The sequence below is a fragment of the Hibiscus syriacus genome, unplaced genomic scaffold, assembly GCF_006381635.1.
Source record: "Hibiscus syriacus cultivar Baekdansim isolate YM2019G1 unplaced genomic scaffold, ASM638163v2 tig00113726_pilon, whole genome shotgun sequence".
NCBI classification, from domain to species: domain Eukaryota; kingdom Viridiplantae; phylum Streptophyta; class Magnoliopsida; order Malvales; family Malvaceae; genus Hibiscus; species Hibiscus syriacus.
In genome coordinates, this window is record NW_024063472.1 from 1,682,715 (window position 1) to 1,754,803 (window position 72,089).

A 72,089-nucleotide genomic window follows, 5' to 3' on the forward strand; every position below is an offset into this window, starting at 1 on the left:
AGTTTGCATGTAAGTCAAATGGAGGGGAAAAGGGTTAGATTCATTACCTTAAGAGGAGCTCAAACCAGGGTCGGGTCGTCGTCGACGGAGTTAAAGGGAGTCAAACGGTCGGTGTTGTTTTAGAGTCTTTTAGGGAGTTTTTAGGTGGGTTCTAGCCTAGATTAGTCGTCTAGGGGTGTGGATCTAAACAACTTGGGTGTTTTAGGAAAATTTGGAGATTCCGGCCATCGAGTGCGGTGGTCGGACGGAACGTAGGGCTGCCAACAGTGGGCCGACCGAAATGAATTGAGAGAGAGGAAACTCTCTCTATCCTTTTTTTGGGTTTTAAGTTTAAATGAAAAAAAAGAATAAGTTATATATATAGGCAATATTTAGGGTAAAATTGCTTTCAAGTCCTCTAACATTTAGTGTTTTTTTGCAAAATGGTCACATATAAGGACCAAACTTGTGATTTACCCATTTTTATGCATGATATATACATTTAGGGTTATTTTCATTATGGACCCTACACTTTTATGCGTGTTTGCATTTTGGTCATGTCTAGTGACTGTTTAATTTTTTTAAATAATTAGGGATTGATTTAGTTATATTTTCTTTTTATTTTTCGGTATTAACTTTTTGGTTTATTTTCTTTCGGGTCCCTCTACTTTCTGCATTTTTTTTTATTTTGGCCACTAGTCCTTTGTTTAGTTTATTTTTTTTAATTTTGTGCTATAATTTGTATTTGTTTCAATTTAGTCATTTTTATTATTCTAGTTTATTTGAATTTATTCACTGGTTTTTATTCTATTTTTTATTCTATTATAATTTAGATATGAAATCTTCAATTTATGCATTCTAGTCACTGATGGTTTATGATTTGGCTATTATTTTTATTTTTTATTTCATTTTAGTCCTTTTCTGCTTAGTATGTTATCTTTATGATTATTTTAATTCGAGTGCCTTATTTTAAATATTTACATTTTTTTCCTGAATGATTAAAGTTTGGTTTATTTAAGGTTGCAGTGCTTAGATTGTGAAATATTTGCAACGGTTGCCTTTATTTATTGTTGATTGTGAGATTTAATCCCTAAAGTCACAATCTTTAATATTTTGATCCATCATTTGAAATTTTGTTAATTAATCGCTAGTTGTAATATTTTTAAATGTTATTTTACTTGAGGAATTTATAGGAATGCACCTTAACTGACAAGGAGTGTGTTTCCAAGAATTGTTCGAACAAATTAATACATTTTATATTTGAATGAATTTGTTTTTTTAATATAATTAATATATGTATTTAGGTAATATTATTTTGTATGGGTAATCCATTGAAATGCCCCCTTAACTGAAAATGAAGGTATTTCGAGAATTGTTCGTGCAAAATAACAACCTTTATATATTTTTTTAAAAGGGATCATAATTTAAATGTATATTTGAATTTGCCAATTTCAATATTTATATGACGTATAATCATTTATGTACCGATTTTGGGTGTTGTGAGGGTGCTAATCCTTCCCCATGCGTAATCGACACCCAAACCCTTTTTCAAAATGAATTTATGGTTAAATGCATATCATTTTTATCTCTTAAAATTATTTTTCTTAAAATTATTTTAAAAGGTATTTTTGGGTATTCGACCTACCTAACCCAAAGGTCGATGGCGACTCCAAAAATATTTATTTGTTTTATTTCAAATCCTAACCTTTTCCCAAGATTAAGTTAGATCAATCCTCTCCATAGACCAGAAAAGCATAAGGATCGTTCCGACAACTTGGCGACGCCATTAGGGATGTTAAAGAGTTAGGTCGTAATCGATTATACATCATATTTTTAGTTGAAAATGGTAAATTTGAATGATATTTAAATTTTGATCCTCATGTTTTGTGTGCATCGTATCATACATCTTTTATTTATTTATTTATTAGTTGTACTAATATATGATTTGTAGTGTTTCAGATTTCTGACATTTTTTAAGCTTGTTATTTTTTGGATCCAGACAAAGGTTTGTGAGTTCCCACTAAATGTTTGAGTATTTAGAGCCTTCAAATTGTGCTTTGTCCCATTAGGTAGGGATGAACGCTACGCTTACGTGAGAAAATTTATTTTTCTCCGTATGGGCTTTAGCAAGTAACCTCTAGGGTACATATGCCTCATGTTTACGAGCGAAATACTGAGTTTCCTCACATAGACATGGGGAAATACATCCTCACGAATTGAACTCGACCGATTTAAGCCTATAATCGGTGAGGATTAAGGGCCTATCAGGCCCAAGGGGGCACTAGCAAAGGAGAATTCGAGGACCCTTTTAATAGTATCGAAACTCTACCTGTTTTATACTGAAATTATGTCCACTATTTTTTAAAAGTCACAAAGGGGAAACTCACTCTAACCTTTCCTCAGGCTTACTTATTTATTTATTTTACAAAAGCATGAGAATTAGAAGAGTATGCGGTTAGGCTAATTTTTTTCAAATAAGCATTCGAATTAGATATCATGCATTTAGGATTATTTTTTTGTAAATAAAAAAGCATGTTTAGGTAGAACTGTTATAAAAGCATGTCAGGGTACATACCCTGTTGGGTAGGATCTTTTCTTTTTGTAAATATTTCTTTCACCTTTTGATTAAGTGGTACTAACAATTTCTTTTGTTTTATCTTATATTTATTTGCCTTATGTTTGTATTTGCATTTTCACATCATAGCCAAATAAGGTGTTAATTCGTAAGTGATGAACCAAATTAGAAGGTTTTCATATCGACATAATAGTTCCATAACTAGATATTCAACTCCATAAGGGCAAGAACTAACAAGCAAAGTTGATCGAAGAGAGAAGAACTCAAAGGCGATCAAAGATCTTTGTTAAATGAACAAAGATCGAGACGGTACCAGATAGTCAGATGCTAGTTGAGTCAAGAATGAGAAGATCCTTCATGATATATCAAGGTCACTATCTTCTTGGAGAATCCCACTGAGATGGAGATCTAGAGATCCGACAATTATGATAGTTGAATTAAGATGAAAAATAGGCAGGTTAATACTTTGAGAAATCCAACAACGATTACGAAAACAATATCAAATTTCGAGAAAGGCCTAGATCAAGTAAATGGAAAAAATAAAGCTTGTCTGTCTAGTGTACGGATAACCTATGGTTTGATGAAGGTTGTTATATGGTAGTCGCTTTTGGAACTAACACCTTGTGCATTTGCATTTGCATTTGCATTGACATTCATATTTTGCATTAGATTATTTTTCTATTTTTGTCTTTATAATAATTATTGTCATTTTGTTATCTTATTTGTACTAACTTGTTTTTTATGTTGCTTTTCTTTCTGCTTGCAAAGCATGATCATGATATAATCAAAGGTGTTGATTAGTGAGTGGTCATCAAAGTAAAAGGTCTTCATGTTGGACAAAGGGTTTCACAATCAAGTAGATTATAACACAGCTAGAGAGTGACATCTTGAGGAAACTCTGAGGATAGTGAAGAGTTATGCACCCGAAGATCGCATGTCCAACGAATAACAAGAGGAGATAAGAGAGATGAGAGAGAAAATGTCCAAGATGATGGATAGAATAGCGGCTTTGTCCAAAGGAAAAGACACTTCTGCAAAAGAAAAGAAAGACGAAAAGAAGCTTTGAAATCAAAACCCGTGGGCATTTGAGAGTTTACTTACAACGTCGGGAGAAATAAACCTAAAGACTCCAGTTCAATCTAAGCCGAGAGGTGGCTTTCATCTTGATTATATCCCTATATCATATAAGGAGTTGTATGATAAGCTTTTAGAAGCTCAGGAGGTGGCTCTGCATTATGAAAAACCTTGGAAACCTCCGTATCCAAATTGGTATGGCATAAATGTTCGTTGTGAATATCATGTCGGAGATCAAGAACATTCCATTGAGAATTGTACAACCTTCAAGCATAGAGTCCAGCATCTTTTGGATCATGGAATACTAGAGTTCGAGATAAAAGGTTAGCCTAATTTGGTAGCTGATTGTCAAGTTAAGGTGGAGCCAAAAGTGCTCAAATGTAAGGGGTATCAGTGGGGACATCCAGGAGGAAGAAGGTTTGCTAAAGTACGAAGCTCAAGTTCGTCATTTTTGGAATGAAAGTGATAAACTGAACATATAGATGGAAGTCATGCGTGATGGTTTTCAAATGATCAGTCAAGCCTTTAAAAATGTTGGTATAGGAAAGACCCTAGAAGAGTGGACAACAGGGGTCACTAAACTGAAAATTGATGTTGAACAATGGAGAAAGAATTGTAAGATTCATGAAGGTTGAGCTAAGAAGTTCTCTTATGATTTACAAATTGCAGAAGAAATGCGCGATACAGTCGTTATTGATTTGGGAAGATGACAAGGTGAAAATTAGATGTTGAATATGGCTATAGCCAACATTCAAGCTTCATATCAACGCCACAAGCGTGAGACTGATGCTGAGCTAGAAGCCACTAGAGTCGGGAACAAGACATTGATGAAGATTGTAGATGATTATGGAGATATTGCACGAGAAATTCATAACCATAAATACTTTCTTGCAAGAAAGAATAAACAACATTATCTACAGCTCCGAGAGTTGACACAAAAGATGAAGGAAAAACACGACATCATACAAGAAACTGTTGCCCAAGCAAGCAATATGGCTCATAAATTGGTTGATTTAGCTATTTTTGCAAGAGAATTGAAGCATATTGACAACTCAACACCTGAGCATGAGTGGAAGTTAATTTGGCGTTTGAGAGAGATAGACAAGTTAGGAGTGAAAGTTATCCCTTATATGTAAAATTTTTTTGATGTACCGAAACCTTTTATGCTCAATGAAAATTATTTTAATATTGTCACTCTATAATGACACCTTTTGCATACATGTGTTTGCATCGCATTTGTTTGTTTAAGTATTTTTGCATGCATTAGTTATGAAAATGTGGAAATAATTTATGGAGGGTTATGTGACAGTAATACCAAGATCAATCATTCATACTACTTCCTCTTCATCATGAGTAAACAAATGGAAATAATGGAACATTCTCATGAGAGATCACAAGATTAGTTACAAGAGTATTGGTTGGGTTACAATAAGATATGAGGAATCAAACATCAGATTCTTTATAAGATGTATCGAATCAGATGATCCAGGTGATGGCAACTAAAGCTACTGATAGAGAGAAGATAACTGATAAAGGATATCAATATTATCATACTAATATGTCGAGAATAATAGCCTACCCTGGAGCATCCCACTCACACCTAGGGAAGAGCCTCGTTATTCATTAGTAATTCAAAGATAAATTTAAGCGACTGAATGAATCAATTTGAGCTATGAAAAATGTTAATGCCTCTCATAAAGAACTAGAAGTGAGAGAGCTCAGCTTGGTCCCGGATTTGGTCATTCCACATGAATTTAGGGTGCCTAATTTTGATAAATATGATGGTACCAGTTGTCCCCTAATCCACCTGAGAATATTTTACAGAAATATGGAAGGGTACTTAAACGATGATAATATGTTGATTCACTACTTACATGATAGTCTTGTTGGGCCAGCTATAGTATGGTATAATTGTTTATACAGAGAGAAGATCAAGAGATGGGTCGATCTAGCCGACGACTTTGTGGGAAAATATCGATATGTTTAAGGCTTAGCTCCAAAGCGTCAGGATCTTCATGGAATAAGGATGAAATCCGACGAAAGCTTTAAAGAATATGCTCTAAGATGGAGAGGGTGGCAGCACAAGTTCAACCTCCCATGTTAGAAGAAGAAATATCATATACATTTTATAATTCTCTCTCATATCCTTTCTTCAAGATAATGTTGGCAAACTCAACAGGGGACTTCAAGGATCTTGTGACAACTGGAGAATTAATTAAAAATGCAATCAACAAAGGAAACTTAAAAGTCACTTTCAAAAGTTCAACCAATCAAAAAGAAGAAGCTGATGATATAAATGAATGTCATGTCCAGAACCCCCCACAGCCACAAAAGAAAAGGATCAGCTAGTCGTTCGGACCGACCAAAGAAAGTCTCACGATTGAGAAATACTTTGGAGGTTTTCCAAAATTCTATCTCAGATATGTACCCCTATTTTATTAAAGATCAATACCTCACACCGAGGCTAAAGAAAGTGTCGTCAAACCCTTCTGCCCATAGCTATGATCAAGATAGTGTCTGTGATTTCAACTTGGGGAATATGGGCATTCTACAGGGAATTGTAGACCACTGCTAAAGGAGATAGAGATGCTTGTTGAAAATGGGACGTTGACACAAGAACTGGTGGAACAGTGGATGATGAACTCGAGTGGAGCATCAAAGCACGATATGTAACATCCGATTGAGTCAAGTGCCACTGTAATAGATGAGTAATAGGTCATCCTAATTAAATTAGGAATAGATCATTTCATCCATCATGGAGCTTTATTCCATTTGCAGCATCTTGTTTGAATTTTTTTTCATTTCTCATCCTTTTTGTAAGGTTATTTAAATAAATTTGTGCTACTTTAAAGATGGTGAACATTGAATCAAATTTGCAATCTTGCAGTTCTTCGAATATCAACTGAATTAAGATCTCTTTAAATGATTAGAGTTATAAATCTTAGACAAAGTGACAAGATTGAAAACTGATAAAACAAGGACCCTCGACCTTACCCCAGAAGATACACTCGAGCAGCATACCCTTCTTTTGTAGGGACCGATATAGCATTCTCCTCTCCTAAGGAAATAAACAAGAGGCTTGGTATTCAGGTATGAATAGAAGCGGACAACATGGGGCATCTCTTGTGTATGAGATTGCAAAACTAACTAGACTACACTTTTGTTGAGGACGTTCAATGATGATCATAATCTTCACAAATGGAATGGTGGAGTGGATAAATTTAGTATAGGTCAGTTGTTTGGGAACTGAACTCTAAATATGAGATTGTCTGACCATCAAATACATATAGACTATAACAGGTTTTTCTTGATGAGCTTAAGAAATTCCAATCTGATTACTCAAAAGGTTAATAAATCATTATTATTGATTATACAATAAGTTGAGCTATTCCACTAAAGCAATTGGTTATAAAGGAAACTCAAAAGCCATGGTTTTATGAATAGATTGAATTCAAACCATGACATTGCTTGGGGTACTCGGCAGTACGGTGTTTGCTCCACTGTAATTGTCTAGTTGAAGACTTTGTGATGAGTGGAACACTTTAGTTATCCCAATGAATGTAATTATGATATATATACAATAAAATTAAATTCAGCTAGCCAAACAATGGCAAATTAAATCAAATTTATTTAATAATGAGTTTCAGTAAAATGGATTAAGGGAGGTAGGGAACACCTGTAATAGTCAACCTCACACAAGCACTAAAAAATTTTATATTTAGACTAATGTCTCTGCACTACCTCTGTTAAGGAAGTCTGTGAAGCTTGAACAAATGGAAGATTTTAGAGAAATGAAATAAAAGTGTTCTAGAAAGTTTACTAATTGAATATGCTAGTTGCGTCATTTTGCCCGCATCTAGTTAAAATACCAAGCCAAGAAAGAGGGGCATGTTGTAATGTTCACAAGGACCAAGGAAGAAAATACATCTTTAATGACTAAAACCTTAGAAAAGATGAAGCCAGCCTGAAGCCAACCCATCAATTTTGACACTTAACAAAGAGCTATAACTTTGAAAATATTAAACAGCTGTTGATTATTTTGATATTCTGTGAACTCATGTTCATGATTTGCTTCAATTGTGAGCCTAAATTAAGGAGTAATACTTTACAAGATTCTATCATTATCTGATTTCTAAAATAAAATAAAGGAGAAAAACATTTTCAAACAGGACAGTCTCAAATGCGAAAGGTCCTTGAAGAAGGTGTTGCCCATTCTGCCTCTATTAGAGAAAAGAATAAGCGATGTCAGAATAATGAAGCATTCCACAATATTGAAAGCAAGTAGCCCAGGAGGATAGAACTTGTAGCACTTCCTTGTGACGTTGTCGATAACCAGTCGAGAAGCAGATGATCACCCTATTTGAAGGGGGCACATATCCCAGCTCATAGCATTTCTGTTAGTAAAATTGATCACTTTTTAAGTGTTTGTAGAATCATAACATTGTTTTTTTAGTAATGCAAGAGTGAGACCAGTCAAGGATGAAATTTTTGCAAACAAATAGGGATGAGTCATGAAAGTACCTACATTGGGGCATGACCAAAAGTCTAGATTATATTGGGATAACAAGGTTCAGACTAAAAAGACATTGAAAATGAGCCTCATAACTTGGAGTGTCAGGGATAGAGCATGAATTTAAGAAGAGCATGCCTTTCAGAGCAAATCATTTGAGCATCAATTAACTGTAAGGTCCTGGAAAAATAACTCTGATAACGTAATTGATTTAGGGACAAAAAGGGGCACCAAGGTCATAATTCTGACTACAACAAAAATTCTATAAATGAAACATCTCTTCTGAGACTTTAATGCAAACGGAAGGCAAAGAAGACACAAAGATATAAGTTGATCAGATGGCTATTAAAAAATGCAAGCTTGAAATTATAAGTTGCTACACTGATATCTGAAGTAAACCCTTGAAAGGAATGATCAAGTGGAAGAAGACTGAGTTCTCCACTTTGGATTCAAAAGAAAATTGAATCAACATTTATGCATTCATGAGAACATCATTTGCATAAAATAAAATGCATTAGATTGATACATTTAATTGCATTCGTATTTCACATAAACATATGGTTTTTATGGATCTTCATATGAAAAGAGAAGATTCATGATGTCAAAATCCTTACAAGTGGAAGGTAGAATTCAAACCTCAAATACAGGAATCACGTTAGGAGAGGCAATACCTGAAGAATAGATAAGTGCAATCCACAGAAGAAGCATTATTTTGAAGTGGGGCATGTTACCCGACCATTAAGTTATTTTGAAAATGAGAAAGCGATTTCCAAAGTTTCTCATTTAAATCGTTTCTGAAAATGAAATTTTTGAAAAGTAAGAAAGCGATTTCCAAAGTTTCTTACCCAGTAAACTATTTCCCAAATTGGTAAGTCCTTCGAGCCATCAGTAAGTCTTTCTAGTATGATGATTAAATCCTTCGGTTCATCTCTAAGTCTTTCGAGAAAGATGATAAGTCCTTAGGGCCATCCATAAGACCTTCGGGTAAGATGCTTTCACATGAATTTCGAAAAATGAGAAAGCGATTTCCAAAGTTTCTCATTTAATCTTTTTTGAAAATGAAATTTTTGAAAAGTATGAAAGAGATTTCCAAAGTTTCTTACCTAGTAACTATTTCCCAAATTGCTAAGTCTTTCGTGCCATCAGTAAGTATTTCGGGCCAACAGTAAGTCTTTAGAGCATGATGATTAAATCCTTCGGGTCATCTGCAAGTCTTTCGAGCAAGATGATAAGTCCTTCGGGCCATCCGTAAGACCTTCAGGTAGGATGTTTTTACATGAATTTCGAAAAATGAGAAAGCGAATTCCAAAGTTTCTCATTTAATCTTTTCTCAAAATGAAATCTTTAAAAAATAAGAAAGTGATTTCCAAAGTTTCTTACAGTAAACTATTTCCCAAATTGGTAAGTCCTTCGGGCCATCAATAAGTCTTTCGAGCATGATGATTAAATCCTTCGGGTCATCTGTAAGTCTTTCGAGCAAGATGATAAGTCCTTCGAGCCATTTGTAAGTCCTTCAGGTAGGATGTTTTCACATGAATTTTGAAAAATGAGAAAGAGATTTCCAAAGTTTCTTACCCAGTAAATTATTTCCAAAATTAGTAAGTCATTCAGGCCATCAGTAAGTCTTTCAAGCATGATGATTAAATCCTTCGGGTTATATGTCGGTCTCACTTGAGACAGCATCGGGACGAAACCAGACAAAAATGTGTAGTCTTTTTATCTTTTCCATATTTTTTGCCATATTATTAATTTTTATTTTCATTATTTTTACAGGCTTTACAATCCCGAAGTGGGCCCAAATACAACTTAAAAGGCCCAACAAAGCAAACTGAGCCCCAATTACAGTCTGACCCGAATCAAGCTTTAAGCCCAATCATATTACACCCCAAGACCTGAAGGCCCAACAAGGAGTAGACCCAACTCAAGCAACCCATACCCGGCCCAATAAGAAATCTGGCCCAAACCTGGATTCTGCCATACTGCAACACCCATGCTGCCATACCATGCTCCATCAGACCTGTTTGAAGACCCCATACTCTGTCATTCCTATGTAAAGCAGCAGCACTCCCCACCATGCTTGCTCAGTTGCTTCCAGGCCCTAGAAGATATCACACACACCACCCCCTGCAACAGTCATCACTCCATCACCGATATATCAATCAAAGGCAAAACATTTTTTAAAAAAAATACCTATTGTAAAATGGGTATAAAACCCGATTCAACCTACTGTGAAAGAGAGGACCCCAGGATTCAACCAATGTAAAATCTTTGGACCTTATTCGGTTTTTCAGAAAACCAAAGCAATAATATTAAAAGTTTGAAGTTTTTTTCAGTTATATTTTTTTCCTTTGTATTTTCGGTATATTTTGAAATAAATTGAAAACAAAATTTGCACGTAATTCAAATAGAGGGGAAAAGGGTTAGATCCATTACCTTAAGAGGAGCTTGAACTAGGGTCGGCTCATCGTCACCGGAGTTAGAGGGAGCCGAACAGTCGAGGTTGTTTTAGAGTCTTTTAGGGAGTTTTTAGGTGGGTTCTAGCCTAGATTAGTCATATAGGGGTGTGGATATAAACATCTTGGGTGTTTTGGGAAAATTTGGAGATTCCGACCACCGTGTGCGGCGGCCAGAGCAATGGCCGAACGGAGCATAGGTTGGCCAGCAATGGGCCTGCCGAAATGAATTGAGAGAGAGGAGACTTTCTCTCTCCTTTTTTTTGGTTTTAAGTTCAAATGAAAAAAGAGAATATGTTGTATATATAGGTAAAATTGCTTTTAAGTCCTCTAATATTTAGCCTTTTTTTGCAAAATGGTCACATGTAGGGACCGAACTTGTGATTTACCCATTTTTATGCATGATATATATAGTGTTATTTTCATTACGGTCCTTACACTATTATGTTTGTTTTGCATTTTGGTCATGTATAGTGATTGTTTAATTTTTTTTAAATAATTATGGATTGATTTAGTGATATTTCCTTTTTATTTTTCAGCATTAACATTTTGGTTTATTTTCTTCCAGTTCCCTCTACTTTATGCGTGTTATTTAATTTTGGTCACTAGTCCTCTGTTTTTTCTTTAATTATTTTTATTATAGTTTATTCGAATTTATTCACTGGTTTTCATTTTTATTCATTTTAGCCACTGTTTGTATTCTGTTTATTATTCTATTATAATTTAGGTATGAAATCTTCAATTTATGCATTCTAGTCCCTGATGGTTTATGATTTAGCTATTATTTTTATTTTTATTTCACTTTAGTCCTTTTCTGCTTAGCATGTTATCTTTATGATTATGTTAATTCGAGTGCCTTATTTTAAATATTTACATTTTGTCCTGAATGATTAAAGTTTGGTTTATTTACGGTTGTAGTGCTTAGATTGTGAAATATTTACAATGGTTGCCTTTATTTATTGTTGATTGTGTGATTTAATCCCTAAAGTCACAATCTTTATTAATTTGATCCATCATTTGTAATTTGTTAATTACTCGCTAGTTGTAATATTTTTAAATGTTATTTTACTCGAAGAATTTATAGAAATGCACCTTAAGTGGCAAGGAGTGTGTTTTCAAGAATTGTTCAAATAAAATAATGCATTTTATATTCGAATGAATTTTTTTTAATATAATTAATATATGTATTTGGGTAATATTATTTTGTATCGAGAATCCATTAAAATGCCCCCTTAACTGACAAGGAAGGTATTTTGAGAATTGTTCATGCAAAATAACAACCTTTATATTTTTTAAAAGGGATCATAATTTAAATGTATATTCGAATTTGCCAATTTCAATATTTAGATGACGTATAATAAGTTATGTACTGATTTTGGGTGTTGTGGGGGTGCTAATCCTTCCCCACGCGTAATTGACACTCGAACCCTTTTTCAAAATGAATTTTTGGTTAAATGCATATCATTTTTTATCTTTTAAAAATATTTTAAAAGGTATTTTTAGGTATTCGACTTCCCTAACCCAAAGGTCGTTGGCGACTCCGAAAATATTTATTTGTTTTATTTCAAAGCTCAACCTTTTCCCAAGATTAAGTTGGATCGATCCTAACCATAGCCCCAAAAAGCTTAAGGATTGTTCCGACACCACTCATTTCTAACTTGGCATTTAATTGGATATGGACAAAGTGACGCAACTAGCATAATTAATTGTCAGACCTTTTAGAACACTTTTATTTCAGTTCTCTGAAATCTTCTATTTGTTCGAGCTTCATAATTCCTGAGTGTTTGTGAATTAACTATAACAAATGTTTCTCAAATCCCTTAGTCCACCTTTCATCGAAACTTCTCTCAATTCACATTTACTCTATGCCTTGTTGCCGTTCTTTAAATTATACTTCGTTAAGTTTGGTGTTCTTGTATTCACTTTGATTTTGCTAGGAGATTAATCTTGACACATAGAAACTAGTTTCTTGATTTGAATTTAATTATATTCATTATGTTAGGGTCTTTGACTTAGCCCATTACTTTAGGGAAATACCCCTAATTAGAGGATTCAAGTGTAAAAAAGTCTTCGACTTGACAACTCGAACAAAACTCACTTCATAAAGCTCGTACATTACCTCCATACCTACTTCATACATTACCTCTTAAGATTAACAGCTTAAGACTTTCAGTGGAGTGCCCCCAACAAAGTTAAAATTGGCTTTCATTTTTCTAAGTTTTTATTTTATGATTTCTTAAGCTTGTCAAGAAGAATCGGCTATAGTGTGGGCGTTAGTGAAAGTCAGGAAATTTCATCCTTAGAGCTTAATTTCCAAGTGACTGACTTAAAATAAATTCAACTACTCCACCATTTCATATGAAAAGACTATGGACATCATCAAACGTCATCAACAGAAGTAGAAACCAATTAGCCTTGCAACCTCATATGCAAGATGCCCCATTTTATCCGCTCATATACATACCTAAATGCCAAGCCCTTTTATAGTCTCTTTATGATAGGAGAATGCTATCTTGGTTTCTACAAGAGAATGATATGGTGTTCTGGTGTATCTTTTAGGGTAGAGTTAAGGGTTATTATTTTAACAGGGTTTAATCATATCACTTGCTAAATATTTATAACCTTAATTATTTAAAGAGTTTTTAACTCAACTAATATCTAGAGAATTTCAAGACTGAACTTTGATCATTGTTCATAACCTCATAAGGTAATATTTTATTTAATATGTTTGAGCGTCAAGTGAGTTATAAACTTTTCTAAAAAGAAAGAAGTAAAAACAAGTTCAAACTAGATAAAATGTTTTTTCATAGAAGTGCAACAAAGCTTCATGGTGGATGCAATGAATTTTTCTTTAATCACATCATAATGTCACATAACTCTTCAAAGGTCCATACCACAGAATCGATCAAATTATGAACCTTACACCTCAATGCCCCACAATTCTCGATAATGTCCCCTGATCTTTCTACATGGTAGCTACACACTGCATTAACATCATAGTCTTCAGGAATAGGGGTTCTTTTATCTTGGTTTTACTAGAGTCACCATGTTCATCTCAACCAGTATTGGGAGTAATTCTTTGTAAGTCATCAGAATTAGATCAATATGAGTCTTTTATCGGTTTACCCTATGACCTATGGTCCTATAATTAGCTGAATAAGATCCCTCAATATTGACCTCGACTCTTGTATCAACATTAGCACTTCCAGTTCCCCTATCATATCATGTTTGATAGCTCTTTCGATAATTTCTCCACACATGACGATGTCAGAGAAACTCCTAGTGACAACTCCTATTAAGTGATCGATATAGGGAGATTTTAATTTATTGATGAACATTATGGTGAAATCTCTTTCAGTTACTGGTGGATATACTTGGGATCCAAAGTCCCTCCATCGCTGAGCATACTGTTAGGACCATATCAGTCATATGCTTGTATTAACCTATGAAGGTCTGAGCTAAGTCTTTCCAAGAACATATTTGAGTATGACTTAGCTGATTATACCATATAGAGGCATGCCCAATTAGGCTGTCTTGAAAGCAGTAGATCAACAACTTCTCATTCTCTAAGTAGCCATCCATTCTCCTTATGGTGATATGGGAAAAAGGGAAGGTGATCCCATTATACTTCTCGAAGTCAGGAGCTTAGAACTTCGATGAAAGGATCAGATCAGTGAGCAGACTTAGCTATCTGTCATCAAACCCATAGAAAGACTTCGCCTTTTCCCTAGATTTTATCTTTGCCTCCAAATTTTCCAATTGTTAGGAGAGGTCATCCTTAAATATTTTCTTTTCAGATATATCGGAACCTCATTGTTAGCATAAAAGCACTTGGTTTTGCTCCAGACGTAACTAGGTAATTAATGCGGGGAGAATTTCCAGCATGATGTTATAGGCGTTCTCAATAACAAAGAAATCTTGAGGTTCAGATTCCTGATGCACTAGGGCGGGCATATGAATAGGTGTATAGCTCAAGGGATGAGTAGGGTTTTCAAAAGCATTCTTCCCAGCAATAACGTGTTTCCTGAAAATTTCCTTCATCTTATTTAGCGAATCTAGTTGAGAGCTAGCAATATTAGTATCAATTTTGGCCAATCGACTTCTTATCTCTTCTTGTGGTTCTTTATGCTCTTCTCAACTTTCTCTATTCTTTCTTGTATTGTATGTGTACAAAGTATTCTTGCTACTAGTAGGTTCCAGGATCACTACGATCGAAAAACTTATCTTATCATTCGATGTTTTATTAAATAAATGAATGTTATAATGCTTCAATAAATGTAGTACATCTAGATGTAAAAGATGAGATATAAGGATATGAATGCAAATAAAAAATGAAAATGAAAATGATATTGATATTGATACCAACGATGAATATCATAAAAAAAGTTTCATTGGAGATCAAAGTCTTCACTTTACAAAGTAGTTCATTTCACATACACGTTTTTGCTTGGTTTTCATATCTAAAATAAGTTGTTGTTTCAGCTCGGATCTTCATCCTTGAAAATTATGCCCTTCAAATGCTTTATGACATGTTGGGCTAGTGTATGGGCTCTATTCAGTATATGGTCTCTCACGGATGATATCTTTTCAATACCATCCAATCTTGGATGTCATTCCATCGATCAACTCTGATGCTTGGTTCTCTAGGCCATCTTTCTTCTTGTACTCTTTAAGCTTCTCTCAGCCATCGGTGCATGTTTGTGTATGTGACTACTTGATTGAGAACTTCTTTCTCCCTTTGAAATATTTCCATTTAAATATTCAATTGTGGATCAACACCTTTGCATCATGTGATGATGATATTATGTAAAAACATAAAAATGGCATAAAAACAAGAATTATGTTAGTACAAATAAGAAAATAATAAATGATAAAGGGATTATTCACAGATGAATATAGTACCTACCCCATCATGGTATCTACCCTGCATGCTTTTATTAGATGATAATCATACCCATACATGCTCTCTACCCATATGCTTTATTTTAATAAATTAATCCTAACCACATTGTATCTAGTTTGCATGCATTCATCTGAAAAGAAATTTATTGTATGTATTTAAGGCAAAAGACAAAAGTTTAGAGTTGTTCCTCTTCTTTGTATACCTATCTAGGTACCTACTGACTGACAGAGGTGCAGTATGGCTCTACTTAGGGTAACCAGTCTATGGTTCACTATATACATGGTTTCGGCTTTATAGGGAAAGGGTACTTGAATTGTCCTTAATGTTGATGCCTCCTTGGGCTGCCAAACCCTCGATATTCACCAATTACAGGCTTCAAAAGGAACGAGTTCAATTCGAGGAGATTCACTTCCCTATACCCATACGAGGAAATAAATTCCCACAGAGGTGTAAAGCGTGTATCCCAAAGGTAAATCGCTATAGCTCATACAGGGAATAAATTCACCACGAAAGCATAGTGTTCACCCCCACTTAATTGGGACGAACCTTGGGTATAGAGCTTATGGTAGTGCACGTAATGTGTGAGGAGGAATTCACAAACCTTTGACAAGCAAAATAAAGATAAAATCACTTTCGATATGAAAAATCAATAAAGCTACAACCATGAAGTCAAATATCAGTACAACTATTTACATAAAGAATGAAAAATCAATTAACCAATGTCCAATGAAAAGGATCATAAAATAATTTTAGACTCAAATCCATAATTTCTACCACTACGATAATGTATAAGCGATTATTTGCATGACTCTCTAATTTATCCTCAATGGAGTCACCAAGTTTTTGTAACCATTTTTTAACAAAATAAAATTTTAAGATCTAATTTTATGAAATGATGATGAGAGTCGTCATCGACCTTTGGGTTAAGTAGGTCAAATACCTAAAGATGTCTTTTAAAACAATTTTAAGAAAAATCATTGTAAAGATAAAATGATTTACATATTACCAGAAATTCGTTTTTAAGGGTTTGAAAGTCAGTTACAAGTGAAGAAGGGTAAGCACCCCCACAACGCCCAAAATATGATCCTTTTATTGAAGAATGGTCAATTTATTTCGAATTATTTATTTAAAACCTCACATTAAACATGAATCGAATATAAATTAAATGAATTAAACAACATACCAAAATACACATTGTCATTATTAAAACAAAATAATAATTTTATTTTTATCGAAGCATAATCAATTATTCTTTTTTGAAGTTCACTTTTTATTCGAATGTGGTATTGAATCGTGCTACTTCTACTAAGTTGCACTTTTCACGCCCATTCTACAAAAGGCGTTCTTGAAAATTCACACGAGTGCAAAATAAGCTTAGTGATAATTATTATCAAATTTTAAAGACATTTTACCATTCTAAGTAATAATATGTATTATTAGACTTCTCACATAATAATACGAGGGATAAAATATAAAAGTATTAAAGTTAGAAAACACAAAAACATAGATTAATCAAATTCATGTGAATCGAAACTAAGCAAGAACTAGAGAACTCAAGCTAAAATTCATAATAACATAAAATGTAGGTATTGGAAGTGCAATAAAATGCTAAACATGTTGGACTACAATAAAAATGAAGTAAATTACATGTACTAGAAATAAAATAAAACTCATAAATCACATAAAGGGCTAAAATGAAATAAAACAGAATGTAGAGTTCAAATTAAAAATAAATAGAAAATTAAATGTTGGAATTTAAAAGCACTGAAATGTAAAAACTAAAAAATAAAAGGGCAAAATAAATAAAACTAAATATTGAAATATTGAAATATAAATAAAAATAAAATAAGGTTAAGAAATAAATATTTTAATTTTCAACCCAGACAGTAATAAGGCGGGTCGTACACGAGGTGGGTCACCGCAAGGTCGTATAATGGTTCGAATGCGGAAAAATAAAAAGATAGCAGTTAGTAGCATAAAAATAAAATAAAATAAAATAAAATAAAATAAAAGGTCAGAGTTAGCGGTTAGTAGTTTTAGAAATAAAAAATAAAATAAAAATCAAGAGTTAGTGTTACATCCCAATTTAGGGGCTAAAAGTTTTAGATTTATAAAGTATTATGTTCAAAAGAATTATGGAGAAAATTCATGGACATTAGTTATAATTTTCCTCCCTTGTTTATTATAAATTTAAGAGAATTATAAAATACGTTAGTGCATTATTGTGAAATGATATGAAGTAGTTGGCAAATAATGGTTCAATCATACTGTTATTTTATTAAAGAAATTGAGTACCACTCAATAAGATAAGAGATATTTATTTTAAGTGAGGGCAGTTTGGTTTTTATTAAAAAAAACGTTAGAAAAGAAGCTATAACTTACAGACACATCATGAACTTGTAATAATGGCTACATGCACCGCACCTTTATTCTCATTGATGATAGCACACGCCACCTCCACCTTAAATCACTCAGACCTCACTCTTCCGGTTCTATCTTTCAAGTCCAACAAGAGTTTGCTTTATCATCGTCCCTCCCTATTATTTCATCTTTACGCACAAAAGAATAAGTCTGTTGCCTCCTTTTTGGCCATGAAAGGCGTTTCCTCAAGTTGGTAACTCTCTACAAAATTCAACATCTTGGTCTCATTTTGAATTGAACTTAATATGACCTCATTCATTTCTTACAAACACCCCTGACCAAACTGCCTTCTGATGGAACAAAAAAATCAAGTATCAAAATTTACCTTGACAGTGGGAGCACGAGGTGGTCGCCAGCGAGGTTGGAGGGAGATTGAGAGTTGCTCATGTCTCAACACATAACCAGTTGGTTCTCGGTTATGGGATCACACCAAAAGTGTGATGCAGTCTCAATGTCCAAAAGAGTTTCAACCAGCTGATCCGAGAACAAAAGTGGAACTTTATCTCCTTAGACGGGATGAAAACTATTTTGAACCGAATAAGCCCCAAAGTGCATTTCATGGTGTTGGAAGAACTCTTGGAAGTAACAACTCAAGCTCTACTCCTTCTAAGCCAACTGTTGCTGCCATTAGTATTACCACTGCACCACCCCCATCTATGGGGCTTGTTATGGATTCAACGTTGCCAACAACCTCAATTCAGATAAGGTTTTCGGAGGGTACGCTCATGGTCTCACGCTTCAATTACCATCATACAATCAGAGATGTCTGTGGGTTCGTTGATGCACAACGGCCATGGTTTCGGCCGCAAAGCTTGAGCTAGTGTCAAACTTATTCTTGGTGATAAGTGTTTCAATACCCTTTGATGAAAGAGATAAGTTTATGAATGCACATGAAGATAAAGGAAAATGGGGTTATGATTCCAATATGAAAAATCACGTGGGAGATGTCTAGGAAAATAAAGTGGTAAATCACAAGGTAAGTCACCCAAGTTTGGTGAGATCTTTACCTTGTATCTTAGTTCCAAGTGATTATAGTTATGACATGATAGTTTTTTTTCAAGATCAATTTAGTCACTAATTTAAGTAATTAATTATTCTGATGGTAACGTCAATTTTCAATTTTATCAATTGAGTCCTCAAATTATTATTTAGATTCTAATAAGTTATTTTTTTTAGGGCAAGAGAAATTATTTGGATACGAGTTAGTAATTTTAATGGCCTGGATCGTTAGGAAAATATTGGAAGTTGAATTAAAGATTGAGGGTGTTCAAATGGAATTTAAATGGTCGACCATTATGGCACGGAAAATCGAGATAATACTTTACTACCTCTTTATGCTTTATGGAACATGTGAATATTGGTAAATGCATGAATATGATAACATTGGTCTCAAACATGTAGTTAAGTAATTTCTACCCTCGATCAGAATACGATAAAAAATCGGTAACTGATTATGGTTCAGATGACTTTTATAAGAAATTGATGGATTGTTAGAATTAAAATTACAAGTTCTGTGGTTAGTGATAAAAGAATCATCTTGGATCTGTAACATATAAATTATTTCATCAAAGGTACTTGGATGGGAAATTATGAGAATATTCTGGTAGGGTAAAATTATAGAAATACCCTTATATTGTAAGATGACAAGAATTGTCCCTAGAAGATGACTAATAACTCTGAAAGGATATATTGATCTGAGAAACTAAAGATGTGCATAAGAAATACTAGTTTGCTTAGAAAATTTGGATAACCGGGTTTTAACCCAATAAGGTTTATGCAAGATACGAGAAGTCTGTTAAGAAATCATTTCGAGATCAAAGAATGTTCGGGAAAGCAATTAACCATTGGATCTCTAAAGTATAATTATTTTCATTAAGAGCTAATATTGAAATTATCTGGTTAAGAAATTATGAAAATGCCCTTGAGAGATAAAATAGTCTGAATTGACCCTGAATGAGAGAGTACTTTGAGGATTTGTACTTAACTCGATTAAGTACGAATTTAATTGTTAAGATCCTATCTTTGTACAAAAAAATTTATGATATTTCGTTTGTAGAATCTGAGAAGACACTTGACCAGAAAATATTCGAATAATGAGTAAATACTTGAAGAGTAATTTATCGAAGGTATTTTGCTGTCATAATTGTTCGGAAAGACTGAAGTAAATGATAAGATTGAATTAAATAATAAGATCGGATGGAAGGAAATGATTGAAATATTCTAGAATTGTAAAATGACCAAAATACCCCTGGAATGGAAATGACTCAAGAATGTCACCAAGCTTAGGAATGAATGGATATACTCAAGCTTTGAAATGAATAGAAAAAAACGTTGAGCACCAAAATGCCCTTATGACCTAGAATAAGCAGATGTCTTGGATTAATTAAGAAATCCAAATAAACATGGATGTTGTGCTACCAGTAAAAGTTGTGGAACGCAACTTAAGTGATCAACCAACGTTAGTGCTATATCATTACCTGAATGATATAAGTACCACTTGAATGTTTGTTCATCTTCTCAAATTTGGATCGATGATAATTCTGGAAGTACTTGGCTCAGCTCAACTCTAGAGCGCATACAGTACTAATAAGTGGGTATTCGTGAGACAAATCTACCACGAATACTAGAATGATTTTTTTTATATGAATAAATTGAACTAAATTGAAGTACAACGTGTATTTGAAATTCAGAAACGTCTGAATTATTCTGGAAAACTTTAAAGTAATCGGGATAGACTTGCTTACTAAACGAACTAAGTAACATCAATGACTGAGGATTGAATAGGTGATTGGATGAGTTTGGAAACACTGTTGAACTTACATGATGAATTGTCCTTATGGGTTATGAGCCATGGATCAAGTACGTCCGTATTTCTTGATATTGTTGAAACGTGGAAATGTAATAAAAACCGTTGGAAGATTTATTCAGTGATGATTATGAGGATGATCTATGGATCTGCATTATGGTATTAAAGAGTGAATACACTGGAAGGATAATGAATTGACTTGTTGACATGCATCAGTTTGGGAGTTGTGTTACTTGAGTTGTTTGATAATATGATCGATAGTCGTAAATTGTAAATGACTTGAATCTTCGATTCTATATTTTCATCTAAAATTACTTCGGTCATGTTGGAAAACACAAGTAACGCAGAAGGAAAAGATTCCGAATACCTCATTTGGTTCAATTGGGATGAAATCCTATGAATTCAAAGTATATTCCTGAATACCCCTGATTGTTTGGGTAATGGAATCACTCGCAGTAAATCTGAATTTAGAATTATTCTGTATAAAGGTTCCTGAACGTTTTTCTGATGCATATAGAAACTTAGTGGAATTCTAAAAGTATCAATCTGAAATGTCTGATAAGATCGGTTAGAAATCGATTCTCTTCAATAAGATCTTATTATTGGAATCCGATCAAATTGCACGAGCTTCATGTTATCCTTACCGATAATTACAAAATGCCTCTGAAAAATACTTGGATCCTCTAGTGTGTTCCCTAATTATTACTGAACTATTTTATTGGTTTTAATATGAGGTACACTGAGTTCTTTGGTTACTGTTTTATTAATGCACCAATTTAATGTGATGATTTATGGAATTTGTATCACGGTGCAAATGAACTTTTGGATTGAATTACAATAGTATAGCTCTGATCAAGCTAATAAACAGAATGGGCCTAATGTGACTCTTGGGGCCCCAAGATACATTAGGTTGGCTTCCCTTGCTGTGTGCTTAGGGTAAGCTATATGGACTTGGACTTACGGGCTTAAGGATACAAGCTCTAAAGCTTATCCTTAGGTTGGCTTTCTTTTTGCTGTGTGCTTAGAGTAAGCTATATGGAAAATAGTTTTGGAAATTACTGACGGTGTACAAGAGTTTAAACTATGATTTTCAAAAGTGAAACTTCATTATGATTTTATGATGATTTATTGAACTATTACTCGTTTATTGTACCTACTATGATTTTATCGTACTGTTGGAACACACTAGACATCCTATTCGATCTCATGAAAACGTGATACTATGAATGATTCCTATGAACTGTGATCTTCATGGTTTCTACTCGTTGAACTACTAATGGAATTCCAGATTATCTTGCAAACTGGTATACATTTGATTCAATAAGGAAATTATGGCTTCACATTTATCTGCATGTCCTTTAGGATCACTTGGTAGTTCTGTATTACTGAGCTTTCCGAAGCTCACTCTATTACTCAACATTGCAGGTTAAAAGAATTGTACCAGTGCAGCTATCGACAACAGTAAGGGAGTTCTTCCGGTATTGTTTTCAGAGTATGATACATGTGATTAGGGGGCATGTAATTGTATTTTGATTTATATACGAGTCTGGAAATCTGTTTTATTTCTGCATACTGATAAATCATTTTATAAGTTACATATTTTAATAAAAGTTTTAAATTTTCCACCATTTTTACAGTGGGTCGCTCCGGTGGCCCTAATGTGACACCACCCCAGATCGGATCTGGCTATCCGTATCGATCTGAGGGGGTTACATTTAACAGTTAGTAATGTTAGCATTTTAACCCGATCATAATAACGTGGATTGTACCCCTAGACGGGTCACCGCAAGGTCATAAAATGATTCCAATATAATAAATTAAAAGTTATTTGTTAGTAGTTAGAAGATAGGAAAGTCAGTAATTAAAATAGTAAAAGGGTCTAAATCATAATAATACAGGTTATATCCCGGATTAGGTTACTGCAAGATTAAATAGAACATTAATGAAAATAAAACTATCAGCAAATGGCTAAAATAAAAAGTAAGGAAACAAGAGCATCAAATTCGAAATATATGAAAAATTAAAAAAATGTTGACAATTTTGTAAAAAAGGGATAAACTTTAGGGGGTTTAACGTGATTTGACCGTAGACTTTATCACTCAAAATCCAATGGAAACAAAATTGGAAAATGGCAGCATAAGGACCTTAACTTTGCAATAGATGAAAAAACGTACGAGATTGGTGACCAAAACGTAAATAGCCGGCTAAATTTGGGGCGTTTAAGAGGGAATTCCCCTAATGTTTTACTATATAAGCTAACCTTTTTTCTATTTTGGGTACATGTTATCCTAAACATTAAAAAACAACTCTTTTCCCTTTTTTTTATTTCTAAATGTTCTCCCCTCCCTTGTTCCCATCGGCCGAGGGCTCTACACTACGCCGGTCGCCGTACGTCGGTGGTTGAGCCTCCATTCGACCACTATCTGCGATGATCGAAATACCCAAGAAACACGAAAATGAGCCAAAAACTCCTAAATCCCTCGGCTTTCCTCCTTAAACCCGAATCTAAGGTCAAAATACCTAAACACGCATTTAAACTCTTTTAAAGCCATCCCAACTTTCGGTTCTCTTGACTCTGGCAAGGCTACGACTCCGGTGACCACCCTATGACCGAGGTAAACGACTAACTTCCTATATATATATATATTTCTTTTTGAAACCCACACATTCATATACAAAAAATAAAAAATAAAAAAGGGAAGTACCTTGAAAAAAATTTGTGTTCTCTGTTTTCATTCATTCTTTTTTGTTACATTGATTTATTTGGGTTTTGAAGAACCCAATGACTTTTTACAAGAGTGGAAATCTAAATCTTTTGTTGATTTTCTTATGTTGTGGTCGATAATGGAAACAGGAAGTGGCTCGCCTCAACGATCGGCGGTGTCACTCAAGACATGACGTTATTATCGACGGCGGATGACTCGGCAGCTTGGATCTTGTTATATTAGGGTTTAGAAAAACCTAATGTGTGGTAAGTTTGGGTTGTCATATTATTTTTAGATCTGATGGTTGTGATGAGTCGGTTGAGGGAAAAACATGAAACCCTAGGTTTTTGGATTTTGGGCTTGGGCAATGTATTGGGTTAAGGGTTGTAAAAAATTTTATTTGTTATGGAATGTAATATTTGTTTAATAATAATAATAATAATAATAACAATTTGGGATAAAAATGATGATTACACAATGCCTTAATTTATTTTAGTCATAATGTTAAATTAGCCCCCTATGTTTATCAAAATGATTGTTTTGATCCCGATTCTATTTTTTTGAAGCATTTTGACCTCTAATGTTTCATTTTATTGTAAAAAGACCTCTAACATTTGACAAAATAATCACTTTAGTCCTCATTCTATTTTTTTGATACTTTTTAACTCTCAACGTTTTATTTTAGGTTAAAAAACCCTTATTTTGGAGCGTTAATCATGTATTAACTAATAATTTCCATATATAGAGGGGACTTTTTTCCCCAAAGTAAAATATCATGAGACCAAAATGCACCAAAAACAATAATAAGAGTCAAAATAAACTTTTTAATAAATGCTGGAGGACTAATTTTGATATTATGTCTTTATTTTAGTGGATATATGTATTTATAGGACTTTAATATATTTTTGGTTTATAAATATTGTTAATTATTTTACTTTATAAATTTTTTGGAATTATTAAATGAAACTCTAATTTTTTTTTTCAATTAATCTGAGTTAAGTATAAGGTAATATTTGTTTAAAGATAACTCTTAACATTTCGTCATTAAACGTTCACACTTCTAACATCTATGATACTCAAACCCGAATCCTCAAAAATATTAATAATTTCTTTACTACGAATATCACTTAATTTATACAATAAAAATCAAATTTATATAATTGGTTTAAACTCGTACGACTATCTCAACCCGTGCTTTTATGTGGTTGATCTTATATTTAAGTATAAAATTAATAGTTCAAAATTTGTCAATCATATAAATTATTAAACTTGTATTAATTAATAATTTATTCATTAAAATATTAATTAGGTGGTTATTAAGGTAGTTTATTGTATGATTTATTTATTAAAATATTATTATTTTAATACATAATTTAAAATAAAAATATATACAAGATTTGACAAACAAGTAAAAATTATTGGGCTTGCCTCAATGTTTGAGGCTTTCCCACTTGTGCCTAAAATTAAGGTTGTAAAATCAGGTAATCAGACAAGTTTTAGTCAGATTTTAGCAGATCGGGTAAAATCAGGTACATGTTAACTCAGGTTGATTTGACACCAGATCCAGATTGGGTTCAGGACAGGTCAAATCAATTTCGGTTATTTTCATGTTCATTTGACACCAGATCCAGATCTGATTCAGGTCAGGTCATTTTCAGTTCGGATCGATGTCAGTTCAATTCAAAACAATTCAGGTCCGAAGCAGATAAAGACCAGGTTAATTCAGGTTCGGGTGGACTTCAGTCGGATCTCATTCAAATCGGGTCACATCATTGACAGATAAAATTCAGGTCGAATGTTTACCGGATACAGATTGAGTTCATGTCGGGTCGTTTTTATTTTTGGATTAATTATTTTGTCATCTTTTCGTGATTGTTGAATTGCAAGTTGTAATTGTATATAATTTCGAGTAAATTAAGAGAAAAATAAATATCCATGGATCAATTTTGTAAAAAATATAAATTTAAGGACAAAGTTGAAGAAATGTAAAAATACAAATAAAATTTTAAAATATAAATTAAACAACACACATAGGTAAGGGACTAAATCAAAATAAATTTAAAATGTGAGGTTTAAATTAATATAAAAAGGACTAAATTAAACACATTTAAAAATTTATGGGCCAATTATAAAAATATAAATAACAACTAACAATGGGCCAAATGAAGATGCAAATATAAATTTAAGGACTAAATTGAATACATATAAAAGTGAAAGACTTAAAATTGAAATAAATAAAAAAATCAAAAAAGACTAAATCGAAATAAATGCAAAATATAAAGAAATAATGAAAATATAGTAAATTACATTCATTTAAAAAATTCAAAAAATAATATATATATATATATAATATAAGTTTATATATAATTATATATATATACTATATTTATATTATAAACTATATAATTATAAGTTATATATAAATTATGGTCATATGAAATATATATAAACTATATATGCAAACTATATATGTATAAACTATAAAAGTATATTATTTATAAACTATAATTTATATTAATATAGTATATATATATATATATATATATTTAAAGTGAGTGCTGGAAGAAAATTTTTTAAAATAAAGATTTTTTTTTGTGAATTTTTTAATTTCATTTGGGGATTTAGAGGGAAATTGGAAAATTTTGAGATTATAGAGAAATTGAGAATTTAGAGGGAAATTGAGAATTGAGATTTTATTTGGAAAGATATTTTGGGTTAATTAAGCTCATGCTCCTCTAACAATCATCATTTTTCCACTTGTATTTGATTTTTGATTTTTTTCATTTTAGTCATGGTTTAATTGTAAATATCTTCTTGAATTTTCAATTCGATGCAATTTAATCTTGTATACATTCTAATTACTTTTACTTTTCTATGTGTGTGTGTGTGCGCGCGCGCGCGCGTGTGTACGTGTGTGTGCGTGTGTGTGTGTGCTTGTGTGCGTGTGTGCGTGTGTGCGTGTGTGTGCGTGCGTGCGCGTGCGTGCGTGCGCGTGCGTGTGGGTGTGTGCGTGTGTGCGTGTGTGTGTGTGTACGTGTGTGTGCGTGTGTGTGCGTCCGTGCGTGCGTGTGCGTGCGTGCGTGTGTGTGTGTGCGTGTGTGTGCGTGCGTGCGTGCGCGTGCGTGTATAAACTATATAAAATATATAGTTTATAAATTATAATTTATATTAATATAGTATATATATGTATGTATAACTAATATAAGCAATCTATATATATATATATATATATATATATATATATATATAGAAATTGTGCATAATTTATATAAAGTAATAAAATATATTTTATAAAAAACTCTAAATCCTAAATCATGAACCCTAAATATTTAACCCTTAACCCTTAACCCTAACCTTAACCCATGAACTATATATATATATGCGTGCGTGCGTGCGTGCGTGCGTGTATAAACTATATAAAATATATAGTTTATAAATTATAATTTATATTAATATAGTATATATATGTATGTATGTATGTATATAAACTATATAAACTATATAGTTTATAAATTGTAATTTATATTAATATAGTATATATATGTATGTATAACTAATATAAGTAATCTATAGATTATATATATATATATATATATATATATATATATATATATATATATATATATTATAGAAACATTGTGCATAAACTATATAAAGTAATAAAATATATAATTTATAAAAAACTCTAAATCCTAAATCATGAACCCTAAATATTTAACCCTTAACCCTTAACCCTAACCTTAACCCATGAACTATATATATATATAAACCATGTATAGTATTTATAAACTATATATATATATATAAACTATATAAAGTAAATTACTTATATAGTTTATAGAAATACTTTTCATAAAATATATAAAGTAATAAAGTAATAAATGTATAGTTTTATAGAAATCCTAAACCCTAAACACTAAATCTTAAACCTTAAACCCTAATATAAATAGACTAATACTAATGTATATATATTTATAATAAAATTGTGGGCTTATGTATTGGGCTATGTAAACTAATATAAATGGACTAGCACTAATGCAAATGGACTTATTTTTTGGTTTTATTATTACTTATTCATAACAACAAAATTAATGGGCTATTAATGTGAATTAATCTAACATGCAACTAAAATATTAATTATGCAAATGAAATTAATATGACATGTACTACTATTTATGAATCATATAATATGCAATGTGACGTACTAATTATTTAACACATAATAAATCATGTTTTATATAATTTACATTTAAATAATTTTATTAATTTTATTAAATAATTTTATATAATATGTATGTATAACCCATGTATAGTATATATATATATATATATATATATATATATATATATATATAAACTATATAAAGTAAATTACTTATATAGTTTATAGAAACAATATGCATAAACTAAATAAAGAAATAAAGCATAGTTTATACAAAACTCTAAACCCTAAACTTTAAAGCATAAATCCTAAACCCTAAACCCTAATATTAATGGACTAGCACTAATGCATATATATTTGTAATAAAAGAGTGAGCCTATGTATTGGGCCTATATAAACTAATGTAAATGTACAAGCACTATTGCAAATTGACTTATTTTTTTGTTTTATTATTATTTATTCATAACAACAAAATAAATGGGCTATTAATGTGAATTAACCTAACATGCAACTAAAATACTAATTATGCAAATGAAATTAATATGGCATGTACTACTATTTATTAACCATATATATATGTGACATACTAATTATTTAAACCAAATTAACCATGTTTTATATAATTTACATTTGAATAATTTTATTAATTTTATTAAATAATTTTATATAATATGTATGTATAAACCATGTATAGTATATATAAACTATATATATATATATATATATATATATATATATAAACTATAAAAAGTAAATTACTTATATAATTTATAGAAATACTATGCATTAACTATATAAAGTAATAAAGTATACAGTTTATAAAAATCCTAAATCATAAACCCTAAACCCTAAATTTTAAACTATAAACACTAAACCCTAAACCCTAATGTAAATAAACTAGCACTAATACATATATATTTGTAATAAAAGAGTGAACTTATGTATCGGGCCTATGTAAACTAATGTAAATGAACTAACACTAATACAAATAGACTTATTTTTTGGTTTTATTATTACTTATTCATAACAACAAAATAAATGGGCTATTAATGTGAATTAACCTAACATGCAACTAAAATACTAATTATGCAAATGAAATTAATATGGCATGTACTACTATTTATGAACCATATAATATGCAATTTGACATACTAATTATTTAACACCAAATTAATCATGTGTTATATAATTTACATTTAAATAATTTTATCAATTTTATTAAATAATTTTATATAATATGCATGTATAAATCATGTATAGTATATATAAACTATATATATATATATATATATATATATATATATAAACTATAAAAAGTAAATTACTTATATAGTTATAGAAACACTATGCATAAACTATATAAAGTAATAAAGTATATAGTTTATAGAAACCCTAAATCATTAACCCTTAACTTTAAACCATAAATACTAAACCCTAAACCATAAACCATAATATAAATAGACTAGCACTAATGCATATATATTTGTAATAAAAGAGTGCACTTATGTATTGGGCCTATGTAAACTAATGTAAATGGACTAGCACTAATGCAAATGGACTTATTTTTTGGTTTTATTATTACTTATTCATAACAACAAAATAAATGGGCTATTAATTTGAATTAATCTAACATGCAACTAAAATACTAATTATGCAAATGAAATTAATGTGGCATGTACTACTATTTATGAACCATATAATATGCAATGTGACATACTAATTATTTAACACCAAATTAATCATGTTTTATGTAATTTACATTTAAATAATTTTATTAATTTTATTAAATAATTTTATATAATATGTATGTATAAACCATGTATAGTATATATATATATATATGAACTAAATTACTTACTATATAGTTTATAGAAATACTATGCATAAACTATATAAAGTAATAAAATATATAGTATATAAAAACCCTAAACCCTCAACTTTAAACCACAAGCACTAAGCCATAAACCATAAACTCAAATGTAAATGGACTAGCACTATTGCAAATAGACTTATTTTTTGGTTTTATTATTACTTATTCATAACAACAAAATAAATGGGCTATTAATGTGAATTAACCTAACATGCAACTAAAATACTAATTATGCAAATGAAATTAATATGGCATGTACTACTATTTATGAACCATATAATATGTAATGTGGCATACTAATTATTTAACACCAAATTAATCATGTTTTATATAATTTACATTTAAATAATTTTATTAAATTTATTAAATAATTTTATATAATATGTATGTATAAACCATGTATAGTATATATATATATATATATATAAGGTAAATTACTTATATAGTTTATAGAAAACCTATGCATAAACTATATAAAGTAATAAAGTATATAGTTTATAAAAACCCTAAACCCTAAACTTTAAACTACAAACACTAAGCCATAAACCATAAACTCTAATGTAAATGGACTAGCACTAATGCATATATATTTGTAATAAAAGATTGGACTTATGTATTAGGCCTTTGTAAACTAATGTAAATGGACTAGCACTATTGCAAATAGACTTATTTTTTGGTTTTATTATTACTTATTCATAGCAACAAAATAAATGGGCTATTAATGTGAATTAACCTAACATGCAACTAAAATATTAATTATACAAATGAAATTAATATGACATGTACTACTATTTATGAACCATATAATATGCAATGTGACATACTAATTATTTAACACCTAATTAATCATGTTTTATATAATTTACATTTAAATAATTTTATTAATTTTATTAAATAATTTTATATAATATGTATGTATAAACCATGTATAGTATATATAAACTATATATATATATATATATATATATATATATATATATATATAAACTATAAAAAGTATATTACTTATATAGTTTATAGAAAAACTATGCATAAAATATAAAAGTAATAAACTATATAGTTTATAGAAATACTAAACCCTAAACCATAAACTTTAAATTATAAACACTAAACACTAAACTTTAAACCATAAACACTAAACACTAAACCATAAACCCTCATGTAAATGGACTAGCACTAATGCATATATATTTGTAATAAAAGAGTGTGCTTATGTATTGGGCCTATTTAAACTAATGTAAATGGACTAGCACTATTGTAAATGGACTTATTTTTGGATTTTATTATTACTTATTCATAGCAACAAAATAAATGGGTTATTAATGTGAATTAACCTAACATGCAACTAAAATACTAATTATGCAAATGAAATTAATATGACATGTACTACTATTTATGAACCATATAATAAGCAATGTGACATACTAATTATTTAACACCTAATTAATCATGTTTTATATAATTGACATTTTAATAAATTTATTAATTTTATTAAATAATCTTATATAATATGTATGTATAAACCATGTATAATATATATATATATATATATATATATATATACTATATAAAGTAAATTACTTATATAGTTTATAGAAACACTATGCATAAACTATATAAAGTAATAAAATATATAATTTATGGAAACCCTAAACTTTAAACCATAAACAATAACCACTAAACCATAAACCATAATATAAATAGACTAGCACTAATGCATATACATTTGTAATAAAAGAGTGGGCTTATGTATTGGGCCTATGTAAACTAATGTATTGCCAAAATTATTTATATTAATAATGTAAAACGTTAATATATATTACATAATAAATATTTTCATTCTTAATATTATTTTTTCTTTATATAAATTAAACTATATTAAATTTCCTTTTCATTATTAATCATGTTTTATATAATTTACATTTAAATAATTTTATTATTTTATTAAATAATTTTATTATTTTATTAAATAATTTTATATAATAGGTCTATTTATTAATTTAATTATCATAATAAATATTTTATTATAACATTTAAAAAGTAATCATATTAATTTTTTAATTACATCATAAACTAAAAAAACTCATAATTTTATTAAAATCTTATAATTTCGTCCATGATAATATATAAGTAAGGTAAATATCAGATCAGGTGATTAACAAGTCGGATCATTTACAGGTCAGGTTGAAAACAGGTCATATTGAAAACAGGTCGGGTAATACCAGTTATTTACCAGGTCAATCTCGGGTTCGGGTTTATATCAGTCGGATGCAGTTCGGGTTCGAGTATCATATTTTCAGTTCAATTCGAGTTCAGGTCGTTCTTAGGTCAGATGCAGGTCGGGTTCAGATCCACAATTTCCAGGTCCAACTCGGGTTCAGGTCAACACCAGTTCTAACTCGAGTCGGTTTCGGAAGGCCACAACATAGGTCAAAAACAGTTTTGACTCGAGTCGATTTCAGTTAGTTTTGCAGGTCGGGTCAGCTTTTTACACCCCTACCTAAAATTCCAGAATTGATTTCTTTTGGCGGCAATTTTCACTTATGTTTGTTTTTCTTTTAAATAGGTGGTGACACATGTTAACATCTACTTGGTGAAATTTTTTATTTAATTAAAATATTAAAACTAATTAAAAAAATATTAATTAAGTTATGACATGTGTAACTATTAAAATATATCTCAATAATCGATTGACATGACACAATTATTTTTTTAAATTAAATTAAAGGGTAAACTACAAAGTTTGTCACTTTTGTTTAATTTTTATAAATGTATGGTTGCTCGATTAAAAAAAACATAATATATGATCACTTTTGTTTCATTTTAACTAAGATGTGGTCGTTGAGACGTTAGCTACCGTGAGTTGTACGATGTGACACGTTAGTGAAAATGTTTAATTTTTATTTAAACCCTGAAACTTTAGATAAATTACTAATAATGAGTATTTTTATAATTCTAAAATAATTTAAAGATAAAATATCAATTTACCTTTTTTTTTTCATATGTTTTCTTCCCAAAACCTAACTTCTCCGCCTCCCCTGCTTCATCTCTAAACCACTCCGGTTAAAGCTTCATGAATATCTTTGGCAACTCTAATCTCATCGAAGAGATCCAAGACACAAGCCCATATTCTTTTGTTTAAATCTAAACTATCTTTGCTCCCATACCCAATATGATTGCTATAGATACCATTACTTATGGTTACAGGAATATTGTCATGGCACCCAACGGCAATTATTGGAGACAAGTACGCAAAAGTTGTATCGTAGAGCTTTTAACTGCAAAAATATCTGAGTCATTTGAATCAATTAGACAAGAGAAAGTCTCGAATCTCGTCAAAATACGTATCATATAATGAAGGGTCGCCGATCAACCTTAGCAAGAAAATATTTGGCTTAACATATGATATCACATCAAGAGCAGCATTCAGTAGTAAGTACAACGATAAGGATTCCTGCTCATCGATTGTAGAGGAGATAGTAAAGATGTCTTCTGGGTTTAGTATCGTAGACATATACCCTTCTTCAAAGTGGTTCGACTGGAGCAAAAAACTCGAGACTTCGTTTAAAAAGAGAGATAAGGTACTTTAATTCATCATCGAAGACCATAGAGAGATTGGAGAGAGGCAAAATAGGTGATGAAGGAGAAGAAGCCAGGGAAGACCTCGTTACTGTTCTTTTAAAAATTCAACAAGTTGGACAGCTAAAACTTCCCACTGACAACGACATCAAAGCAAACATTTGGGTTAGTATGTCAATTTCTTGTATTTGTTTTAGATTAGAATCTTTCATATTTTATGTTCTGTTTTTTGAACTAATGTTGCTCATAATCACTCAGGATATTTTCAATGGGGGGAGTGAGACATCATCAACAATTGTCGATTGGGTTATGTAGGAAATGATGAGGAATCCAAGGGTGCTAAAAAAGGCACAAAATGAGGTAAGAAGCATCTGTAATGGAAAAGGAGATGTGGATGAAACAAATATTGAAGAACTAAAATACTTGACATTAGTAATCAAGGAAACCTTAAGGTTACACCCTTCATTTCCTCTGCTTGTTCCAAGAGAAAGTAGAGAGGATTGCGAAATTAATGGATATGGTATACCTGCAAAGACAAGGGTCATCGTCAACGCATGGGCTATTGCAAGAGATCCAAAGTATTGGATCGAACCGGAAACATTTTTTTCAGGTCCTGAAAGGTTCTTGAATAGTTCGAGTGATTACAAAGGAACAAATTTAGATTTCATCCCTTTTGGTGCAGGAAGAAGGATGTGTCCTGGCATATTGTATCAAATCCTAACATTGAGTTGCCTTTGGCTAAATTACTTTATCATTTTGATTGGAAGCTTCAAGAATAGCTTTGAAATCTTTTGTTTAAATCTTTTATTTTGACAAGAAAATCATGATGAGAGTTAGATGAGAAAGGAAAGCTCGGTTGGTTTAGATTTAGGTTCTGATTTAACCGATCACCACTAATAGTGGTCGGAGAGTTAAAGGTCACCGACTTACGGAGATGAAGCATGGGAAGCGTTTGGAGATGGTAGGTTTGGGAAAGAAAACATATGAAAAAAAGGGGGTAAATTGATATTTTCCCCGAACTATTTTTAGTTTACAAAAAGACCCATGATAAGTAATTTATCTAAAGTTTAAAGGTTCAAATAAAAATTAAACTTTTTTACTAACGTGTCACGTCGTCCAACTAACGACAACAAACATCTTAGTGACCACATCTTAATTAAAATGAAACGAAAGTGGTTATATATAATTTTTTTTAATTGAGTGATCATACGATTATAAAAAACGAAACAAAAGTGATCAACTCTATAATTTACCCTTAATTAAAAATAGGACTAAATTGATAAAATATATAAGTATTAAAGATCAAATGTGTAATTATACAAATTTTTACTGTCTACCACATCGCCCCTCTGTTAGATTTCAACATCATATTAAAGTAAATTTGAAAATGATAATCATTTCGATATCAACTTCATAGTTAGGTGGCCATCCAAGTAGTTTATCCTATTTAAAAAAAAACATTTGAGCCCCCAACATTTTATTTTGGATTGAAAAGATCTATTAATAGATAGAAATTAATTAACAAACAGTTAACACTCCATAATAAATGCCTTTTTACCCTAAATGAAACATTAAGGACTAAAATATTAAAAAATAATGGTCAAAGTAATTATTTAGTCAAACATTAGAAATTTTTTACTTAAAATAAAATATTAGAGGTTAAAATATTAAAAAGAAGAATATACACCACAATGACCATTTTGATAAACATTGGGAGCTAATTTTGATATTATGCCTTAAAAAAGTCTAAAATATGATGCAGTTTGAAGATTTTTAATCTCTTAAATCTAAATTAAAATCAAACCACTTAAGCAAAATGCATGTCTATTAAATATTTAAATAATTATATTTAGTAACACCATCTAGTTCAACAACTCAAACTAATCAAATCTAATTGAACCGCAACCAAAGGCCTCACAGGGTTTTCATTCTAGCCAATTTCAAGACATAAAAAAACAGCTTTAAAGATACAAGCCATTGGACTTGTTACCTGAAGCTCCGTTGTTACAAATAGAAGAAAACTGAGAAATTCCCAGGTTTGAGAATGAACTTGAACTGTACCAATTATTTGATCAAAAGATTGTTCAAGTTTCAAGCCAAGTCAAGGTTCCCACAATAAGATATTTGCTTGGCAATTCCCCAGCTGATGGTGCAAGGTATGTTATTTTCTTCCTGCAAATCCACAAATTGTGAATGAGAAACGTTAAAGATGGCTATAATTAAAGTGATCATCGAATCGAAGCTCCGGATTCCAACCTGTGAAGATCAATGTCAGTTATGTAAATAAACCCAGCAACATTACTGCAACAAAAAGCAATCCGATCGTTAGTAGGCTGCTCAACGGGTAAATTTTGTAGTCATGTAAGCTAGCAGTGTTTCTATACACACGACGAAATGGTACCTATGTTACTCGCAAAGTTATCAAAGGCTCAAGGCGCATCGAGGCGCAAAGTGTCTTGGAGCCTTGAGGCGCGAGGCACATGAAAGGCGCGGGATTCACGAAGGCGAGGCGCATGATATCAAAAAAATTGTAACATATGTATATATTAATACAATCAAACTCAAATATCATAGATACCCAATATTAGGCTTCAATAGAGTTTATTCTCAAATTCAAAATACCAACATAACGTCATAAAAGTTATCAACAAGTATAATCAAGTACTAAGTTTAACAAAAACATTCAACATAAAAACAAAACATTAAATAAAATCACTGATAATCATCATCAAACATCAAACTAATCCTCATCATCATCGTCAAGTGGTATGTCATCATCTTCCTCCTCATCCGTCTCACAATCCCCAATGTCTTCTTCTTCAGTGTCACTCTCCTCTAGCATAACAACTTCATCATCTTCATCTACAAGGTGTGGTCTAGCTTTTTCCTTTCCTTTCGAGCTTGAACTAGCAACATTCTTTCTTCTAGTATTATGGTCACGCTCATAAGCTCCGGAAGCTATACCAACATCCTTCCATGTCAAATCGTAATCATCAAACACATAATCTTCATTTTCTTCTTCATCTTCATCCATTCTACCAAGCAACCATTCGTTACTTTCATCAATGTCATCCAAAGAGATTGGATCAATGACATCACAATGATTATAACGCCGCTTTAACGCTCGATTATATTTCACATAGACTAAATTATTGAGCTGAGTTTGCGCAAGTCGGTTTCTTCTTTTGTTATGAAGCTGCCAAATTATAACAGAATAATCAAGAGTCAAAAACATTACTTATGATGTTTCTTAAATGATATCTGAGTTACTTACGAGGCTAAAAATACTCCAATTTCGCTCACAACCACTTGCACTACACGTAAGGCTGAGGACTTTGATGGCAAACTTTTTTAATTCCGGTGCATCATTGCTAAAAGAAGCCCACCACTCGGCTGTAAATATATATTTTAGAACAAGTTTTAGAACAAGCAAAAATTAAATTTGATTTATATTATTTTATATATGTATAAAGAAAGTAACCTGGTGACTTTGCTTCTCTTTGACGTATGCATATTGCCATCCCAAATATACCTTCGGCGTTCCTATAAAGTGACAATTGGTCCTCTATTTTACCTTGATCAACAACACTTGACACTAATCTCTCAATGCATTTAAGCAACCCGATCATCACCTCCTTATCCTCTTGAATTTGGGGATTTGAGTAGAATAACTGAGGATTCAAATAACACCCGGCCGCGTGTAATGGTTGATGGAGTTGACATTCCCACCTTTTGTCAATAATTGCAAACACATCTTTGTACTTGTCCTCCACATTATTAAAGGAGTTTGCAATTGCTTCTTTTGCCCTATCCATGGCCTCATATACATAGTTATTAATCAGTAAGTTAATTAAACATTCTTTTTAATCTATGCTAATACATAGAAGTACCCTTTCTTTCCGACTTTCATCAGTTAATAGCAATGCATTCCTATTATAGGTTTGCTTAATTTTTAGACTATCACAAATTTTGATGAGCGGAAAAGAAAATATCAAATACTGATAGATAAATAAACTTAGGTGAAGAAAGGACCAAAAACGATTACAAAGCTTATTTGTTTGAAACAACATAACGAAAATGGTCGTTCATTTTTGCAGACCATGTATGCATAGAAGAGAAGGCCCTGCAGTAATAATTACAAGGTTTTAAGCCCACATCGCGCCTCAATTGCGCCTCGACTGAGCCTCGCGCCTCAGAGCCTCGCTGCGCCTAGGCTACGTGCCTCGCTTCAGTGTTGAAAAGGCCCCTTCCAGTGAGCCTCTGCGCTTTTGCATCTCAGGCGCGCCTCAGGAGCGCTTTTTACAACTATGGTTACTCGGGCTACGGGGTAGTTTCAATTTTTCTCCCAAGATTTCCATGTATTGAAAATCCTTGGAGGATCATAACCCCATATTCATTTGGGTCAGACAAGGATGCTGAACATGTGTATCTCGAGAGAAATGAAGAGTCCGAATAACATAGAATGGTACTTAGGTTAGATGTATATATAACAGGTTGAAAGTACTAACCGTGCCAGCAGTAAATTTGAACACTCAAAAACAGTATAAACCTCAAATATTTATCTCAATGACTGATTGAAGGCTAGAACTTTATGAAATTGCTAAGTAGATACTTTCTATACTTGCCTTGAGAAAATTGGTCATTCTTGGACATTTGGAATAATAGTAAAACCAATCTGAGCCTTATACTTGAATAGGATAGATCATAGATCTAAAATACCACTTGTCCTGCCTAACCAGACATTCAAGAAAAAACAACTAACCTTGACAAAATTTGATCAGGCTCCTTGGCATATGAAACAGCAAGAACCATATGAAGCAAATCCCGGTCAATATTTACAGGTGTTAATCTCAGAGGGTTAGCAACAGGGTCTGCACCAATTGGTAAAGCTGATCTCGGTGCCTGTGGACCTCCGCCAATTCGATAGACAAGCAGGTCACTGAAGTTTGCAATACTTGAATGCGGGGAAAGATCATTTGCTAGCCCATAGAAGTACTGGAAGAATTTGCAGCATGAACTTACTTTGTCAGGAGGATGAAAATAAAGCGTAAAGTATACAAAATCAAGATCATTGCCATCTAAATGAACAAATTATAGAAAATTGAAGGAAACAAGCTTTTAAGGGCATCAGTGAACTGGACTATCATGATGCAATTAAAACGAAGTATAAAATTTGGTTGCCTAAACACAATGAGATACTTGAAACAAAAACTATAATTCATTGCATTGTGATGTCAACAAAAATCAAAGTTGTCCACTTTGTCATTCTTCATGCTTAATATTCGTTTTTTACTTGACAGGGTTGTCACAAGCATGAATGAAACAATGAATTTCAGGTGAAACAAACATGGAAGGAAACTATGATAATAGTATGAAAGAATCTATCCACAGATAAATTTAGCATTTACCTTATCCTGTAACCCCTAGCCTTCTGACGAAATTTCACATTCCTTGATACAACACCCCCCGACTTTTGAAGCTTCACAACATCCACTTTAGGCTTATTTTTGCAACAGCCTTGAGCATGCTGAAAAGTTTTTCCTGCACAGAGATTAGAAAGATTACTTCATAAACAAACACAACTAGGAAACAAGAAAGATCCATGTATTCTTAATTTAGGAATTATTGCGGGAGCAATGATTGCATTTGGATTGAAGTCTACAAGTCGGAACTTGGAAGTCTAAAGCAACACATTACAATAAAAGAAATGCAGTTGGGAAGAAAAACCGCAGTAAAACAGCATAATTACTACTGAAATACGAATAGGAAAAAAATGGAACTCAACAAAATTCAGGGTTAATGAAAAACCTCTAGTTTTTTCTATTAAGTCAAAGAACATCATCATCACCATCGCATCATCATCATAACAATAAGAAGAAGAAGAAGATGTGACCCTAATTATTTTACAGCTTATTTACTCTAGGGTTACAAAAAAAAAAGTTTTAATCCTATCCCTAGATTTAAAACATAAAGGAAACTTCTAATCCTAGACATCCAAAATATCTCTAATATTTAAAAAAAATGAAATACATAAATATTACAATAATAAGCTCCTGCGTCAAAAGATAACATAAAAGCAATGCTTCCAGAACTGCTTAGTTTGGACGTGTAGAAAGGATAATGTTGTTCATTACCTGACCCAAAACCAAGATGACACTGGCCTTGAATGTATCAATTGCATGAAGAAGCAACTGCGGGAAGATATGTTACATCAATAAAATTTGGAAACACAGAAAGGGAAGGAGAGAAACAATAGTACTTTTATTATATAAATCACTTTATCAACATTTACATCTTTAGGAAGTTTTTGTTTCATTACCTCATACCCGGTACCTTATATCCAACCAATAGTATTGATAACCATACCAGCAGCTCGAGATTCAGCATTACGAGAAAATTGAGTCTCCAGCATTTGAGCAAGCTCATTCACAATAGTTTTATACAAATCTACATTATTACTAGAGAAATATAGTTCATGAATATCATAATTAGTAATGACAATTGAATCTAACAAAAAGCATTTGGCCAGAGAAAATTTCTCACTTGTATCAGTCTGTCTTTAATCCAAAGAACGTATATGATCAAAAGAAACACAAAATATTACTTACCTATGAATTGTGTCTTTAGTGCAAAGAAGTGTATGACCAAAAGAAACCCAAAAAATTACTTACCTAGGAGTTGTATGGCCATAAAAATAAACAAGAGGCATCTCAAGTGGAATTCCTTCCACTGGATCAATGGGCAGTTCAATTGGCGTAGCAGCAATACTTCCGGGAACAGTTATAGATCCTTGGCCTATATCTAAATCCACAAAGGTAGGTTTCCAACCTTGTTTAGCTGCCCAACTAAGAAGCATCCTTGATAAGGTGCTCTTTCCAGAATCTGTAGGCCCCACAACAATCACTCTGGGTCCCTGGACCACCAAAAAGATCACATTGAGATAAAATAAACAAAATTGTGCATTAGTGTTCACATGGAGCAGTAAACAACTGCTACTAGCTTACATAGAATGGAGCACAGAGAAACCAAAGCAAAAGGAGAAATAAAGGAACAAAAAATAATCCTTTAAGGGTATTATTAATACCAAAAATGGTTGGTATAAGTGTAATATGATAACAGAAGCCTATAAAATTGATGATGTAGTCAATAAAGATAAACCGTTTCCAAAGCAGCATTGTCTTAACTTAAAACCAAATATCATACTTCTTGTTAAAGCCACAAGCGAAAAAAACCCGGACTTTTCATTTTCTCTAAAACACCAGTCTTTTATAACTACTTTCGGTACATCGTTGACATACACACGTGTGCGCACGCGCGCACACACATATATATAAAGAAAATATATGGGAAAAAATTAAGCATACCCATGTTGAGAAAATAGCCATATCTTACACTCTCAACCCTAGACTATTCATTTAAAGTATTCTGTTGTAAGAAAGAAATGATAAAATACCTGGGATGCCTCAGAATCATTTGGTGACGAAGCTTTAGCACGTTTTCTCCGTGCATCTAGTACAGCATGAACATTCACGTAATTCATCATAGGTGTCTGTAAATCAACCATTGCAACAGTATCAGAAATTACCATGCACAATTTGAAAACTATCATTCGTTTTTCTTTACAAGAAAGTATATATCATTTTGTCTGTCTTTCTATCTATATATATGGATAGATATATTACAAATGCAGGATTCTGACTTTGAAGAAATAGATACCTCATCTGCCGTATAATCAGTTTCAGTAGCACCATCCATCTCAATTGTAGCACCATACCAAGTGAAAACCTATAAATGAAAAAATTCCCTTTAACACCACATTGTATAAACAAATAAAAAATGCATGAAAAGAAGCAACATGCTGTAATATAACTCCCTCAATTTGGATTAAGTAATTGAAAAAAACGCATCAAAACAAATACAAAATAACAAAGAAAGTTCTTGATGTTTTACTTTAATCAGAACAATAACCCTATCAGTAACCGCATTATCATTCACTTACAAAATTTGACAATTTTGAACTCTGATGCTAAACAAGAACAAGATTGCATTCTAAAAGTCTAAAAGTTATATATTGCGGCTAAAGATTCGCTCTTTCTTTCAATGAAAAGAATGGTTGAAACTTACAGCAAATTTGACGCGAGGAGGGAAAGTGAGCCACGTCTCAGGGGCCAATTCAGTGCCGAAAATCTCCGCCGAGCCGTTAAGTAATCTAAGTTTGAGCGGCGTTTCATTACCCACCTCGATTCTGAGCTCGCTTTCTCTCTCCAAATTCACTTGCTTTATCGACGACGCCGAGGCGGAGCCACCAACCGCCGGTGCCATCATGTTCATAGCACCTCCGTAAGACATGGTGTCTGGTACATTAAAATATCAGATTCCTGGACCTTGTTTTTGTTTGGGGATTTATTATATAGAGTTTTAATGACCCGACCCGCTTGAGGCTAGCTTGAAGAGTCCGGAAGTTTGAAAGTTGAAACGGCACCTTACTTGCGTTGAGTGAAAAGCGGACTTCCTATTCTTTTCTATATTTGGATTTATTATAACAAGGGGTAAAATATAGGGTGGGAAAACATTTTTTAATATATTATTTCATTAATTTTTTTTGTGAAATGATGAAATAAATAATATTTATGGAAGATATACGATATATTTGGTGTTTTCATAAAGATATGGAAGATTTGGTGTTTTTTTTTGTGTTCTTCTGCATCGTTGGTGTACATGCATGTTTACGTCTTTCTTTATATAAATGAGATAACATTAAATCTTTTATATATTTTTATGAATACGTCAAATACTCCATACATATTTTATTATGCACTGTACAAATTATCTTATTTGAGAAAATAAATTCATAACATTATTAAATGAGAAAATTTTCAGTTCATTATTACAGTGATTTTGCCGACTACAAGGCTTAATACATTTTTTATTGTAGCATTTGAGGTAAGTAAAATATGATTTGATTTAAAAATTATTTTTTAATTTTAAATTATTTGAGTCGAGTTATTTCATCCTCAAAATATTTTAAGGCTTAATACATTTTTTTCAATCTCTTAACTCCTTTATATTCTCATCAATATTTAATCCTCAAAATATATTATTTAAAAAATAATATTATAAATATATTTTATAATTTTATATTATATTTATTTATTAAATAACATTACTGTGAATTAATATTTTGATATAACATTAAATTATAAATTAATTTTGACTTAATCAAATTTGTCAAAAATCTATAAAAAATAATTCAAAGTCCAAATTAACTTGAAAAATATGTTTTAAATATTTTCCAACTTAATCGAACATTTTTAAAAATATACTTGATCATTTTCGTGCTTTAAAGTCAAGTTTCCAAGAATTTTTATTGCAAAAGATCGATCCCTTAGCAAAAGGATCGATCTATTTGACCAAAGGATAGATTCATTGGATTCCATTATGTTTTGGATTGATCCCTTCAAAAAAGGATCGATCCCTTGAGGAAAAGGATCGATCCTTTCACCAAAAGGATCGATCCATCGATGAAAAGGATCAATCCCTTTTCCTAAAGGATCGATTCCTTTATTGCAACAGTCGAATTATTTGAAAAATGATCGGTCCTTTTCACCAAATGGTCATTCCCTTGTGCATTAAATGTTGTTTTTGGTTGTAGGTAACTGCTATAATGACTCCTAACAGCTCCAAACCATTAGAATTAATGGAGAAGGTATAAATTGAAGGTCAAAGCATCTCAAGGTTAATAAGAACCGTATTGAACCAACCTACCAACATCAAAGTATTCTTTTATGCTTAATTTGTCAAATTCTTTGTTGCAAACACACTTGTGAGCTACATTGTTTATTTTTGTTCAAGTGTGAATAGGGTGAGTGCTTAAATTGTGCAAACATTTTTTACTTGTGAGGTTTTCTCAATTGTTTGCTTTATTTGTATTTACTCTTTTAGATAGAGTGTATTCAAGGTTTAAGGGTATAAACCTTAAAGTGTTTGTAAGGTTACACCTTATCCTTAAAGGTAAGAAAATCTAATGGATTTGAGAAATCCTTAGTGTGGATGCTAAGGCAGTGGATGTAGACTTTGGTTGATAAATTCGAACCACTTTAATCATTGTGCAAAAGTTTTATTTTTCAATTGCTTCTACACCAAATTTTGAAAAGGTCAATTATCCCTCTCTTGACATTTTTTGGTAGTTCGTAAGAGCTAACGTTTGGTATTAGAGTGGTCTCTATCAAGGATTTAACAACCTTAAGAAGGTCATAGGAGAGCTCTATCAACTTCTACAATCAACCGATAAAGATGGTTTTTACCTCCAACTCCTACTAGATTGAAGATTTACAATCGATCAACAAGCCACCATATTTCAATAGAGCAAATTATGTCTTTTTGGAAGAATAGGGTGATTCTCTTCATTCAAGTAAACAATCTAGGAGTTTGAAGCTCAATTATGAAGGGTTACTATACTCCAATCAATGAGATGGAAGATTAGAGTTAAGAGGAAAGAAGAAGTTTCAACTCAATGCCAAGACTATACATATTATATTATGGATTAACCCCGATCGAATATGGAAGAGTCTCATTTTATTCAAACGCTAAGGAGATTTGGGAAAAACTCCAAGTCATTCATGAAACAATCGATGAAGTAAAGGAAATAAAAATCGATCTTCTCAACCATAGCTCTGAGAACTTCAAGATGAAACTGAATGAATACATCAAAGTTATGATGGGTAGATTCTATGTAATTGTCAATGGCCTCAAGGGATATGAAGAGATCACCCCTAATTAAAAGCTTGTGACAAAGATGATTTATTCTCTTCTAAAGTCTTGGAAACCAAAGAAGACAATGATCATCAAAGAAAAGAACCTAAAGTCTCTCACTTAATGAGCTTATTGGTTCTCTTCTCACTCATGAGTAGATGGTAAAAGATGATAATCAAAAATAAGAAAAGAAATAATAGAAGAAACAAAACAAAAAGCAAGTTTGTGTTTCTTTAATATATTCTACACACAAAGAATGCAATTTCTATGAAGCGGGTGTAGAAGAAGATGAAGAAATGGTCAAGTTTTTCAAGAGATTTAAACGACTCATGTAATCTAAATATAAAGAGATAAAACATGAGTTAAAGAAGGAAAAAGATACCATCATATGCTACAATTGCAAAAACACTAGGATATGTGAAGTATAATTATCCCCAATTGAAGAAGAAATGATCAAGTAAATCAAAGAAGAAAACTTTTGTTGTTACTTGGAGTGATGAGGACATCATTGATGATAAAGATGATGAATGAGCCAACCTTTGTCTTATGGTCATCCAAGAAGATTCAAAGTTATCTTCTAACTCGAATGAATTAAATTCATATTCTTTTGATGAGTTACAAGATGCTTATAATGAATTAATTTTGAAATTTGAGAGCATGAATTCCAAATATAAGAAGATATATCAAAATTTAAAAATGAAAATGATTTTATTTTGAAAACTATAGTGAATTTTAAAAGAAAAAAAATGAGATTTTAGAAAAACGGAGTTAGAGCTTCAAAATTGAAAATTGAAGAGTTTGAAAAAGAAAATTTTGATTTGAAAATTAAGCTTAATATCTTAACAAAAGAAAAAGAAATTATTTTTAATAAATAATATAAATCAATAATGGCTAAATGTTCACATTGTCAGTATCATGGTCATACTTCTAATGCTTCTTGATAAGGGATGTCAACAGAGTGATGAACATTGCTCGTAGTTGAAGAATCAAGCCTAGGGCCCTAGACTCAATCAAAAAATGAAATGGAAGATGGATAGATTGTTGTCACAATCTAGGGTTTTGAATGAGAAAAAGTTACTAGAAAATTAAGATAATAACATAAGATTAATATGAAGATAATGAAGATTAAGGCAATAAGATAAATAAAGAAAAAGAAAATAAATATAGGATGAGTTAGCCAAAATTAGCGTTTTGGCGATGATGAGCGAGAATGATGATGACGATGATGATGGTATTGTTAGATAGTTTTCCTATGAACCCTTCTAATCACAATTGACTAGGTAAACTCGATAATCGACTCTAACCAACCCTCCTAATTGTAGTGAAAAGGAAAATCAGAGTGTGAATATCTACCTCATGAAGAACTTAATGGTGAAGAATGCTTCGAAGGCACAAGACAATCAACACTTGCAAACATGAACTCTCGTTGTATTATTAATCAAAGAAATATGGTTTCTAATGGTGAATGGGGCCTCCTTTATATAGGGTGAGAAGTTTCATGAATCTAAGTAACTACTGAATAAATTAATAGTAAACTAAAGATAATATTTTGATTTTATCTCAATTCCTAATAAAATAATAATAAACTAAAGATAATATTTTAACTCTGTATTAATTCCTAATAAAATAATAAATCTAATCCTAAAAGATAATGAACCATCCTACATTAATTATATTACAAATAATCAATAAATTATTGATAATTCATAATATTTACAAAATCTTGTATTAATCACATATAGAAATGTCTACATGTGTTGTCTTCTCTAAAATGGACATATCTTAAGTTCCTAACATCGGATTGACACATTTCAAGTACCGTTGAAAAGCTAAGAGATAATTGGTCGTATCTCTAAAAGAAATGTTGACCCAATAACACCCATATCCCATTCAATAAGTCTTCACAAGTATGTTGTTGTTTTGGTCTTCTTTTCCAAGCTTTCGACGTGTGGATCAATTGGAAAAGATAATTCATCTTTCTTTGATGTGTGCCTTTTGGTTTACGTATCATCCTCCCTCTCATAAAAAAAGATTTGACCTCAAATCTGAAACATCAAAGGGAGAAACTATAGAAACTTTGAATGATTTACTCACATTATATTTACCGAATATAAATGCCCTCCCCTCCCCTTTATTCTTTAGAAACTTCTCTCATTCTCTCTTCTTCACTCGACGTTGGCGTTTTGCACTCTTCTTCTTTTAATCCATCCTTTTCAATCCCTCCTTAGGTAGCCAAAAAGATCATCTTCCTTTAATTTTCTTAGCTCGTGATTTTCAGGTTTGCATCAAATAGGCAAATACCCAGCAACCCATTTTCATTTTGGTTATATATTATATATATTTTTATTTATATATGTTTTTTGGCTATCTCTAACGCATATCTAAACTTATTCACCTCGCGCAGTTACATTTAATTTTCTGTTAAATTTTGTTTTTCTAAGAACTAGACTCATATCTATTTCGTTTATTTTGCATCTATTATCACCTTTTTCTGTCATAATATAACATCAAAGTGGGTAATTGGTTTAGCTCTTTAGCATTTTCTTTTTCTTTTACATCTCTACTTCAAGTTTGTCTATTTCCTTTTCGTATATGTTTTAGTTTCAGATCTATGTTTTTTTACTTGTACCTCAGTGGGTTTTTGTTAGTGTTTTGGTCCAGCTTTGAAAAAATATAGTTTCACTTCAATTCCCCTATTTCAAATCTCTAGATCTTGGTTTTCTTGTTATTTTTGCTTTAGTATCGGCACCTACGTGTTCTTTTATTCTCTTTGGTTGGTTCTTCGATTTGTAAAGGAGAAAGATTAAAGCGTTTGTGCTATGTTCTAAGGTTTCACCCCTTTTCTTAACAATAACAGTTAGATTTCTGTAATTGTGCGAAGGGGGATTGAAGAACTTTTGGGTTTATGTAGGATAGACCCTTGAAACATTAAATTGTAATGCTTTTAGTTCTTTTTTATAAATTAACAATCAATACTATTCTATTCTCTTCCCTTTTAACATTGGACTTTTTAGCAATTAAATATATTCATAAATATTTACCCCCGCTTAATAATAAAAATCAATAATATTATATTTTCTTCACTTTTAACAGTAGGCTTTTAGCATTAATAATAACAATTAGTTTTATATAAATTAAAATCCTATTAAGTAATCAACTAGGCTTCTTAGTACCCCTCAATTCTCTAGCGTTTTATTGGTTCATCTTCTGTCTTCTTTGGATTCATTTTTCATAGTTCCTCATAGCTTCGGCTATAGATGATTACTTGAGGTCATGTCCTTTTTTTAGATCACATAGGGCGTATAGGGGGCAGGCTCGACAGAGTGGTGTTAGTGAGACTAGACTTAGAGTTTGTACGTTGAATGTAGGCACATTAAATGCTAGGCTGCTGTAGCTGACCGACGTACTAAGTAATAGGAAAATAGATTTTGCATGTATTCAAGAGACTAGGTGGAAATGGGCATGCGCTAGAGAGTGTAACGGGTACAAGTTATGGTATTCAGGCGTAGATAACGCTAGAAATGGGGTGGGTATCTTGGTATCCTTTAGGCTCAAGGAAAATGTAGTTGAAGTTTGTAGATACCGTGATAGGATCATGATGATTAAGGTCATTATAGAAGCGGAAGTGGTGAATGTCCTTTTAGTGTACGCCCCACACGTTGGCATAGGGGAGGGGAGAAACGTTGCTTCTGGGATTCGTTAGATGATGTACTTAGGAGTATTTGGGAGGATCAAAGAGTTTTCATAGGGGGAGACTTCAATGGACATATAGGTAGTGAAATCGACGGGTATAACGGTGTCCATGGGGGTTTCAGTTTTGGTAGTAGGAACGAGAAGGGGCTTACGTTGCTTGAATTTGCTAATGCACACGATATGGTGGTCACTAACTCCTTCTTTAACAAGAGAGATGTGAACTTGATTACATCCATAGCGGGGGACATTGTACCCAAATCGACTATATTATGGTTCAAAATCGGGATCAATGGGCTTGCATTGACTGTAAGGTGTTCCCTAAAGAGGCATGTGCATCACAACACATATTGTTGGTTTTGGTGTTCTGCATACGCCACGGGCGGAGTACTCATAGGAGGGCTAAACTAGGTAAACCTAGGATCCTTTGGAAGAACTTACATGGAGCGACAACTGATGACTTTAAGAGAAAGGTTTTGTCTCATACAGGTTTTGGAACTACAAGCTCAAATAATGCATATATATTATGGAAAAATATGGCAAATTCTATCAGAGAGGTGGGAGAAAACATCCTTGGGTTGTCGACATGGAAGGCCAAGGATCATAAAGAATCATGGTGGTGGAACGACGAAGTACAAACTAAGGTGAAGACAAAGAAAACTTGCTTCAAGGAGTTGCTACAATACAATGACGACGAAGAAAGATCGAGAGCTAAACAAAGATACAAGGAGACAAAGCGAGAAGCCAAGAAAACAGTGGCTAAAGAAAAGGATAAGGCATACGAGGAAATGTACAAGATATTAGACACCAAGGAAGGACAAAACGACATCTTCAAGCTTGTAAAATCCAGAGAGAATAGGAAAAAGGATCTAGGTAGCATTATGTTTATTAATGACAATAATGGTGTTCTTTTAGTGAAAGATCATGACATTAGAGGGTTTGGGTAGTTACTTCTTTGGATTAACAGTGCCTCTCCATGAAGAGATAGCAATATTGATGGGTCAGCCGGCCATCATACTACGGCCAATGACTTCCATACAAGTAGGATTGTGATTGAGAAAGTCAAAATGACCCTTATAAAGATGGGGAGGGACAAAGCTGTCGGTCCAGATCAAATTCAATCACTGTGTGGTTGACCCTAGGAGAAGAGGGAGTTAAGTGGTTGACCAACATCTTTAATATTATTTTAGAGACTACTAAGATACCAGAGGAGTGGAGAGAGTCTACGGTGATACCAATCTATAAGAATAAAGGAGATCCCCAACGTTATGGTAACTATAGAGGTATTAAACTACTCAGTCATACCATGAAGCTATGGGAAAGAGTGATAGAGGCTAAGTTGAGATATGTTACTAGGGTTTCGAAAAACCAATTTGACTTTATGCCAAACAGATATACTACAGAGGTGATTCATCTACTTCGACGGCTTATGGAGAAATATAGGGAAAAAATAGAGATCTTCACATGGTGTTCATTGACCTTGAGAAGGTGTATGATAGCGTACCCCGTGATACGATATAGAAGACCTTGGAAATGAGACGGATCCCAACTGCTTATATCCGGGCGATTCGTGATATGTACAGTAGATCTACTACATACGTCAGAACTACAGTTGGCGACACTAAGACTTTCCCGGTGGAAATTAGACTCCACCAGAGGTTGGCTCTTAGCCTTTACATCTTCTCCTTGATTATGGACGACATCTATTATGCGAAACCAGACGGTGTTCCATGGTGTATGCTTTTCACTGACGACATTGTCCTAGATGCTGAAACAAAAATTGAGCTGAATAGTAGACTGGCTACCTGGAAGACTGCTTTGGAAGAAAAAGGTCTAAGGATCAATATTGAAAAGATAGAGTATTTATGTTCAAACTTCAGTGGAAACCAAAACGATGAAGATGTAGAAGTATGCATCGAAGGACACGTTCTCCCCTCAAAGGATTGTTTTAAGTACCTAGGGTCTATGATATATAAAGATGGGGGCGTAGATGATGACGTTACACACCGTATAAAGGTGGGATGGATAAAGTAGAGGGCTGCTACTGGAGTTTTGTGTGACAAGAAGTCGCCTCTAAAACTTAAGGGAAAATTTTATAGAATGATAATAAGACCAGCGTTGTTGTATGGATCAGAATGTTGGGCAATCAAAAAAGGATCACGTAAGGAGGATGGAGGCCACAAAAATGAGAATGCTTCGATGGGCATGTGGTAGAACTCTGTGGGACATGACACCAAACTCTACAATTAGGATGTCCTTGGGGGTGGTACTTGTATACGAAAAATTGAGGGAGGGAAGGCTACGGTGGTTTGGGCATGTCCTTAGGCGAAAATCGTCGGATGCGGTCAGGATGGTAGAGCCGATTACAGTCGATAGTGTCAGAAGGAGAGGATGACCAAGGAGGAAGTGGGTAGACTACTTGAGATCTGATTTGAAGGATTTATCCCTTACTAAGGACATGACCTCTGATAGGAAAGTATGGAGACTAAAGACCAGGGTAGCCGAGTAGTGTGGGTCACAGCCATAGGGTGTAGCATCTCTGTTTTCTTTTTAAATTACCTTTTTAGTAATTTCCATGACCTCTACTTTTTATATGTTTATGTCATTGGATTTTATGAAGATTATAACTAGGGTAGTGGAGTAGTGTTGCCTTAGTTTAGGTTCTAACCCATTAGACTTTATTCCTTCTCGTAGCTTGCTATCGCTGACTTCGTGTTTCATTCTCTTCATGTTTCCTCTTTTTAAATTTAGCCAGGACTTACGTTTATGTCTATATGCAGAGATTTTTTAGGCAGAGATTTATGTGCAGGGATTAATTCCCATTACAGACGTACATATGAAGACTATTCAACTATGTATTTATTGATTTATTTATACATGCATTGTATTTTATCTTTATTTTTAATTTTATGACTGCCAGAGGTCTTCCACTGAAGCTGCTCTCAACCTGGCGTTGGGGGCAGCCTACTACCCTACCTCCCCCTTACCCCATTATATATTGGGAATAGGGTTTTATTGTTATTGTTGTTGATACTTACCGAATATATGCACTTTGAATCTTAAAGACTTTTTTCTTCTAGTATGTTCAAGTAGAAACATTAGTCTAAAGAATCATGCATTATCATTATGGACTCTAGAGCATGTATCATTCACCCTCTCCACAAAAGGATTCGTCCAAAAATCTAAAAATTCAAAAGGAAGTGAATCAGACATGTTAAAGAGAAAGCCTGCAAACACTTACCTACATCAATGTGATATGTCTTTATACGCCAATAAATGTTTCTTCTTTGTTGGAACTGATTTATCTTTGTCTAGACTTCCTCCTTTATGTGCATGTCTTGTAATCCATTCTTTATATTCAAATTCAATATGGTGCCAACCACTATTGGCTTTGTTTGATTGGTTCATATGTTCTTTCTATGGTTTTACTCATGTGTGGCCAAAAGAAATGTTTAAAAAACATGTCAAGTGGTTTGTTAAAGTAATTCATTAAGTCTGATGAGTGATGTCCATGAACTAAGAATTCTCGTGAATAGGTTTATGGACTACATAACCTGTTCAGTTGAAAAGGAAACTCATTTACAAATTAAACTCATTAAACTCACTTTTAAAAGAATGTGTATATATATATATATTAGAAATTTCCAAGTCATAATGATACAAAACTTTGATATGTTCAATTCTTGGAATAATAGTATTCTTTTGAGAGGTAATAGTATATCTTCATGATAATCCATCTTCTACTATATTTTCCTTACGTCGAATCTTATAACCACTTAAACGATTTATTGTTAGTATGATGATTAACTTTAGGTGCCTTAACATATACAAAGAGAAGAAATAGGTTGAAATATTATTAATATGAGTAACAATATACTTACCTTCGGATTCTTGTGAATCGTGATTCATCATTAAGATGACACAATGATTAAGGCTTTCTAGTGGTAACCCATCGAGTGGATCACCTAACACAATTCAAAAACTTTGTAAAAGAGAAATAACATACTAGGTAAGCTAGTGTTATTGTCAGAAGTTGAAACTATTGATTGTCAAAAGTAGATAAGAAAGCAAGGCACTTTGTGAAGAAGGTTATAATACCCTAAACAGGATTGGGCCTAAAGTACCACATTAGGCAGTTGAGGCAACCCTGATTTTCAAAACCTATCTTTTTCATTCCAAACATACTGAATGTTATCATAATAGACTTACATAAAATTTATAAAAACACTTTTTAAAGATCGAAGCTTCGTGACACGTTGTTTAAAACAAAATAATATAAACTTAAAGTTATAAATCTGAACACATGAGTAATGTTCTATGAATTCATATGCCCACTAAAGCTATAATAAAGTACATTGAAGGAGATATTGGAAGTCTTACTGTAACAGTCCTCCTCGAACTGCTCAAGCTAATAACCTGTGAACGAAAACCATTTGAACATTGAGCTTACAAATCCCAATAGTATAATCGCTAATCTAGAGCATCATTATGGGTTTTATAAACACAAGAACACTACATGGTACTAAGTAGTAGGTACATGCATGATCTTAACCAAGTGCTACCTACTTAGGGCTCTACTGTTCTATTACTAAAGTAAGAGTCTCGTGTTTCCCTTAATCCTCTACTAAAGGCCTCGTCATGAGCACACCTCTAAATGGTCTCTACCCTAATAAAATGTAACTGTTACACATTATCTAAATGTGACACTAACACTCATGTGCATTATATAAATGTAACGCTAACTCTATTGTGAATTATCTGAATGCAACATTGCTAGTATTTGGTCTCATATAGCCATCAAACACTTGTAAACTAAAGGAACCCGGCGTCACATAGCATCAGTAAAATTCACACTAAGCTGTTAAATGATTTCATGGTCCTCACATAACCATCATGTAGATCGTGGAGGGGGAACCTGATGTCATATAACATCGGTACAATTCCCTCTCAAATGAAGCATTGGCTCGGTCTCACATAATCATCAAGCCAAGCTTTAAGAATATCTATTGTACTAGACTAATGTAACTATACATGCATATATAAGGGCCAAAGGCCATACAACACTGACATCGCTAACCCACTCCTTGTGAGTGTTCGGGCCTTGCGCCATAGTTAGCCACTAAAGTGCCTCGCGCACTGACAATGCCCAACTAGGGCAACTAAGGTAGTCTGACTATACTCTAGCATAGCTAGACACACAAAAGTGAGGTCATTCTCTCACTAGTTGCTATCTCACTCATTCTCTTACCGAGAACATTATGTGGGGGTTTATTAGTCTATTAATGATGTTAATTTATGAAGCTTCTCTATTATGTTCATTCATTACTTAGGGTGTTTTAGTCATTTTTGTCTCTAGATAAGTCTTTACGTGTTTCATGAATTTATGATGATTTATGTGATTGTTGCTTGTTGTTTGTAACACTAACTAGCATGATACCTAACTTAGGTTCATTAATGTGTAGTGATACTTTAATCACTCTTATCGTACATCTCCCCAATAACCCTTGAATTGGAGCAGCAACTTATATGTTCTCTATTCACTAACATTCTCAAAGACACAATTTTTGCTATTACTAAATCTGACTTATTCGTCATACCGCTTGTCGATACGTCCTATACAATGATCCTCATTCTTAACTATTTGATACATGATCGACTAAAGATACCTTGACGTATTACGCTTAGTATGGTTACATCGGTTGTATCCCAGTCATATCAGTGTTCTTAGGCTCTCTTGGTCATTTATGTCCTTCACGGACTGAGTTTCATCATTATGAATCAACATTGACTATTAAGGGCCTTAACTGGGTCAAATCTAACCATCCAAAGTGAGTAGTATCGATGCTCTACTTGTAGTAACAATACCATATGCTCAAGTATCGATACCGAAAATGGCGTTTATTGCTGAAAATATGGTCCAATATCGATGCTTTATACCTTGAGTATCGATACTTTAGGGGTAGTATCGATACTCTCCCCTGTAACAACAATACTCCTAGATGGAAATTCCTAATTTTCCTCCCAATTCATCTAATATCGATATTGTTCATCAAGTATCGATAGTTGAACTCATAAATTTCTTGTTTAGGCTCGGGAAAAACCCAAAAATCATCCCAAATGTCTTAGTTTGGTTCCTAATCATGTGCCAAAGCTTTAGTAAGTTACTTAGGGTCTTAAAGTGGCATAAAAACATATTCTTTACATCTAAAACGTCATTTAATCATGAAATAAAGTATAAACCCTAAAATGCTCAACTACACAAATCTTAAAAATTCTTCATATTTATGAAAGCATTAACACTCCAAAGGATTATAAACACTATCTTTATGTTTAAATCCCAAAATGAAGCTTCTTGCTTAGCCACACTCTTTTCCTTTATGATTTGAATGAAAACCCCAACTTTTTCTTTAGATAGAAAAAGAAACCAAGAATTTGATTCATTAAAATGATGTTAGTAGAGGGGAAAAGAATGGAATTGAAGTATGAAAAGGGCTCAAGAACTTAAATTTATGCTATAAAACTTGGAGATAAAAATGAGAGAAGGAAAATGAGGAATAATGAAGAAATGAAGAGAATGATGAGATAAAAGAGATAAAAACTTTCATCTTTTTAAAAAGGTAAAATTGCACAATTAGTACTTCATCATCTTTATAAAATTCAAAAACTCATTGAAGGCTAATTGGGCTAAATTCTAGCCAATTAAGCCCACACTCGACCCAACGACTTTAATTATTAATTCCACAAGGTCCACTTACCTCTCGGTAAACCTGAAATTACTAGCTTGAAACTTGGGGTGTTAAAAAAGTTTTTTCTCAATTATTTTATTCTCACATATGTATTTTGTATCACTCTTTTCTTCTCAATATTAGGTGCACTCAGATCCCGTGAGTCATTATTCTTTTGGCTTTTATAACTAGTAACCTCTTTTGTTTTTGCCAATTTTTCATTGTCCTTTTTCTTTTTGCGTTTTCCCATCCTCCTCACAAAGTGTCATCACTTGATTTTGAAGTGAAATTTTTTCCAATGATTGAAGATTGATATTTCCTTGCAATGTCGCAAGCACAATATTCATTGATGTCAATGTCTACTTCATTATCCGTGACAAAAGGTGGAGTAGAAGAAGAAATGGATTGGTTTGAAGTACCTTGATATTGTTCTCTGAATTGAGGTTTTCTTTGAAGGTGACATTCAATTTTGATTGCTTTCTTCAGTCTATCTTCAAGACTTTCATAACCATGTAGGTTAAGCAAATCAATGATGTTTTGATTTAGACCGACTACAAATTTGTTCACTGTGTATTTGTATAATTTGTTTATGTTTGCATGATTCATTAAGAATTTCAATTCCTTGTAGTAATTTTCCACTCAACTTTTAAATTTTCGTAGTCTTTGAAGTCTTTGTTTAATTTCACAGATGTAGTATGTCAAAAGAAAACATTTTCTCAAGAATTGTTTCAAAGCTTCCTATGAACTGATTGCTTGTATTTTTCTTCCTTGAATATATTTATGTGTTTGCATCCACCACTTGAGTGTATAATTTGCAAACTCCATAGCTATTAAATGTACCTGATCTCCAGGAGGACAATCATAGTATGAAAACATAAGGTCGACTTTAATTTCCTAGTCAATGTAAATATATGAATTATAGTGTCCTTTAAATTATGGGATTGTGAACACGGTTTAGTAAATATTTCTGGCATTAGAAGCCTAGCTAGGTTTTCCATGTCTTGGTTGAATTAGGTTTTGTGGATCTTTTACTGTTTGAATGTCGGCATGGTGATTTTATTCTTCTTGTATTATGATGTTTAGATCAATCATTTGAGTTGTTTGTGCAGTTATTGGTTGTTGTTGAATAACATTAAGCACATCCATTTATCGATTAATAGCACCATAAGGCCTCACATTGTCTCAAAAAAAATAACTCCAAGGATGTAATACACCGAGATGCAAGTTAGCTGATCTTGTACTCTTTAAAACTCTCTTACCAATAAGTCTCACAATGTTCATGTCGGAGTTCAATATTTAACAAAAATGAAAAACAACTTAGAAAGCTCTAAGAAGTCAAAAAAAGGTATGACTCCAATTGAACAAGAATGCAAAGAAGAAGAAGTATGCAAACTCTTTTAATCCTAATAACACAAGAAAAAAATGCTTTATACAATTTAAAGGAACAAAAAAGGGAAAAACAAAAGAAACTAATATAATAAGAATAAAAAAAGTAAGGAAATCAAACCATGAAAACCTAGAAAATGTAGGACCAACTTGACGAATATGCTTGAAGAGGTTTTCGACACCCAAATGATCTAAAATTTTTATTGGATGTTCTTATTAAAGTGTAGAAACACCTGTAAATTTAGCCTAAAATACCTTAAGCGGTATCTTGTAGAAATTCTTAAACGAAGAAACCCTAATTTTGTTAATTTTTCTTGATCAACTCTTTTGAAGGGGTTGTTGATGTCCAAATAATCTGATGTTTTCATTGGAAGTTGACCTTATGATGGGTACTATTCCTGTAAAATTCAAATAAAAATTCTTTTAGTAAAAGTTTTTGGAAATATTTTAATGAAGAACCCTAAATATGTCAAACAACTTTGAATAACACTTTTGAGGGGTCTTTAGATTTTCGAATGACCTAAATTTTTTACCAGAAATCACTATTGATATGAAGAATGTATTTGTAAAAAATCAGCTCCAAATTCTTTGTGCGTTTTTGGGAGTTTATCAATCATTGTGAACTAGCTCCGTTGGGGTACTTTGACGTTGGCATGTGCAAGAACCAACAAGATTGTTTAATTTTCTCTAATAATTGATCCAAATTTGATAAATTGATAGGGGATGGCAATGGAGTGATGAACATTGCTTGTAGTTGAAGAATCAAGCCTAGGGGTCTAGACTCAATAAAAAAATGAGATGAAAGATGGATTAGATTATTGTCACAATCTAGGGTTTTGAATGGGAAAGAAAGTTAATATAAAATTAAGATAAGAACAAAATATTAATATGAAGATAATGAATATTAAGATAATAAGATAAAGATAAGATGACTTAGATAAAATTAGGGTTTTGGTGATGATGAGCCAGAATGGTGATTTAATGATGATGATGATGGTGATTGATAAATAGTTATTCTAAAAAGCTCCTAATAGCAATTGACTTGGAAAACTTGATAATCGACTTTACCCAGCCCTCTTAATCACAATGAGAAGGTAAACCATAGTGTGAAGATCTCCCTCAAGAAAAACTTGAAGTACTTAATGATGAATAATGCTTTGAAGGCATAAGGTAATCAACACTTGTAAAAATGAACTCTCGATATATTATCAATCAAAGAAATATATTTACAATGGTGAATGATATATTTTACATTGGGTCTTCATATTCAATTAAAACTTATTAATAAACACTCATACGTGTGGATTAATAGTCCATCTTCCTCTGTTGTGAGCCTTGTTGTGCATGTATCACTTGTCTTATAAAAAATTATGAAATAAAACAAGTACGAGTTCCTAAGGGAACTAGAGGTATTGAAACTAACACTCAAGGATTAAAAGCAACTTGGGGACCAAAAATCAAGTAAATTTCTCTTGTAGGTTTGTTGGATCAATGGTGAACAATTATAAGCAATGTGGAAGCTTTAGACACACTAGGGAAGGACACTTGAAGAAAATTTGTTTAAGTTTTAAAAAGTTTTAATTTCATGCAATTTCATGGTTAAAAGTATATGTATGATTGATTGTCCCCACATAATGCTTAATCGCAATTAATTAGGGGGTTATTATTGCATGAGTTGCAGTTTATGACCTAATATGATTATGTTAATAACCTTTTACCTTAAATTACAATGTTCTCCATGTTCTATATTGATCATATATGTTGATTTTGAGAATATGAAGACCTAATGTAGTAAAATTAAAAAACTGCATGTTTAGGATCTTTAAAGCCATTGTATGTTTATGTGACTTGATTTGGACTTTAGTTGTGCAAAATATAGACTAAATTGATTTACAATAAAAATTTGTATAATATGATGTTTCAAGTTGACATTCATGCACATTTAGTATCCTCTAAGTCTTTGAAATTAATTTCCTACCAATAATATGACTTAGGTTGCACCAAAGTCATATCAAGTGTCTTCCAATTTGGCCATTGGAGTAAAAATGCAAATTTCCAGAGAAAAAAACATTGATTCCTTTGAATAAAGGATTGATCACTTGTATTTTCCCAAAAAAACGATCAATCTCTTTGCAAAAAGGATTGATCGATCCTTTTTGTGATATATATATCCCTTTAGACCAAATCTATTGGGAAAATCCTTTTAAAGTCTATTTTGTGATCATATCTCCCATTCCATGCCTCTACATCGAACCAAACACTCCCAAAACATCCATAAATCAAAATTTCACTAAAAAAACTTTAATCTGAATCAATTCCAAAGGTTTTTTTGCGAGTTTGTTCCTTAATTGTTCCTTTCAGCACATCATTCTTCATTTTTTTTTGAAGAAATCATCACATTTAGGTAAGAAATTTTCAAAATCCTAACTTTTCATTTTATTTAAATTCGAACAAATTGATTTGAATTAAGTTGTTAGAGAATTATTATTCACTATAAATATTATTGTTTTATTACATGGAGCATTACTCATAGTCAAAAATTTTCCAAAACCGAAATTTTCATCTTACACCCACAAGGTGTTTAATAAAAGTCTCCAACCAAAACCATCTTCAAAATCCATTCATCCAACCACCATTTTTAGCCTAAAATTTGGTTTTAGTTATTCCTAAAATCTTTTTTAATATCATTCAAAATCTCTTTTGGTACAAACTAAGCTTCTCATAAAACAAATTTCAAAATGCCTAAGAGAAAGTCTATGGCTACTAAAAGAGCTTCCTCAAGCAACTCTCAAGTTGTTTATTCGATTGACCAATGTTTTAAAAGCTCTAAAACCGAGAAGAGATATGATTCTTTTTTTTCATGTCATCCGATTATGGATACCCTAAAACTTGATTTTCAATTTTTAGATAAATTGGGTTTTCCTTACAAGAAAAAAATTAGAGGATATGAAATTACTTGATTTTCTAAGATTTTATGGCTTTACCTATCCTTTTTTGGTTCGAAATTTTTACTTGAATATGTGTTCTTCATTCGCTCAATCTCAAGATGAACCATTCATCGAATCATCATTTCATACCATATGGGTAATATCGTTACCATCACTACTGACCTCATCACCCATTCTTTTGAGTTTCCTTTTACCGATGATGACAATGAAAAAGACATTTTTCCTCCTAATGTAACACACATCTCCCTATACCTTTTGTACATGAGATACATTTGTCACACCACATTTTATAACATTTTGTCATTTGAAAACCCGTAAAATTTTGTTCCATTTTAAAATAAAAACCAACAAATGTATAACATTCATAGAAAAAAAATTCTAGAACTATCACTTTAGATACATTACATAATATTTACTTAAATTCAAGTACATGCCAACTAAGTTTTCAAAAGGAATAAGATTGTCCCAATGTTACTGACGAGTCAACCTTTAATTGATGAAAGTTATTGCTGCTGCACTCCTTACTTTGCAAATCTTTGATGGTTACCTACGCATGAAATCAACACACATTAAGTATTTACTTAGTGAAGCATAACCTTGTAAAATAACTTCAATTTATTCATAAGTAAGTCCTGACTATCAAATCCATGATCAATTTCTACTTTATTAGATTCCTTTACAATCCTTTTTGTCAAATAAATAAATGAAACCATTTATATCAAAATGCACCGTTAAACATTTCATCTTTTACCCAAAGGCATTTTAGCCTTTCATCTAATTTGTATGATTGACACATTTCTGCCAAATGCACACCTAGGCCACAAATCTTTTACTCAAAGGTATTTAACCTTTCATCTAACGACATAATTTCCACCTTTATGCAAAATGCACAGCTAGGCCATTAATCTTTTACTCAAAGGTATTTAACTTTTCATCTAACTGGCATAATTGACATCTTTATGCCGAATACACAACTAGGCCATTAATCTTTTACTCAAAGGTATTTAACCTTTCATCAAACTGGCATAAGTGACACCTTTATGCTAAATGCACAGCTAGACCATTAATCTTTTACTCAAAGGTATTTAACCTTTCATCTAACTGGCATAATTGACACCTTTCTGCCAAAAGCACAACTAGGCCATTAATCTTTTACTCAAAGGTATTTAACCTTTCATCTAACTGGCATAATTTACACCTTTCTACCAAATACACAACTAGGCAATTAATCTTTTACTCAAACGTATTTAACCTTGCATCTAACTGGCATAATTGACACCTTTCTTCCAAATACACAGATAGGCCATTAATCTTTTACTCAAAGGTATTTAACATTTCATCTAACTAACATAATTGACACTTTTCTGCCAAATGCACATCTAGGCCATTAATCTTTTACTTTAGAATAGTTTTTACTCTAATAATTATTCATAATATCAATTAACTCTTTCAATTCATTATAAATTCTATAGTTTGTACACATAGTGCCAATACAATAATTCACAGTCTTATTATAATTTACGTGGGTTGTAGACACACTACCAATACAGAAATTCATAAACTTATTATGAATTTATTATTTTTGCACACAAAGTGCCCATACGGAAATTCATAAACTTATTTTGAATTTCTTAGTTTTGTACACATGGTACCATTTGGTAATTACCATACATATAGTAAGCAACATGCATCTATAACTATAATAAATATAAGTACATAATAAATGCACTCACCAAGTAATCCTTGCTAATAAGATGTAAAGATGTCTGGCTATTCCACAACTTTAACTTTGCCCTTTTTCTTGCTAGATTTAGGAGCTTGGTTATGATCTACACAAGCATCCATTAAAGATATATATCATACCAAATGTTAGTATATTTCCTAACATTTATACTTTAATACTACTCAAAAGTACTATTATTTCAAATTCTATAACGATTTCAACCTATCTTATAGTTCCAAGCTCAATAGTATCGATACCCCTACCATGGTATCGATACTTTTATACTATGGTACTGATACCTTTCTCTCAGTATCTATACTACTACACTATGGTACCAATACTCCCTTTCAGTATCGATACCATTTTGGCATTCTGTTATCCATGGTATTGATATTTTCCCTTTTAGTATCGATACCCCATCAGTATCGATACCACTTGCATCAATACCGATACTGATCGTCATATTTCCTCCAGTTAAGCCTATAGTATTGGTACTGTTCTATCAGTACCGATACCCTTACCCAGATTTACCATTTTTTAGCCCGATTTTTACTAAATTTCCCCCTCTAATATCTTACTTTTACCTCCAACAATACTATTAAACTCTTCTTTACTTAACCCATCTAACTTTACTTCATTTAACCTCTTATAACATCTAAAATCTCCATAGAACATCTCAACTCAAAAATCGTATCAATTTTTTAGCAAGTTTTTCTCATATATAAAGCTTCTAATCTCTTATTTACTTCTTGACAAGTCAAATATACTAATAGACATCAGTAAAAATCATATTCCAAGATATCCTTCAAAAACTCATTTTCTTAAATCTCAAATATATCAACCATCTCCTAGTTTTACTCTTACTTAACCCTTCCTTAAGCTTCCATAATACTCAATGTTCCAATAACAACCTAAAAACAAGAGGAAGAGCTGGTTAAATTAAATCTTACATTTGGCTATGGAGGATGGTCATTGCATGGGAAAGAAGAAGAAAATAGATAACTCCCTTGGTTTAAACTTCCCCCCTTTTCTTCTTAAAATCTCTAATAAAGCATGAATTTTAAATTCATTTCTCCTTAAAGTACCAAAATACCCTCTATATTCATTCATTTATACAAATTGGTCTTAAACATTATTTCAATCATTTCCGATTTTTTTTATTATTTATACCAATAAGTCTTCAAATTTTAAATCTTTTTAATAAGGTCACTAATCTGCTATTTGGGGTATTACAATTCTCCCCTTAAGGAAGTTTGTCCTCGAATTTAAAAAGTACCTGAAAAGAAGCAGTGTGGAAACTATTTCCTCATGTCCTCATCTCTTTCTCAAGTAGCTTCTTATACCTTATGATTCTGCCAGAGCACTTTATCTAATTTAATGGTGTTTAACCTTTTCTCCCCTATAAAGCTTCGTATACAAACATTTTGATGTTCAACTTTTTCCTCTTATAGTACTTCAGACATTTTGCTAAAATTTTTGTAATGGCTCTTTTCAAACTAGGCCACTCAACCGACTCTTTAAATCTCGGTACCACTTGTTTCCACCTAAATGCATAGTCAATAGACTTAATGCCTCATCAAAATATCTTTCTAAATTCTTAATCGTCGGGAATACAAAGTCTCCCACGATAATACGAACTTTCGTCGAACCTGACCTCAAAAGTCATTAATCTCTTCATTTTCTACCTATAAAATTCTTATTAAGAATTTTTCATCTTTCATGTCTCGGGTTCACTCTCTTTAATTCCACAAGTATTTTAGACTTTTCTAATTAGCACCACTATAGCACCGTTCACTAAACAGATAATGACGTCAAATATTTTATGGCAACTCGACTACTGCCGACTCTAAATCATGAGTAGATAATTCCTCTTGTGAGTCTTTGACTTTATCTAGGCATATGCCATGACCTTACTTTTGTGCATAAGCACACTTCCTAAATCGTTGATAGATGCATCAGTAAAAACCAGATAGTCCTTACCCAACTCAAGTTGTATAAACATTAGTGTCTCTATTTCAATCCTCTTTAGCATTTCAAAACTCTCTTACCCCTTTTTCGTTCTACAAAAGACATATATTTCTAAAAAATCTTGGTTAGAAGCAAAGCTAACATCGAAAAGTTTTTCACTAACATTCAATAGTAACCAGCAAGCCCTAAAAAAATATCCGACCTTCAGGATCATTCTTTGGGAGTTTCCAATTACTACAACATGAGTTTTTCTTAGGATCTCTTCTTATACCGTATGCTAAAACAACATGGCCAAAGAAATCCATCTCTGCTAACTAGATTTTCACATTGGTATAGTTGGCATACAAGTTCTTTTCTCAATGAGCCTTATTTAACTGTCAAAATCTATACATAACATCATAGGTTTATCTTCCTTTTCTCTAATAACACAAATACTTTCCAAGATAAAATACTTGAACTGATAAAATTTTGATCAATCAACTTATTTAATTGAGACTCTAATTCTCTTGGCTTACTTAAGTCATTTGATACGAAATCAGAGAAACATGTTCAATACTTTAATAACCATCAACTTTGACTTCCACATATCGATCTGGAGGTAACCCCATGAATTTATTTGAAAAGATATCTATAAATTCCCAATTTTATGAAATTATATGACAATTCTACTTTAATTAATTAAATATCTATCACATTAACCAGAAAAACTATATATAAATTTCTAACAACATATTCTTCACGATCATTATCGATATCACCTTGAGCAATGATTTCAAACTCATCGAAAGGCCACTTCATTAAGTTTACTGGAAGCAAAATCCCTTGGATATTTATTGGGCACTTTCTACACACCCACTCTACTCTCGCACTATGACCCATAGGATTTACCGCTATCATTTCACTAAAGATTGGTTCTAAAGGAATTCCTCTAGCTTTAACCATCTTTGTACTAATGTATAAATGTGTAAAACCAGGGTCAACTAATACAAATATAGGCTTATCCAAAAAGATGAAAAGTACCTGTTATGATCTCCGGGTCATCTCGATCCTCATTGGTTTTAATGTTATAGATTCTGGCGACTCCCCGAGTCTTTTATCACTGGATGGATTCATCTTGTCCCCTTGATCTCCCCTTCCTCTTCTTCTATTAGAGGCTACCATAGATCTTTCAGATTACACCGAATAGTCCCCAGATTTTTTTAGAGAGTTTCGAGCAAAGTGACCAGTCTCACCACATTGGAAGCAAGCTCCACTGAGAAATCCGCATACTCCCTAGTGTGCTCTACCACATGTCTGACATATAATTCTTTCTCTAACTGCTCTACCCGAGCTAGTAGCAACCGATTGAGACTGTTTTTTTTCTGTGAGGCTGCGTAGAACCCTCTCTTTTGTATATCTAGAACTCAAGCCCTTGTTCTCTTAACATAATGGGAGTTGAAGGCGTTCCAACCCTTTTCCCCATCTACAAACTCTGTTCCACTGCTAATGTCTACGCTTAAGCTCTCTCGATAGCTTTGGCTCGGTTAATAACTTCTTGCAAGTTAGGAAACTCAAAGCCAACATCATTTCTTTCAACTTTGGCCTCAACCCGTCAATAAACCAATCGTGTCTGGCCTTGTCATTGGGAACCACCTCATTAGCAAAATGGCTTAACTTATACTCAGTCTCGTACTCATGTACTGCTCGGTCATCTTGTTTCACATTAAGAAACTTCATCACCGTCGCTCTTCTGAACTACTCACCAACATACTTATTGTTAAATTCTTCCAAGAATAACTATCAGGTCAATTGTTTCGGTGGTACATACATTATAATATTTGACCACCACACTCTAGCAGATCCCCTTAACAACGATATAGCTCCACTCAACTTCTCTGAATCCGAGTAGTGAAGACTTTCAAGCATTATCATTATATTATTCAGCCATAAATCAGCTTTCGTAGAACATTCCTCCTCTTCTCCATAAAATTTGGGAGATCCTAAGCTCTTCAGCTCCTTTAGAATCAACATCCTTGGTATTAGAGGAGCAAGGGGAGGCAGAGGAGGTTGAAAACGTGTTAATATAGAGTCGAAAGCTTGCATAAAAGCTCCAAACTACGCTACCAATATCCCTTGATGTGTAGGCGCACTAGCATTTTCATATGGGATCGACTGCTCACTATTAGGCTCGTAACTTTCGCTTCCAGTCCCTTCTCTCATCTCTTGTTCCCCTGCTCTACGTGAGTTCGAGGATTCTGAAATCTATTAGAACATGCATAGTACTAATATTACAAGTTAGTAAGGAGTGTCATCAATTACACTCTAATGACACCATATCAGTAACCTTGACAATCTTAGTGGCATGTAATCCTTTTTTCTCATTTCAATTGAACTCAGTTTCAGCCAAGAATCGGCTAAACCTGTAGCGCTGATACCAATAAATGTAACACCCATCTCCGTATACCTTTCCGTACATAAGATACAGATGTCACATCACTTTTAAAACATTTTTTCATTTGAAAACTCGTAAAATTGTGTTCCATTTTAAAATAAAAACCACCAAATGTATAATATTCATAGAAACAAAATTCTAGAACTATCACTTTAAATACATTACATAATATTTACTTAAATTCAGTTACATGCCAACTAAGTTTTCAAAAGAAATAAGATTGTCCCAATATTACTGACGAGTTAACCTTTAATTGATGAAAGTTATTGCTGCTGTATTCTTTACTCTGCAAATCTTTAATGGTTACCTACGCGTGAAATCAACACATGTTAAGTATTTACATAGTGATGCATAACCTTGTAAAATATCTTCAATTTATTCATAAGTAAGTCCTGAATATCAAATCCATGATCAATTTCTACCTTATGAGATTCCTTTACAATCCTTTTTTCAAATAAATGAATGAAACCATTTATATCAAAATACACCGTTAAGCATTTCGCCATTTAAGGCATTTTAGCCTTTCATCTAACTTGCATGATTGACAGCTTTCTACAAATGCACAGCTAGGCCATAAATATTTTACTCAAAGGTATTTAACCTTTCATCTAACTGGCATAATTGACACCTTTCTGCCAAATACACAGCTAGGCCATTAATCTTTTACTCAAAGCTATTTGACCTTTCATCTAACTGGCATAATTGACACTTTCTGCCAAATGCACAACTAGGCCATTAATCTTTTACTCAAAGGTATTTAACCTTTCATCTAACTGGCATAATTGACACCTTTCTGCCAAATGCACAGCTAGACAATTAATCTTTTACTCAAAGGTATTTAACCTTTCACCTAACTGGCATAATTGAGACATTTATTCCAAATGTACATCTAGGCCATTAATCTTTTACTCAATGGTATTTAACCTTTCATCTAACTGGCATAATTGACACATTTCTTCCAAATGCACAGCTAGGCCATTAATCTTTTACTCAAACGTAAACCTTTCATCTAACTTGCATAATTGACACATTTCTGCGAAATGCACAGCGAGGCCATTAATCTTTTACTCAAAGGTATTTAACCTTTCATCTAATTGGCATAATTGACACCTTTCTACCAAATGTACATCTAGGCCATTAATCTTTTACTTTAGAACAATTTTCACTCTAATAATTATTCATAATATCAATTAACTCTTTCAATTCATTATAAATTCTATAATTTGTACATGTAGTGCCAATACTGTATTTCACTGTCTTATTAAAATTTATGTGGGTTATACACACACTACCAATACAGAAATTCATAAACTTATTATGAATTTATTATTTTTTCACACAAAATGCCCATACGGAAATTCATAAACTTATTATGAATTTCTTAGTTTTGCACACATAGTGTCATTTGGTAATTACCATACATATAGTAAGCAACATGCATCTATAACTATTATAACATATAATTACATAATAAATGCTCTGACTTGGTAATCCTTGCTAATAAGATGCAAAGATGTATGTCTATTCCACAACTTTATCTTTGCCCTTTTTCGTACTAAATTCAGGAGCTTGGTTATGATCTACACAAACATCCATTAAAGACATATACCATACCAAATGTTAGTATACTCCCTAACATTTATACTTTAATACTACTCAAAAGTACTATTATTTCAATTTCTATAATGACTTTAACCTATCTTATAGTTACAGGCTCAATAGTATCCATACCCCTACCATGGTATTGATACTTCTATACTATGATACTGATACTTTTCTCTCAGTATCGATACTACTACACTATGGTGTCGATGCTCCCTTTCGGTATTGATACCATTTTGGCATTATGTTATCCATGGTATCGATACTTTACCTTTTAGTATTGATACCCCATCAGTATCGATACCACTTGCATCAGTATCGATACTGTTCGTCTTATTTCCCCCATTTAAGCCTATAGTATTGGTACTGTTATATCAATATCGATTACCTTACCCATATTTACCATTTTTCAGCCTGATTTTTACTAAATTTCCCCTCTAATCTCTTACTTTTACCTCCAACAATATTATTAAACTCTTCTTTACTTAACCCAACTAACTTTACTTCATTTAACCTCTTATAACATCTAAAATCTCCATAGAACATCTCAACTCAAAAATCGTATCACTTTTTCTAGCATGTTTTTACTCATATCTAAAGCTTCTAATCACTTTTTTACTTCTTTGACAAGTCAAATATACTAATAAACATCAATAAAAACTCATATTCCAACATATCCTTCAAAAATTCAGTTTCTTAAATCTCAAATATCTCAACCATCTCCTAGTTTTACTCTTATTTAGCATTTCCTTAAGCTTTCATAATACTCAATGTTCCAATAACAACCCAAAAACAAGAGGAAAAACTGGTTAAATTAAATCTTACCTTTGGCTATGGAGGGTGGTCCTTGCACGAGGAAGAAGAAGAAAATAGATAACTTCCTTGGTTTTAACTTTCCCCCTTTTCTTCCTAAAATCCCTAATAAAGCATGAATTTTAAATTCATTTCTCCTTAAAAGACCAAAATACCCTCTATATTTATTCATTTATATAAATTGATCTTAAACATTATTTCAATCATTTCCTATTTTTTATTTTTTTATCATTTATACCAATAAATCTTTAAATTTTAAATCTTTTCAATAAGGTCACTAATCTTCTATTTGGGTATTGCACCTAATATGCGTCTTAGAAATAATAAAGCTATTTTATCTCTCTTCATGACTACTTGCTTTATATCATTGTTGCCTATTGCATTCGTGCTCTACCTTTCACAAGAGTGACAATTGGTGGACGCATTGCATTTAACAAGGTCACAAGTTCCATCTTGATAGCATGATCTTCAATGATATTTTAAGTATGATAAATTCTAAGGCTTGATTAACTTTATGTACAAGATTCACCTTTGGCATATGTTCAAACTTCTTGGTATTAATACCTCTTATGAGCCCGAGTTGTTCTCTTCTGATGATAGTACCATTGGTCACACTACCATGGCAAAGATCAAATATATCGATGAGCTTGCGGGATCAATATGTTAGGTCTGTAGTCACTATGGGGAGCATGGAGATGATGAGCACGATGTATACGAGTAGATGGATAATGCTCATGATGACGATGATGGAGAGGAGCCCGAGAGAGTGACTCATATAGATCTGACACCTCTTTTGGCTTTCTTTCGAGATTATAAGGAGAGATATTTTAGTCTATCGAATCTCTTGAGCTTATGTTGATGCATGATTTGATGAGCTTGCGACTCATCAGGATGCTATTGAGACACGTATGATTGAGGAGGTTCGAGCGATTCAAAGCCAACTCGTTCGATTCTTTTTCTCTCTTAGTTCATGCATGTATTTTCATTATCATATTTTTTTAGACTTTGTTACATTTGGACCTTTACTTTGGATGTTTGATATTATGAACTTATGTTTTATATTTAGATGGTTTTTATGTTGGATTTTTTAATATATATATATATATATATATATGCATTTGATGTTTTTGGATATTTATGCTTTTGGTACTTTAGCTTATATATGGATGTATTTATTTTAAGTACCATGACGCTTGACATTTACCTTAATATACTTATTATTGATTCTAGATTTATTTCTTTTATTTTATATCATTTGTTATATGATATTGATATTGTTGAATTATTTTTGATATAACAAAAAGGGGTTTAGTAAAATGAAAAATATTTTCAAAATTAAAATTAGAGCTTTAATTTTTTTCTACAAATTTATAAACTCTTTTATTATTTTTAAAGTGGGAGCATTTTTTTCAAAGAGTTTTTTTATATCAAAAATTCTGAGATTATTGAATTAATATTTTGATATAACATTCGATTGTAAAATTGATTTTGGACTAAATTGAATTTGTTAAAAATTTATCAAAAATAATTCAAGTCCAAATTAACTTAAAAAATATGTTATAAATATTTTTCAACTTTGTTGAACCTTTTCAAAAATATATTTGATCATTTTTGTACTTTAAAGTCGAGTTTCCAAGGATTTTTAGTTCAAAGGATCGATCTCTTAGCAAAAGGATTAAACCCTTGGATTCTAGAAACTTTTGGATCGATCTCTTCACAAAAGGATTGATCCCACGAGGAAAAGGATCGATCCCTTCACCAAAACTATCGATCCCTTCACCAAAGTGATCGATCCCGTGATGATAAAGATCGATCCATTCCCTTAAAGGATTGATCTATTTCTTACAAAGTTCAAATTATTTGAAAAAGATTGATTTTTTTCATCAAAGGATCAACCTTTGTGCATTAAATATTGTTTTTTGGTTGTAGGTAACAACTATAATGAATCTCAACGGCTCCAAACGGTTAGAATTAATGGATAAAGTATAAATTTAAGGTCAAATCATCTTAAGATTAAGAAGAACCATATTGAACCAACCTACCAAGATCAAGGTATTCTTTTGTTCTTAATTTGTTAAGTTCTTTGTTGTAAACACACTTGTGAGTTACAATGTTTATTTTGCACAAACGTGAATTGGGTGAGTGCTTAAATTGTGCAAACATATTTGCCTTGTGAGGTTTTCTTAATTATTTTCTTAATTTGTATTTATTCTTTGGGAGAGTGTGTATTCAAGGTTTTGGGGTATAAACCTTAAAGTGTTTGTAATGTTACAACTTGTCCGTAAAGGTAACCAAGTCTAGTGGATTTGAGAAATCTTTAGTGTGGATGCTAAAGTAGTGGATGTAGACTTTTATTGGTAAAGTCGAACCACTCTACATCATCGTGTTAAAGTTTTATTTTTCGATTGCTTCCACACCAAATTCTTAAAAGGCCAATTCACCCCCTCTTGGCATTTTTTGGTTGTTCTTAAGAGCTAACAATTATACTATGAAAAATAATATGCAATAACATATATTTATATATTATATGGTTAGAAAATTTTGATAAATTAGAATTGATTCATAACATAATATTATAAATAATTATGATTGAATTTGTATAGAAGCTCAAACAACTCGACTCGAAATTCAAAAAAATTGACTCGAATTGAAAAATTTTCAAATAAAATTAATTATAAAATATGATTCATCAACTCGAATAACTTTTTTTTAACTTGACTTGATTGCATATTAATTTATTCTAACATTTCTATGTTTCTCAATTTAATATCTATAATTTTTATCAATAATCGTTTTGACAAATTTAAGGTTTCCATTTTAAATTCAAAATATGATATGAGGAGTCACCACCAATCTTTATTTAAGGTGTGATTAAATCTCCCAACAAGATTTATTACTTTAATATAATTTTGATAAAATTTACTAAAATAATTTCTAGATCTATGTACTAAAAAATGAATTTGGGGTTCAGTTATGTGTGGGGAAGGAATACATTGCGTGTTTGGATGTCAAATCTAAACAAAACATCATTCCTTTGTGTTAAGATGTCTAGTTGTATTTCAATTATTCACTCATTCATTTATGGATGTCAAATCTAAAAATGATATTGATCCTTTGCATTGAAGACATGTACTCACATTTTCTCATTAAAACATTATGTACGGATGACTTAACATTAAAATTGAAACACTTAATAATGGCTAGAAGGTGTTAACATCATGCTCAAAAGAGTTATGGTGGCCCAAAGGTGTAAATATCATGCTTGAAAGACTTACTGATGGCCTGAAGGACTTACCAATCAAGAACTTCTGCAATTAATTTCTCTTTTCTTCCAATAAAATGTCTTGAAAATTTTAAAATTCAATTTTTCATTTACTAAAAAAATGTTAAAGTCGACACACTCTAAGGTCTTATAGATGGACTGAATGACTAATCCATCTTGTTTGAAAGACCTATTAATGGTTTGAAGATCGTAACATCATTCTCACAAGGCTTACTGATAGCTCGTAGGACTTATCGATCAAGAAATCTTCTGAAACTTAAATTTTCTTTTCTTTCAATAATATAATCAAATATTATTCCTCTTCGTCAAGGCTATTAAACATAGGTAGGTTAGGTTCCTCCATCGTTAAAGTTCTATCAATTTGAATATGATTTCCTCCATTTTAAGGTTTGACGTGTGAATTTCACTTCTTGAGATCTCGCCATCATAAATATTTTTATTTCTTTGAAATATATGTGAAAATGCATATATGTATAAAATTATGAATATAATTATTTTTTCTCATCGATGCAAAAATGCCAATAATCACTCTTTTTCTGTCTTCAAAGTAGAGACCTTAATCTTAATCTATTGATAATTCTCTTCAAAGTCTACCTCGATATCAGTGTGACATTCTATTAATTTATTTATATTTATCAAATAACAATCTTATCATATCATGTGCAATCATGACCATTTTATCTTCTGATTTGTATCTTCGTCTCTAAACTTCAAAATAAATGTTTTCTCTCTTGATGAACACCTATTTTTGGTATCTATCATAGTCAAATATATGATCTTGATGTCTCTTCTATATGTAATCACATTTTCTTTACTAGAGTGATTATTATAGGATTGTACTACAAATTGGTGCATATTTTCCCATAGATTTAAGTATTTTTTTATCCTAAAAGTGATTTTCGTTTTTAGATAACCTTAACTTGTCTTTATCTTTTATCCCTAACTATCAAAACAACAAGATTCTTTCTTGTTGTGATGAATAGCATGTTCATCATCGATATGACATCATGATTTGAGTCTTCAATAGTGCCCTCTCTTTTCTCTTCTTCATGACTCATCATTATTTGAGTGTTACGACTTTTATTTTTTAAATGGTCTTTTATCATACAATTTTTTCAACAATCTTAATCTCTCAATTTGGATTAAAAAACACCATAAAAGGTCTTCCTTTATTCCTCTTTGATTTGATAATTTAGTGACAAATAATTTCTCTGTAATGCCCCGGATCCCAGGTTAGTAGTTCCAGGTAACCCAATTGGGCCTTAAGAGTAATCTAGGAGACCAATTAAATATTTGGAGTTAGATTGGGCTTACCATTAATTGGGCTTGAACTCATCTAAACTTAAAAAGGGTATCTTTAAACTTTGACCAATACTGAAAGGACCAAAATGATAGTTTTCTCCTAAAATTTTTCTAAAGGCTGAAATCCATTAATTACAACTTATGTCACGTTGGGGTGTTTTGTCTCCTTGTCTTCTTCTTTTTCCTTGAAAAATCCTCCTCCCTCATTCTCCAAGCTTATCAAAGGTGGAAACTTATAGACTCCTAATCACATTTCAGAAACTCTAAGGTAAGAAACGAAATCTTAACATCCCAAGCTTTCATCCAAACCTCACATTTTAAGATTTGGTCATAGAAAGCCTTAAGTGGGGATTAAAGTGGGTTTTGGTTTACTTTATAATCTCAATCCATTTTTATATGTTTGAAATCATATTTATAATATTTTTTAGT

General features: G+C 32.1%; 1 protein-coding gene and 2 pseudogenes across 1 annotated transcript; 2 read left to right on the forward strand and 1 right to left on the reverse strand.

Moving 5' to 3' along the window:
• Positions 1 to 18,355: 18,355 nt before the first annotated feature.
• On the forward strand, positions 18,356 to 18,736 carry LOC120187817 (plant UBX domain-containing protein 5-like). The gene has a single exon (XM_039191434.1). The coding sequence runs from the start codon at positions 18,356 to 18,358 to the stop codon at positions 18,734 to 18,736; it is 381 nt and encodes a 126-aa protein (XP_039047365.1).
• Positions 18,737 to 32,630: 13,894 nt separating this feature from the next.
• LOC120187818 lies at positions 32,631 to 33,816 on the forward strand (annotated as a pseudogene).
• Positions 33,817 to 35,047: 1,231 nt separating this feature from the next.
• On the reverse strand, positions 35,048 to 41,463 carry LOC120187866 (annotated as a pseudogene).
• Between the last annotated feature and the right edge of the window lie 30,626 nt (positions 41,464 to 72,089).

What these genes read in the sequence shown, in the direction of transcription:
- LOC120187817 (XM_039191434.1), top strand. Translation starts at nt 18,356, where the DNA reads ATGCAGTCTCAATGTCCAAAAGAGTTTCAACCAGCTGATCCGAGAACA.